The following is a 72,089-nucleotide window of genomic DNA, read 5'->3' as shown; positions in this document are numbered from 1 at the left end:
TATATCTAGAGACATTGCAGTAGCCATACACAGACTCAGACTTGGTTACAAGTGCTGCCGAGAGGTAATAAACCCAATAGTTAACGAGTGTCATGTCTATGGAACATATGCAGAGGCGCCATTATTGCATTACTTACAAGATTACTTACTTTTTTTTTTGTCATCTTTACCTGTTTTATACTCTTAATTATTTGTTCTTAGTTAATTCCCTTGTCACTAAACCTAGGGCTTTTTATTACCCTGTAAATTAACCATTACTAAGCTAATTATCTTCAAGATCATTTTTTTATGATTATTATTTTTCTTATTATTTTTTATTTTACATTTATATTGTCAGTCTCTACTGATTTTTTGTTTTTTATTTTATGTAACTTCTGTGTCCTCCCTGGCTATCTATTGGATCTTTATTTTACTTCTAAATTGTTACTATTTTATTGTATTTGCTTTTATTCTTGTGTTTTGCTTTATCGTGTATCTTGTATCGTGATCCCTCTGCATCTCTATGCACACTGATATTGATCCTGATCAAAATCTTCTGTCTCATATCTACACCAACCAGCACATTGATCATCATTATTGCAAGTATTTCACAGCACACCAGGCTAAAAACAAACTTCCAAATAGCACCTGTCTATCAGTTTATAACCAAAATGTTAGATCACTTGGTAAACATTTTGACGATTTAAATGCATTACTCACAGCAGTAGATACTAACCTATCGTTCATTATTTTAACAGAAACTTGGCTAAATAAAGACTATACCCAACTCTACAACTTAGCTGGTTGTAAAGCCATTCATAACTGTAGGCCTAATAAAAAAGGTGGTGGCACAGCTATATATTACCGAGATACATTTATCTGCAACAGTGTTATTAGTGACAGAGATGACTACTGTGAATATACTTTTGCTCAGTTTACAATTAAATCCCTTAAATCCTCTTTGACTATTGGAGCCATCTATAGATTTCCCAATACTAACATAGCTTCTTTCTCAGACAACCTAAGGAATCTTATTATAAACAACAATCTCAACAAAAACCACATCATTCTGGGAGGAGACTTTAATATTGACCTGGGTCAACAAAATTGCTCTTAAGTTGACTATTTCCTTAACAGCATGAACTCCTGTACGCTAATCCCCACAATCACCAAACCTACCCGAGTCACTCAAACATCAGCCACTACCTTGGACCACATATGGACAAACATAACAGCTCCCCTTGTATCTGGTATAATCTACGACAGAACAACTGACCACTATCCTACCTTTCTCATAGCGAACATGGACATAACACCACCAAAAAGCAAGAAACTTTCATTTAGGCTACACAGTGAATCAGCTTTAGACAATCTTACAGAGGCACTTTACAATATTAACTGGGATTCTGAATTCAATAATACCCATGATATAAATTCATTAGCTAACCTCTTCCTCTCCAAAACTCTAAGCCTCTACAACCTTCATTGTCCCCTTCTTACCAAGCAAGTAACTGACAAAAGATTAAACAATCCATGGCTCACAAGTGGCATTCGCAACTCAATCAACAAGAAACATGAATATGAAAAGAAAGTTAGGATTGGCCTAGTTTCAAAGGAAGTAGCTAAAAGGTACTCATCAATGCTTACCAGTATCATAAGAAAGGCAAAACTTGCATATAATGTGAATAGATTCAATGAAGCAAAAGGCAACATGAAAAGCACTTGGAAAACTATCTCTAGTATCCTAGGAACTAAACAACACTCACATAACCAAATAAAACTCTACAAGGATGGGGATATACCGTCAACTGATTTAGAAATGGCAAATGAATTTAATAGTTTCTTTTCATCGGTTGGTGCTAATCTTACCAGTAAAATCCCACAGACTCAGACACATATTAACACATATCTCCCAGGCAGCTATCCAAACTCTCTTCTCCTTTCACCAATCAGCCCGGCAGATGTTGTGTCCATCATACACTCTCTAAAAACCAAGGCAGAGAACACCAGTGAAATTCCGTCCATTGTGTACAAGAGAGCCTCCCATGCCCTTGCCCCACCCATAGCACTACTGTTCAACAAATCTATAGAGTGTCACACCTTCCCTGATATCCTCAAAAAAGCAAGAGTAACGCCATTCCATAAAGGAGGCAATCCGGCGGACATAAACAATTATAGACCGATATCAAATCTACCCATTCTATCAAAAATATTTGAAAAAATTATTTACAAACAGCTCTATTCCTACCTTGTAAAATTCGACATACTCAGCCCCTGCCAGTTTGGCTTCCGGTCCCAAAAGAGCACCAACGATGCAATCATTAGTCTCCTTGACGTTATCTACTCAGCCCTTGACAAAAATGAGTTTCCGATTGGACTCTTCATTGACCTAAGAAAAGCCTTTGATACTGTTAATCACAACTACCTCTTACTTAAACTCCAGCATTATGGAATCCGAGGCCTTGCCCTTGACTACATCCGATCCTATCTTAGTGACAGACACCAATATGTAACCATCAATGATACAACTTCTTCCACTCTACCAATTACCGTTGGAGTGCCACAGGGCAGCATCTTAGGACCTCTTCTATTTCTTATATATATAAACGATCTGCCTAATGTCTCTAATATTCTCAAACCTATATTGTTTGCTGACGATACTACCCTTATCTATTCAAACCTCAACCCACATACACTAAATAATGTTGTGAATAATGAATTAAAAAAAGTCCACTTATGGATGTCAACGAACAAACTAACATTAAACATCGAAAAGACTTACTACATCTTATTTGGAAGCAAATCATCAAATGCAATTCAGCTACAGATAGACAACATTAACATCAGTAATAAAAATGATGGCAAGTTTCTTGGCCTATTCCTAGACAAGAGACTCAACTTCAGCACCCACATTCAACACATAACTAAGAAAGTCTCTAAGACAGTTGGTATACTCTCCAAAATCAGATATTATGTTCCTAACTCTGGTCTCCTCTCACTATATTATGCACTAATCTACCCCTATCTTAATTATGGTATCTGTGCATGGGGGTCTACCACTGAAAACCACCTTAAGGCCATCATCACACAGCAAAAATCTGCTATCAGAATAATAACTAACTCTGCTTTCAGACAACACTCAGCTCCCTTGTTTAAATCCCTAAACTTGCTAAATACTAACTCCCTCCACACATTCTCTTGTGTCAACTACATTTACAAAACCCTGTTCTTAAATGCAAACCATACTCTGAAACTCTCCCTGGACAGATGTAATAGGACCCATTATCACCACACCAGAAATAAATATCTCTTTGATATCCCCAGGGTCAAACTTAATCTGTGTAAACACTCTATGCAAATTAAGGGACCTAGTCTATGGAACTCACTCCCTAGTGAATTGAAAAACTGTAAAACTTTTGCCTTATTTAAAGCAAAACCAAAAAGTACCTAACTTCATCTTCTTAGTTTCCTACACTGAGCTTTAAATTTGCTCTGTACCTAGTGTTACCCAGTCTCCTAATTTTTATGTAATATCAAACAACCTTATCATTGTGTTCATATTGCTGTCTTCTTTTATGTGCTAGCCATATGCTGTATTGTGACTACCCATTTTTTGTCAACTACCATTCAAGCTGTCATTGCAATCAATCTAAGCTACCTATGTGCTTTAATATACTGTACCTACAATTTTCTCTCATTTTTTTTTTCATTTCATGTAATCTGTTATCATTTTTTTGTCTATAAATTTTGCAAGTATTTACCTCCTTAAAATTTTCTTAGATTAAGGACCTGCCCGAAACGCTGCGCGTGCTAGTGGCTTTACAAGACTGTAATTAGCATATTTGTATCCTCACATTCCTTATGTACATTCTTGTATATGCATAAATAAATAAATAAATAAATAAGAATGTGAAGCAACTGAAGCCCTGCACATGAAACTCAACATTCATCCAACGAAAGCAGCTGCATTAGATGCAGCTCTATTAAATTTGTATGGTATATTATGTTCCTGTCTTTGCTTAGAATATTTTTAAATAAGTTATGCAGACTAGGAGTCATAATAACGTGACTGAAGAATGTTGCCCAAACCACACACTAGAAAGTGAAGGGACGACGACGTTTCGGTCCGTCATGGACCATTCACAATCGACTTGAGAATGATCCAGGACGGACCGAAACGTTGTCGTCCATTCACTTTCTAGTGTGTGGTTTGGTCAATCTAAATAAGTTATCACACACAGAGATCACACTAACGTGATGCATCACGTTAGTTATGGTTCGAATCCTCGTCACGGCCCTTGTGGATTTGTTCATTTGATGCATCACGTTAGTGTGATCTCTGTGTGTGATGATGTAAGGGCGAAGAGGGAGAACAGCCTATTGACATAGCTCGGGTGCAGGGGGGGGAGGGGGTTGTGTAAAAGCCTGGTTTGTGCCTCGGAGAGGCTACGGGATCCAGTAAGTTCAGTAGAACTTCGGTTTCAGCCCTTTTTAACCCTGTCGTAGCTCAGTCGATTAAGGCAGTGTCTGGGATGCTCCCGGACGCAGGTTCGAATCCTCGTCACGGCCCTTGTGGATTTGTTCATTTAAATAAGTTATATTTTGAATCTACATCGAAATCTACATTCTACGTCACCCATCGCCTGGTCTCCCTCCAAGACCGGCACACCCGGTCTTTCACCGGCACATGCCCACGACTTTCCAATCTATTTCACCCAAAAGAATTCTTAGGCCATTAAAATCAGCTTCTCGAAAATCTGGCATTTTATTAACAATAAACGTATTTGAACTTGAAGAAGTGGGAAGTAATGAAAGATGTGTTTTAAAGTGTGGCTTAAGAGGTAATATGAGAAATATTTTTTATAATTTTAATTAGGGAAATTAATTCGGAGGAGGACTCACTATCACTTCAAGTTGATCTAGATAGGGTCAGCAGTTTAATGCTGATAAATGTAAAGTTATGAGGTTAGGTAATGATGATAGAGTTACAAGATACGAGCTAGATGGTGTTGAGATTGCGAAGTCGGATTGCGAAAGGGATCTGGGAGTTATGATTAGTAAGAATTTAAAACAAAAGGATCAATGCATAAATGTTCGTAATAAGGCAAATCGGACACTTGGATTTATTAATCGAAGCGTTAGTAACAAGACACCTGGTGTGGTTCTCAAGCTATATCTTGCTCTAGTTAGGCCCTATTTAGATTATGCAGTTCAGTTTTGGTCCCCATATTATAGAATGGATATAAATTCACTTGAACGTGTCCAGCGTAGGATGACTAAGTTAATTCCCCAAATTAGAAATCTTTCATATGAAGAAAGATTAACAAAGCTTAAGTTGCATTCACGGGAAAGGCGAAGAGTTAGGGATGACATGATAGAGGTTTACAAGTGGGTGAATGGACATAACAAAGGGGATATTAATAGGGTATTAAAAGTATCAACACAAGACAGAACACGAAACAATGGGTATAAATTGGATAAGTTTAGATTTAAGAACATAAGAACATAAGAACAAAGGTAACTGCAGAAGGCCTATTGGCCCATACGAGGCAGCTCCTATTCTATAACCACCCAATCCCACTCATATACTTGTCCAACCCGTGCTTGAAACAATCGAGGGACCCCACCTCCACAATGTTACGCGGCAATTGGTTCCACAAATCAACAACCCTGTTACTGAACCAGTATTTACCCAAGTCTTTCCTAAATCTAAACTTATCCAATTTTTACCCATTGTTTTGTGTTCTGTCTTCTGGTGATACTTTTAATACCCTATTAATATCCACTTTGTTATGTCCATTCATCCACTTGTAAACATCTATCATGTCACCCCTAACTCTTCGCCTTTCCAGTGAATGCAACTTAAGCTTTGTTAATCTTTCTTCATATGAAAGATTTCTAATTTGGGGAATTAACTTAGTCATCCTACGCTGGACACGTTCAAGTGAATTTATATCCATTCTATAATATGGCGACCAAAACTGAACTGCATAATCTAAATGGGGCCTAACTAGAGCAAGATATAGCTTGAGAACCACACCAGGTGTCTTGTTACTAACGCTGCGATTAATAAATCCAAGTGTCCGATTTGCCTTATTACGAACATTTATGCATTGATCCTTTTGTTTTAAATTCTTACTAATCATAACTCCCAGATCCCTTTCGCAATCCGACTTCGCAATCACAACACCATCTAGCTCGTATCTTGTAACTCTATCATCATTACCTAACCTCAGAACTTTACATTTATCAGCATTAAACTGCATCTGCCAATCCTTTGACCATTTCAAAACCCTATCTAGATCAACTTGAAGTGATAGTGAGTCCTCCTCCGAATTAATTTCCCTACCGATTTTCGTATCATCGGCAAATTTGCAAATGTTGCTACTCAAACCTGAATCTAAATCATTTAAATATATTATAAACAACAGAGGTCCCAGGACAGAGCCTTGAGGCACTCCACTTACAACATTTTCCCACTCTGACTTGATTCCATTTATACTAACTCTCTGTTTCCTTTGGTATAGCCAAGCCCTAATCCAGCTTAATATAGCACCCCCAATACCATGAGACTCTATCTTTTTAATCAGTCTTTCATGTGGCACTGTATCAAAAGCTTTGCTAAAGTCAAGGTATACAACATCGCAATCCTTACCACTATCAACTGCCTCAACAATGCTAGAATAAAAAGATAACAAATTTGTTAAACATGAACGGCCATTTATAAAACCATGTTGCGACTCAATTATTAATTTATGTTTTTCAAGATGAAGACGAATTTTATTTGCTATTATAGATTCGAGTAACTTTCCCACAATAGACGTTAGGCTAATTGGTCGATAGTTAGACACAAGTGATCTATCTCCTTTCTTAAAAACTGGTATCACATTAGCAACTTTCCAAAACTCTGGCACTCTGCCTGACTCTATTGATTTATTAAATATGGTTGACAGTGGGTCACAAAGCTCCTCTTTGCATTCTTTAAGCACCCTGGCAAACACTTCATCCGGCCCTGGGGATTTGTTTGGTTTGAGTTTTACTATTTGTTTAAGAACATCCTCCCTGGTAACTGCTAAACTCGTCAACCTGTCCTCGTCCCCACCCACATAGACTTGTTCGGCTGAAGGCATATTGTTAAGTTCCTCTTTAGTAAATACAGATACAAAATATTTATTAAAAATACTACTCATCTCTTCATCACTATCTGTTATTTGACCTGTCTCAGTTTTTAATGGACCTATCCTTTCCCTAGTCTTAGTACGATATAACTGAAAAAACCCTTTAGGATTTGTCTTTGCTTGCCCTGCTATGCGAACTTCATAGTTTCTTTTTGCTTTCCTTATCTCTTTTTTAACATTTCTAACCAGTTGTACGAATTCCTGTTCTAAAGTGACCTCCCCATTTTTAATCCTTTTGTACCAAGCTCTCTTTTTACCTATAAGGTTCTTCAAATTCTTTGTTATCCACTTTGGGTCATTAGTATTCGATCTATTCAATTTGTATGGTATACTACGTTCCTGTGCTTTGTTTAGAATATTCTTAAATAAGTTATATATTGAATCCACATCGAAATCCCCATTTAAGTCACCTATCGCTGGGTTCATGTCTCGCTCCAAGACCGGCCCACACCCCATACCCAAGACTTTCCAATCAATTTGACCCAAAAAATTTCTTAGGCTATTAAAATCAGCTTTTCGAAAATCTGGCACTTTAACAGAATTTTCTCCTACTGGTCTATTCCATTCTATGCTAAATCTGATTTCTTTGTGATCACTGCTCCCTAGCTCACTCCCTATTTCGATGTCATTAATTTGCGTTTCCCTGTTAGTTAACACTAAATCTAAAATATTATTTTCCCGTGTTGGTTCCTTAATGTGTTGCGTAAGAAAGCAATCGTCAATTAATTCTAGAAAATCTTCTGCTTCACTATTCCCTGTTTTGTTCAACCAGTTTATTCCGCTAAAATTAAAGTCACCCATGACATAAATACTGTTAGATCTAGATGCTCTAGATATTTCATCCCATAGATGCTTTGCTTCCATTCTGTCTAAATTTGGTGGCCTATATATTACTCCTATTATAATATTATTAGCTTTTTCGTTTAATTCAATCCAATTCAATTCAATTTAGGAAAGACTTGGGTAAATACTGGTTCAGTAACAGGGTTGTTGATTTGTGGAACCAATTACCGCGTAACGTGCTGGAGGTGGGGTCCCTCCATTGTTTCAAGCGCGGGTTGGACAAGTGTATGAGTATTTATGACATGTGATTATTAAGAACATAAGAACGAAGGCAACTGCAGAAGGCCTATTGGCCAATACGAGGCAGCTCCTATTTATAACCACCCAATCCCACTCATATACTTGTCCAACCCGCGCTTGAAACAATGGAGGGACCCCACCTCCAGCACGTTACGCGGTAATTGGTTCCACAAATCAACAACCCTGTGTTATGATCTCAGCCTGCAGGAGAAACGAGTCTCCCTCCTTGAGAGTTATTCAGCAAGCCTGACCTAACTAGAAGGTCTAGCAAATATTGAGGTGATAACCCATATGAAAAATGGTATGGTGGATTCAATGAGCAGTTTAAGATTATGGGCAATGAAGAAGAAAACAGATAAATGACTGGCTAGGAGATGTGGACATTTTGCTGGAGGCGTGAGGCTCGCTTCCGGAGGGGCTTTGACCTCACTTGAGTGCCAGACATTGCAGGGAGAAAGCCGCGCTCCGTTGAGCTCCCGTCAGAAGGGAACCCCTAGTGATATATCTCGAAGAGAAGAGAAGTGTGTAGACGTGCCAGCTGTGGAACTGAGCTGGGAACGTTGTGGTCTCAAGTCCTGGTCGAAGAAGAGAGTATCAAGCCGGCCAGAGACATTATTGTGGGCCGTGGAGCGCCCTGACCAAGCCTCGTCAGAGGAAGAAGCGCCCTCGACCAGACGATCTGTGGTAAGCACGATATACGCCAGTTCATAGTGATTGCTTGTAGTTGGTCGTGTGCCCAGCGACAGTAGCGATGTTTATTTATAAGTTAGACATGTTTTAATAAGGCAGAAGGCCTGAAATAAGAGAGTGGAGAGGGAGGAACACGGAGCGACGTCCATCCCCTCTGAGCGCTGGCGGGCGACTGAGGGAGCCTGGCTCCTGACGGAGGAAGACCCTCCCAGCGAGTGAGGACCGCCGCCAGGCGAGGTGGAGTATGGACCCGCCCAAAACGGGGGAGTCCACTCTCATTGTATATAGAGGACAGATAGAGGTTGGAGGCAAACATATTGTGTGATTATTTTTGTTCATGTGTTAATGGGGAACATTTTTATTGGAGTGTCGATGGGTTGCAGGTTTGTCTTTGGGGAAGAAGTTGCTGAGAACTTCGAAGCCAGCATAGATGAAGTAATTGATGAGACTCCAAGGTAGTGAAGCAGAGGACCTCGAGCTGTGAGGAGAAGCAGTGAAGAGGAGTGTCACGTGCTTCTGTAGAGGTGGAGAAGCACCATAGTTGCTCGAGGAAACTTCATGGTGTAGCAGCCAAGAGAGCTGTGGAGGAACCTAGCAGAAGGGTGAAGCACCTTAGTTGCTCAAGAAAACTTCATGATAGCAGCCTGGAGGAGCTGCAGAGGATCCTGGTAGTGAAGCCCGGAAGAACCTAAAGATATTAGGGTAGTGAACTTCCAGAGGTGGAAGGGAAGTACTGGTGGATTACTTGTAGGGAGTTGATAGTGTTTGGTTGTCAGTAGCGTGCAAGACGCAGTGAGAGGTGAGTGATTGTTGGTATTCTGATGTCAAGGAGTGTTTTACACTGAAGTTTAGAGTTACAGTCGTAGGCTGGATTACCTACAGACGTATGCGTTCTAGGACTGATAGAGTGATCGATTGATCATTGTTGTGTATCAATGAACATTTATACTGATATGTTATTGCATTCAAATGCTGATTTTCTTGGTACACATTTATAGATACATATATATATTCTCTTGCTGATGGTGCAACAGTGTATGTAGACTTGATCAACTTGAGGAGGTTGATAGTATCAGGTGGTGAACCAGGAGATAGGATACCACTTGATAAGCTGATAATAGAGTTCTGATGGTGTTGGAGTGCAACCTGATTGTAATATTATAGAGTATAGGATTCATTATTATTATATGTGTGTATGTATCGTGTATGTGCTTTGTCCAGTAAATGTATCCCAATTTGCTGGTGTTTGCCCTTGTCCTAGTGAGGCTTCCCAGGAGGTAGTAAAGAAGGAGAGAGAGAGAGAGAAAGAACCAAGAACCACTGCTGTGGACAGGGTAGAAGGTAATATTAATAAGTCAAAGGGGGATCGAGGAGATCATATCACCTAAGGAGAGAGTGGGGAGTCACAGCGGCTCGAGTGGGTGTGTGCACGTGACAACGAGGCTAAGTGTTGGAGCCGCATCCCCTAAACGTGTGACGTCGAGCCCCTCTCCAAGAGCCAGAAGCGCCAAGGGTGATCTCCTAGTGAGGTATAAGCGCTCTACCGAGTTGTGGGTTGGGTTGTCCGTAAAAGAGGAACACGACAACAACAACACCAACCAACCCACAGTCTATAATACCTGTTACTGAACCAGTATTTACCCAAGTCTTTCCTAAATCTAAACTTATCCAATTTATACCCATTGTTTCGTGTTCTGTCTTGTGTTGATACTTTTAATACCCTATTAATATCCCCTTTGTTATGTCCATTCACCCACTTGTAAACCTCTATCATGTCATCCCTAACTCTTCGCCTTTCCAGTGAATGCAACTTAAGCTTTGTTAATCTTTCTTCATATGAAAGATTTCTAATTTGGGGAATTAACTTAGTCATCCTATGCTGGACACGTTCAAGTGAATTTATATCCATTCTATAATATGGGGACCAAAACTGAACTGCATAATCTAAATAGGGCCTAACTAGAGCAAGATATAGCTTGAGAACCACACCAGGTGTCTTGTTACTAACGCTGCGATTAATAAATCCAAGTGTCCGATTTGCCTTATTACGAACATTTATGCATTGATCCTTTTGTTTTAAATTCTTACTAATCATAACTCCCAGATCCCTTTCGCAGTCCGACTTCGCAATCTCAACACCATCTAGCTCGTATCTTGTAACTCTATCATCATTACCTAACCTCATAACTTTACATTTATCAGCATTAAACTGCTGACCCTATCTAGATCAACTTGAAGTGATAGTGAGTCCTCCTCCGAATTAATTTCCCTAATTAAAATTATAAAAAATATTTCTCATATAACCTCTTAAGCCACACTTTAAAACACATCTTTCATTACTTCCCACTTCTTCAAGTTCAAATACGTTTATTGTTAATAAAATGCCAGATTTTCGAGAAGCTGATTTTAATGGCCTAAGAATTCTTTTGGGTGAAATAGATTGGAAAGTCGTGGGCATGTGCCGGTGAAAGACCGGGTGTGCCGGTCTTGGAGGGAGACCAGGCGATGGGTGACGTAGAATGTAGATTTCGATGTAGATTCAAAATATAACTTATTTAAATGAACAAATCCACAAGGGCCGTGACGAGGATTCGAACCTGCGTCCGGGAGCATCCCAGACACTGCCTTAATCGACTGAGCTACGACAGGGTTGAAAAGGGTTGAAACCGAAGTTCTACTGAATTTACTGGATCCCGTAGCCTCTCCGAGGCACAAACCAGGCTTTTACACAACCCCCTCCCCCCCCTGCACCCGAGCTATGTCAATAGGCCGTTCTCCCTCTTCGCCCTTACATCATCACACACAGAGATCACACTAACGTGATGCATCAAATGAACAAATCCACAAGGGCCGTGACGAGGATTCGAACCATAACTAACGTGATGCATCACGTTAGTGTGATCTCTGTGTGTGATAACTTATTTAGATTGACCAAACCACACACTAGAAAGTGAATGGACGACAACGTTTCGGTCCGTCCTGGATCATTCTCAAGTCGATTGTGAATGGTCCATGACGGACCGAAACGTCGTCGTCCCTTCACTTTCTAGTGTGTGGTTTGGGCAACATTCTTCAGTCACGTTATTATGACTCCTAGTCTGCATAACTTATTTAAAAATATTCTAAGCAAATCACAGGAACATAGTATACCATACAAATTTAATAGAGCTGCATCTAATGCAGCTGCTTTCGTTGGATGAATGTTGAGTTTCATGTGCAGGGCTTCAGTTGCTTCACATTCTTGTAAGTAATGCAATAATGGCGCCTCTGCATATGTTCCATAGACATGACACTCGTTAACTATTGGGTTTATTACCTCCCAGCAGCACTTGTAACCAAGTCTGAGTCTGTGTATGGCTACTGCAATGTCTCTAGATATATTTTTGCCAGGCTTGAATGAGAAATACCCAGTGGCTTGTTCGTACCACGTCGCAGTGGATCTTCCTTCCGCTAATGAACAAATTCACAAGGGCCGTGACGAGGATTCGAACCTGCGTCCGAGAGCATCCCAGACGTTGCCTTAACCGACTGAGCTACGACATGGTCAAAAGGAGTTGAAACCGATACTGAATCCTGCAGCCTCTCCGAGGCACAAACCAGGGTTTTACACAATTCTCCCCATGAACTCGAGCTATGTCAATAGGTCGTTCTCCCTCTTCCCCCTTACTTCATTACATACAGAAATCACAATTGCGTGTTGCATCAAATGAAATTCTTGTGGAATTGTTCATTTGTTTGACTAGTTTTTCAAATATTTTTGACAAGTTAGGCAGGATTGATATAGGTCTGTAGTTGTTAACATCAGTGAGATCACCACATTTGTGGACAGGGGTTACTCTTGCTTTTTTAGAATATCTGGAAAGGTTTGGAGTTCAAGAGACTTGTTGAAGAGCAATGCAATAGCAGGGGCTAAAGATCTGGAGGCTTTTCTCTAAATTAATGTTGGTATCTCCTCAAGGGCACTAGACTTGGTTTTAAGGGAAAAGATTATCTCATTAACATCAGTGGAATTTGTAGGCTTTAGGTACAGAGACTGTGGATAGTTATCTGTAAGATAGTCCTGAACATCAATACTGGAAGATGGAATATCATTTGCAAGGGATGACCCAATGGAAGAGAAGAACCTATTGAATTCAATAGCAGTATCAGAGGCTGTAAGCTGACCATCGTTATTGGACAGGAGTGTTGGTTTGCTATTTAAAATCTTCTTTGATCCCAATATTTGTGAAATTGTGCTCCAAGTTTTTTTAATGTTGCTCTTTATTTGGGTAAATTTATCTTCGTAGTATTTAGTTTTGGCTCATCTAATTATTTAAGATAGCAATAACGAGTAATTCTTTGAAAATTCTTTGGAGACTGTTCCTAACCTATACTTCTTCTCAAGGTCATGTTTTTTATTAATGTATTTAAGTATTCCCTTTGTAAGCCAAGGATTGTTTAGCCTTTTGGTTGGGACTTTTTTCGTTAACATAGGACAGTGGGTGTTATAACGGCTGAGAGTTTTTTGAAGAAAAGATTGCGCTACTAGGTTGATGTCCCCTATGTTACCTAACTCGGACTCCCAGTTGACATTAGTAGCAGCAGCTATAAAATTGCCTATAGCAGTTTCATTGTGCAGCCTAAAGCTTAACTCCCTTGTCTCTAGAGGTGGTTTGTTAATGTTAGTTAAGAGAAAGTGGGGCAATGGTCTGTAGTGCTATTAATAATTATACCTGAAGTAAGCAGAGAGGTTATGTTGGGCCAGATGTGATCTAGAGTCGTGGCAGTACTATCAGTGATTCTAGTAGGTCTAGTGATTAAGGGTATGAGAAAGCAGGAACTCATGCAGTTGAGGAAGCTGGCAGCATTAGGGTTTTCAGGCTCGCAGAGGTCAATATTAAAGTCCCCTGCGATAATTAGATGGTTTTTGTTCAGTCTGTTATCTAGTATTAGATTTCTAAGGTTTGAGTTGAATTCGGACACATCAGTGTTAGGAATTCTATAGACTGCACCCACAGACAGGACAGACTCAGCACCCTTGACTCTGAAACTGGCGAAGATATACTCCCCACAGCAGTCTCTAGTTCTAATTACTTTTAAGCATGTTAGTTCTTGGTGGTAGTAAAGAGCAGTGCCACCACCTCTCTGAATTTGACGACAGTTGTGAATTGATGAGTAGTTAGGCATGTTAAAGAGTTGAGTAGTATCCTCTTTTAGCCATGTTTCAGTAAGTATAATAAAAGAGAATTTGTTGTCAATAGTTTCAATCAAGGCACTGACATCATCGAAGTGTTTACTTAGAGATCTAACGTTCAAGTTGATTACAGAGATATTGTGATTATTTGTTAAAACATTGTTTACATCATGTGCTGTAAAATATCTGCAATTTTGATCATTAAAGTGATGATTGTCATAGATAGTGGATAAGAGGTTTAGTTCTGGGTCTATACTTGCCTGTATAAAAAGGCTAGTTGTAGGAAAACAAGGCAAGAATGGCAATTACAAAATAAAATTTTGATATAAAAGGGGGAAAAATATAATCAATACCATACAAAACAAACACAAAATGAACAAAAAAAGAAAAATGAGGTAGATTGCTTACAAGTTCTCTCAGGTACACTGTAAGTAATAATTTGCATTTTGAGACACAGGCAAAGCCAGGGGTACAATGGAGTAAGGGAGTATGGCGAGGCTAGGCAACCTAGGTAATAAATGAAATCAAAGAAAAAAATTGAATAATAAACATAGGCAAGTTTAATCTAATGATTATTAACTATAAATAGTTTAGTTATGATCATATAATTAATAAGAACTAAAGAAATATTAATGCACTCAATTAATTAAGTCCAATAAATGACTAGTAAAAATAAAATTAAAATTTACTTTAAAAAAGTGTAACAAAGAGACTTAGGATACGTAGCCCGCACTAGGTGACAAGGTGGTTAATTATGTTGACTCATTGAGAGGGATAATAAGGTGAGACAAACCACATTGGGAGAGGAAAGTGTTGAGGTTATCCTCATTAGCAATTGTAAACATTTTACCTCCTGAGGTCTTTCTCACTTTAATCACGCCATCTCTAACGAAGCATTGATGAATCGCATCTGGGTTTTGATAACGGATTTGACGCAGGCGGTGGAGGAGTTGCTGTCTTTCTCTAGTCAAGCACTCGTTGATGTAGATTCCCTGTCGTTGGGATGCAGCTGTCCGGACAAGATGCGATTTCATGGACTGGGAGGCCAGCTTGAGGCGAATTTTCCGCTGGTTTTGTCCTGATGGATTCTTTTTGCCTACTCTGTAGGCAGCAATTATGTCTGTTTTATTTAGAGTGACACGCAATTCGTTTTTTTTATGAGAGCATGAACTATTTCAATACACTTTTCACCTTCACTTTCCACAGGAATATCTTGGGACGACACAACAACAGTCAAGCAGCTTTTGCTGATCTTGTTCATCCTGGGAGATGGAATGTTGGACGATAGAATGGACTACCAAATGAACTGTGACAAAACCAACGTTGCTGCTCGCAGTCATAAAAGGAAAAGTCTCTTCAGTACCAGTTCCGACAGTGATGGCGATTGGCGTCCTGTGACCAAAGCCAACAGGAAGAACCACTCCATGACGACCTATCTAGAACATAGGCCTCTACCGATGAGCACTCCAGCTACTCAGAATAAATCTGCACTGCCAGTCTTCAACGTACAGCATACTGAAGGTAAGTCCTTGTACGCTACTGTGGTGGACCTTGAATAAGAGTACCCCCAGCTCCAGATCAGAGCAAAGCCAAACCACAGAGGCGAATATATTCTGAGGCCCAAAGACGAGACAGTTGTAACGATTCTTAAAAATTTCAGGAAATGGGACGAACGCAAGCCAGAGGACAAAATAAGAAAAATCATTGTCCTCCACTATCCCTTGCATATGGCCCGAGCTCATCTCAAAAAGCTGAACTATGTGGTGTCAGTAGAGAGATGCCAAGTAAAAACCATGAAGCAGGAAACCCGACAAGTCCTTCTCACGGTAAGAGGACGGATCCCGGAGAAACTTGATCTTGGAATTTGGGCCTGTTCCAACACATGCCTTACACCCCAGAGCTGCTAAGATGCTTCAGATGTCAGAGATTTGGACATCACAAGGACGGCTGCCTATGCCCAGTGAGGTGTGGAGTCTGCAGCTAGCCCCACGACACAAAAATATGCCTTGATAAACACAAGGCAAACCACCCCGTCCAAGCAAAGTGCCCAAATTGTTCTAAGGCATATCACGCCTGCAACTTAAGATGCCCTGAAAGGTTTAAAGGCTTCAAACGAACCCTCTCCCACGCCTACAGCAGAGTCGAAGCCCCCAACAAAAAGTGCTCAAGGAAAAGGGGTTCCAGAACCGTAGGAAGGGTAAAAGCTTTAGTGATGCGGGTCAAGGAAGAATACAAATTTTAGTGCGGGACTCGCCAAGGGGGGCAAGGAAAGAACAATACAAGGAGAAATATTAGAAATACGAACCGAAAGAGAATCCTGTATGCGAGATAACCAGACAGAAAGAGGGAGGTGGTGAAGAGGAACAGGAACTACAGGAGGGGTAAAAATCAAAGCACGGCAGAGGCGAGAGGAAGGATGTTGCAAGGACTGTGCAAGATAACAAAGACTGTAGTGATTACGGTGGTCCCGGAGAGACAGGAAGCCAGTGTCATCACACAAGCTGAGGGCGGGAATCAAACGAAAGGCACTAGAACTGAGGTTCAACCCAGTATGGTGCAAAGCATCAAGATGGCGAAGAATAGAAGGAGAAGCAGACGAGTAAGCAGGGCAACCATAATAGAGTTTAGACAGGATGAGAGAGGAATGTAAAGGGAGGAGAGTGCACCTATCCGCTTCCCAAGAAGTACGGAACAAAACCTTAAGGAGGGTAATGGCCTTAGAGCATTCAACTCTTAGGTAAGAGATATGGGGCGACCAAGACCAAGGAGTGTCAAAGATTAACCTTAAAAGCTTAGTGAAATCCTTGTACTCAAGGGGATGACAATAGAGCGACAGCGAGGGATGAAGAATGACATGCTTCCGAGTAAAAGTCATAGCACAAGTCTTAGACATAGAGAACCGGAAGCCATGACCGGTGGCCCAAGACAACACGGCATCAATCGCAAGTTGAAGCCGCCATTGAAGGAGAGGCGAATCATCACCCTGACAGCAAAGGGTAAGATCGTCGACATAGAGAGCGGAGAAGACGCCAGAAGGAAGGGAGGAAAGGGGCAGAGAGTGGTACCAAATCTCACTCGAAAGGAACGCCGAGAGAGGAAGCTTTGGATGAAGAGAGGAAGATTACCACAAAGGCCAAAAGAATGAAGTTAGGACAGAAAATGATATCTCCAGGTGGTGTCGTATGCCTTTTCCAGGTAAAAAAGGGAGGTCAACACCAGAGGTCTTCGCAGCAAAAGCAGTATGAATATAGACCTCCAAGTTCACCACGACATGTTGTGCAGCAGCACTTGCGAAAACCAAATTGATTAGGGGAGAGGTGGCAATAGTGTTCTAAGAACCACATCAGACGAACGTTAACCATACATTCAAAGAGTTTGCAGACACAACTCGTGAGGGCAATAGGGCGAAAGTCTTTAGGGAATGTCCCACAAGACCCTGGTTTCCAAACAGGGAGGACAACAGCATCAATCCTGTCTTCAGGGACTGACGACGACTCCCAGACCCGATTATACGGACTCAATAAATAATGAGACGTGCACAGAGGGAGATGGCGAAGCATCTCATAATGAATGCCGTCGGAGCCCACCACCGTAAAACGCAGAGGGCCAGGGCAGACTGAAGTTCAGAGAGAACTAGGAGGGGGACCCTTCCGGACAGAACATAAAGGAACTGGGGAGGAGGCGGTGGGCGTGTCTGGGTGCAAGGCCTGGAAACAGTTGTGAGACTGAGGAAAGTGGGAAGGACGAGGCGATGAAGAGTGCAACACGCAAGCATAAGAGACGCCAGCAAAAGGGGGGGGAGACGGCGAACTTGGCACCTCGCCTCAGGGAAAACACAAACATTCCCGGTGTGTCAAGCAGAGGACGGCTGCCTCAAGCTTGTAATGTATACACGCACGGGAGAAGGCTGCCTCACCGCAATTGAGGCAGCGACCCTGGGAAGAAGTACACTCCGACTTAGAGAGACCTTCATCGTCACACAAGGGACAGAGAGAGACAGTACTGGAGCACCGGAGGGCACCATGCCCAAACTTCCAGCACCTATTACAGAGCTGAGGGGTGGGTATGTACTCCTGAACATACAGCAGTTACCTGGCACCTGCAAGAATGACAGAGGGTGGAAGGGTCCATCCATCAGAGGTAATTTTCACAAATTACTTTTGATGGGGCTGATGGCGATGACAATGAGGGGGACGATTAAACGTGTCCACCTGTAGGACAAAATGGCCTTGAGCTTCAAGGATATGCTTGATATCTTCGTGGCAATTCTTTAGATTCCTAACACTGGTCGCAACATGGTGCGGGAAGAGAATAGTGCTAACACTGGTAATTAACCAATCATTCTTGGAGACCCGAACAGGGGTCTCACCAATGCAGGATGAGGCGGCCAAGCGGGTAGCTGCATCCTGAGAAGGAGCAGCAACGACATGTGAACAGAGACGGGTGGGGTTGAAAGTAACAGAGGCAGCCACGGAATCAACAAGGTGCCTATGGAGGGAAAAATCATCGGGAGGAGTAGAATCTAAATGATGGAGATCAAAGTACTTAGTCCAAGTAGGAGGACCAAACAAGTCGTGGTGGGAATTAGGATGGGAAGGAATCGTGTGAGTGTGGCCGCGGCAGGGACGGCGTTGAGAATCCCCAAAGAGAGGGTTTAAAAGGTGCAGTATATATAGTTACAATGAGAGACGGAGCCGGGCTAGGGGGACAAGGTGGTCACCACTGGGGGCTTAGGGCTCAACCCAACCACAGAGGAGGGAAGGGGAGCTGAAGGGAGTAGTCAGGAGGGTCAGAGGAGGAGCTAGGTCTGAGCCCAATATAGCAGGGACTACACAGCCCGGTCTTCTCCACACAGTCCAACTCGGGGGGACCTGGTCACCCACCCCACGAGCCTGAGAAGTCATAACAGGAACAGGAGTCATCGGCATGCAAATGAGAGAGAAGACTTTCATTCACGAATGTGCCCTTACACCCACCATGGAGCCACAATTAGAGGACAGGACACCCAACAATGACATGTTGCCGGTCTTGCCGGGGGCTTCTCAGGGGTGCATCTTGTGTACTCGCCCCCACAATCGCCACCTTAATAACCGTCAGTCTGTCGAGATCGGGTTCAGCGACGAAAGGAGGATTGACAATAAAAGCATCCTCCTCGCTTGAGACATTGGGTACCACAGTTTTATGGGTGAGAGAGTATGCCTTCTCAAACCTGGGCATCAAAACAGAATAAGGCCAAAAGAATAATCGAAACTGGCAAAAGCTCGGCGGGAAATGACAATAGCAAAGGAGAAAGGGGGGGAGAAAAACGAGACATAAGGAAAAGGAAAAGTCATCCAGCATAATTCGTGAAGACAGCAGGAGGAGCATAAGGCTACAAAAGAGCAGAGGACTGTCCCATGCAGCATCACACTCCAGCAGCCGAGCACCAAGCCCCCTCACGGCAACAACGGGCCGGATAGGGAAGGGGTGCATTAAACAAATTTAAGTATACATCTTGACGGGAAAAATCAGTGTTAAAAATCACCTACCATCCATGAGTTCAGGATTATGATACAAATTAGTCAATTTATATATTTCTGACCATACATTTCCATACTCATCTGCACAGTTGATATTGCTTGTGAAACAATGCATATACACCCAAGTAATCAAATACTGTTGAGCACCAGGAATAGTAACAGGAATTGATAAAATCGATCGGGAAGATTTCCTGAGACCTGGAACTTTAAGAACAAGAGGTCATAGATATAAACTAGCTAAACACAGATGCCGAAGAAATATAAGAAAATTCACTTTCACAGAGTAGTAGACGGTTGGAACAAGTTAGGTGAGAAGGTGGTGGAGGCCAAGACCGTCAGTAGTTTCAAAGTGTTATATGACAAAGAGTGCTGGGAAGACGAGATACCACGAGCGTAGCTCTCATCCTGTAACTACACTTAGGTAATTACCATAGGAGACAATTAAGTATAGCAGGAGTGAGCCCTGATACAGTATTGACATCCTCAACTTTACATTGCATATCGTTATGTCACAGGATAGCAGCAGCACCATAGGGTCTTCTAAGACCTGACAACAGACATGTCAATACTGGCAAAATAAAAAGAACCATCAATAAATTTGTAGTGGTTTTGATATTCATAAGATGTAAGCCAGTGTTCTTGCCAAACCAGAATATTTCACACATACCAAAATGCTTCTGACATTCATACAGTCAGGGTTTGTTACTTCTCCAGTTACCTAAATAACCTGGAATTATGACTTTACAAATACTGAAGCATTGTCATGGGGTAAATAAACAACTTGGAATTATGACTTTACAAATACCGAAGCATTGTCACGGGGTAAATAAACGATGTTACATGAAAATCATTTATACGTTAATTAAAAGAACACTTATAGTAAGAGGACATTAAAATGGAATGTTGAGACAATTGTCAAGTAATAATAATATAATAATTAACAGGTTTTAAGAGCCATCTATTGCACATTATTCTATCTATAAATAATCTGAACTAATAGAGCCTAAATAAATAATAATTAAACATCATTCACATCCATCAAGACAAGAAATTAAATAACCAATCAAAACCATAGAGGTTACTCCTACACCTCATAATACAGGCCAATAATGATCATAAATATACTTATCAATTAAACAATATTCAAACTAAGGACTTTACATCAATTTTTTTAAATCACTAATTTAAAAGCAGACATTCTTTTATATTAATAAATTGTCAGATTAAGGCATTTGTAAACAAATGAAATAAATATTAGTAATTAAGCCTTCGATGAAATACTCCGCATTATAATACAAATTCTGGAGTCACTCAAATACAGTATATGTAAAGTTTTGATTTATAAAATACCAGATATAAGATAATACAAATATCAGAATCAGGCTAATATTATTGCCAGATTCATATACAGTAGCGTGTATATATATATAGAATTGCTTGCTACATATATATATATAATTGCCAGATTCATATATATATATATATATATATATATATATATATATATATATGCTAGATCCATATAAATATAAAACTGCCCGATTCAAGATAATGTAATTAACATATATATATATATATATATATATATATATATATATATATATATATATATATATATATATATATATATATATATATTTTTTATACCTAGATATATATATATATATATATATATATATATATATATATATATATATATATATATATATATATATATATATATATATATATATATATATATATATATATATTATTAAATATGACCGAAAAAGTAAGATTAATAATTCTAACGCGAATTTTCTCAATCTTTCGTACATTTCTTTTCACTGTTGGAGGTAATTCAAAAATCAATTCTCCAAAATTCATTTTTATTTCTAGTCTGACACGACACGAGCGCGTTTCGTAAAACTTATTACATTTTCAAAGACTTTAGTTTACAAATACACAACTGAATAGAACTTACACATCTCCGATTTTGTTTATATCTACATTTGAGTGAGGTGGATGGGGTGAGGTGGCATTAATAGGGTATTAATTTCATCAATGCAAGACAGAACAAGAGGTGGCATTAATAGGGTATTAATCTCATCAACACAAGACAGAACACGAAACAATGGGTATTGAAATGGAAGTGATTGTAGAAAGCCTATTGGTCCACATTTCTTGATGCTTCTATATTGGAGCGGAGTCTTGAGGTGGGTAGAATATAGTTGTGCATTAATTGGCTGTTGATTGCTGGTGTTGACTTCTTAATGTGTAGTGCCTCGCAAACGTCAAGCCGCCTGCTATCGCTGTATCTATCGATGATTTCTGTGTTGTTTACTAGGAATATTCATTGGGGAATATAAACCTGGATATGCATATGGAAATGTCAAGACACACAAGCCTGGAAACCCACTTCGGCCAATCATTAGCCAGATACCCATACCCACGTACAGACTGGCGAAGCGACTCAACGGCCTGCTGACTCCTTATGTTCCTTGCGCCTCCAGCCTGAAGTCTCCAAAGGAATTTGTTGACTTACTGCGGGGCACACGGGCCACAGGGATAAGAGCCTCGTTGGACGTAGAATCGCTGTTTACCAACGTACCTGTGGACGAGACAATCGGGATGATAGCCGACAGAGTGTATCGTGATCCAGCCTGTACTCCTCTTGACATACCCGAAAATATTCTAAGGAAACTACTCCAAGCTTGCACTAAAGAGGCACCCTTCTTGAGCCCGGATGGGCACAAGTATAAGCAAGTAGATGGGGTCGCCATGGGTTCTCCCCTAGGTGTCCTGTTTGCAAACTTCTACATGGGTACCATCGAGCAAAAAGTCTTAGTCGACATGAACTTGAAACCGGCCATATACTGCAGGTATGTTGACGACATTTTTACACAGGTACCTGATGTCAGACATCTGCAGGAGCTGAAGGAGGCATTTGAGCAGAGTTCCGTGCTGCGTTTCACTTACGAGATGGAAAAGGATGGGAAGCTGCCCTTTCTAGATGTAACAGACATGGAAAAGAGCGGAGGTTTCCACATTGCAGTCTACACTAAGGAAACGAACATAGAAATGTGCCTAAATGCCAACAGCGACTGCCCAGACAGGTACAAGAGGAGTGTTGTTAACGCATATGTCGACCGTGCTCTAAGCCACAGCTCAGAATGGAAGCAAGTCGACGAAGAACTCTGTAGGGTAAGGCAGGTCCTAGTCAACAACGGCTTCTCCAATGGTTTCGTCGAAGACATCATAAGAAGGAAAGTGAAACGCCATGCAACCTCTGAAGAGACACTAACACAACACCTATACCCCCTATTAGACTATTTTACAGGAACTTCTTTTCCACAGCTCATAAAACGGAGGAAAGGGTCCTGAAAGATATTGTTAATAGAAACGTTATCCCTACAGACAAAAATCAGAGGATACAACTGACGATTTACTATAAAACCAGAAAAACGGCCAGCCTACTCATGAGAAACTCTCCAGACACAAAATAGAACGCTTTAAAAGAGACTAACGTCGACTATGCCTTCAAATGCCCTCTTGGGGACTGTAAGCTCCAAAAAACCCAGTATATAGGCAAGACAACAACATCTCTTTCTAGGCGTTTAACGATGCATAAGCAACAGGGCTCCATTAAGGAACATATAATCTCTTCCCACAACCAAACCATCGCTAGAGAAATCCTAGTAAACAACACAGAAATCATCGATAGATACAGCGATAGCAGGCGGCTTGACGTTTGCGAGGCACTACACATCAAGAAGTCAACACCAGCAATCAACAGCCAATTAATGCACAACTATATTCTACCCACCTCAAGACTCCGCTCCAATATAGAAGCATCAAGAAATATGGACCAATAGGCTTTCTACAAACACTTCTATTCAATACCCATTGTTTCGTGTTCTGTCTTGTGTTGATGAAATTAATACCCTATTAATGCCACCTCTTGTTCTGTCTTGTGTTGATGAAATTAATACCCTATTAATGCCACCTCACCCCATCCACCTCACTCAAATGTAGATATAAAATCGGCGATGCGTAAGTTCTATTCAGTTAATTGTGTATTTGTAAACTAAAGTCTTTGAAAATGTAATAAGTTTTACGAAACGCGCTCGTGTCGCGTCAGACTAGAAATAAAAATGAATTTTGGAGAATTGATTTTTGATTTACCTCCAACAGTGAAAAGAAATGTACGAAAGATTGAGAAAATTCGTGTTAGAATTATTAATCTTACTTTTTCGGTCATATTTAATAATATATGTCTACAGGAAAGACTGCTACCAAAATATACTAATATATGTATATATATATATATATATATATATATATATATATATATATATATATATATATATATATATATATATATATATATATATATATATATATATATATTATCAAGAAGTAGACAGACATTTAGAATTAAGGATATGTAGGGGTAACAGAAGCTTGTGGAGTAGCAAAGTAATGCAGACATATAATGTAATGTGTGTAAACGACAGCCGCGTCAAACAGCCTGGTAGACCAAACAACTAACCGGAGGAGGCCTGTGGTCCTCGGGGGTAATTAGCTTTGGGCAATTACACGGACCCCTTGGAAGACATGATGACTAAGGGGTGTACAGTAACCTAAGCCTCAGGATGAGTATAGGGTGCACAATAAACTAAGACTCACAGTATGAGTATGAGTATGTGGTTCAAAATACACTGAGACTCACAGGATAAGTATGGAGTGCAGAATAAACTACAACTCGCACGATGAGTCTGTGGTATTCATGCTCTATATTAGGTAAACTAGAATACATCTCTGTTTTCAAAATATATAATTTAATAAAACAAAATTGGAAACATATTGTATGTTTCCGAATTTATGATGATATAGAATATATATTAAAGTTTATAATAAAGGTAGAAGTGGCTGTACTTGTGGATGACAATCCTCAGCTTGGCGCCTTCTTTTGATAATTACTTGCTTGTGGCTGACATATATAATCTGACTGTTTCAACCATAATTCAACAAGACATCGATCATGCGTCATAATTAATATACAAACAGTATATATCTTTACTTCTGTTTTGTGTATTAAGGTGACTTAAATTTTATAAGTTAAGCAGACGAGGAGTCACAATAACGTGGCTGAAATATGTTAACCAAACCACACACACTAGAAAGTGAAGGGATGACGACGTTTCGGTCCGTCCTGGACCAATCTTAAGTCGATTGTGTCGATTAAGTTCACAATCGACTTTTGAATGGCCCAGGACAGACCGAAACGTCGTCGTCCCTTCACTTTCTAGTGTGTGGTTTGGTCAACTTTATAATTAATTTCTTTCTGTATATGATGATAGTGTGCAATTAGGGTATCATTGCAATTTTATGGGAAATCGTTAAATCATAAATATATCTTGGGTCTTATACTTATATTGTTAAATATACAATATCTTATTATATATTTTGTGTGTAAATCACGAAAATTAACACGTAATGAAAAATGTGACAGTGTCAGACCACGGAGGAAGAATTGAAACAGGAATTTCCTTAAGTACTTTCGTATATTAATACATCTTCAGAAGGAATGGTTCGTTCTGAAGATGTATTAATATAAGAAAGTACTAAAGGAAATTCCTGTTTCAATTCTTCCTCCGTGGTCTGACACTGTCTTAATATATATGGTATATACTGAATTATATATACTATGCTTATATAATATATACTGAAATATTGTTACATTTAACGTATGAAACAAAGTTTATATCTGTATTTTTAATAAAATATAAAACATTAATGTTTATCAACGTATCTCTGTGAATTACATAATTTATCAGTATTGTACAGCCTGTGATCTCCACCTGGCTGGCCACTGATACCTAAGTAGCTTTCATGTGTCCGGACACCGGCGATAGGATTGTATTATTTAACTTTAGAGAGAGAGATATTTCTTGAAATGCTGTCACATTAACGTCTACATCTTCCTTCCTTCTGACATATAGATTTTAAGGTTAATTAGCATATATGGAAATAAATTACACAATTTATAGGCTGGTGTGAAGGGCTTCACACTCTTAGAGCAAGCCATCAAGTAACTGTACAGTATCAAGTAGCTATACAAATGCATATATCTTCGCTTTCACTTCAGTTATATTTATGACAAGTATTTAAAGTGTAGCTTAATATTTCTGCCTTTCTGTTGACATAGAAAACTTTCGTTTATTACATTATCTAGATAAAATTAGCATTTATTTTTTTTTTTTTATTTATATATATACAAGAAGGTACATTGGGTTTGTGAGAATACATTGGATAGTACAGTAATTACATTCTTGTAAAGCCACTAGTACGCGCAGCGTTTCGGGCAGGTCCTTAATCTAGCAGATAATTTTAAGTAGGTAAGTTCAATCAGAAGTGATAAATGAAAGATACATTACAAGAGAAAAATGAGATGAGAGAGATAAGTAAGTATATTAAAGCACATTGTTATATTAAAGCTCTGATTGATTACATTGACAGCTTGATTAGTAATTTAAACAAGATTAATAGACACCATACAGCAGATTGACAGCACATATAAGACAGCAATGATCACAATGGTAAAGATGTTCAGAATGGGTACATAAAGATTGGGAGACTGGGTAGCAAAAGCTACAGATAAACAAGATTTATAAACACCATACAATAGAATGGCAGCACATATAAGAAAACAACAATGATCTCAATGGTAAAGATGTTCAAATTGGGAACAAAAAGGTTGGGAGATTGGGTAGCAATTGATACAGTGCAATTTTAAGGCAAAAAGAGAAAAACTATGAAGATGAAATTAGGTACTTTTTAGTATTGATTTTGAATGATGTAAAAGTTGGACAGCTTTTCAATTCAGTAGGGAGTGAATTCCATAAACTGGGTCCCTTTATTTGCATAGAGTGTTTACACAAATTAAGTTTAACTCTGGGGATATCGAAGAGATATTTATTTCTGGTGTGGTGATAATGGGTCCTATTACATCTGTCCAGGAAGAGTTTCAGACAAGGATTTGCATTTAAGAATAGGGTTTTGTAAATGTAGTTGACACAAGAGAATTTGTGGAGTGAGATTATGTTTAGCATGTTTAGGGAGTTAAACAAGGGGGCTGTGTGTTGTCTGAAAGCAGAATTTGATATTATTCTGATAGCAGATTTTTGCTGGGTGATGATGGACTTGAGGTGGTTTGCAGTGGTTGAACCCCATGCACGGATACCATAGTTGAGATAGGGATAGATTAGTGCATAATATAGAGAGATGAGAGCAGAGTTAGGAACATAATATCTGATTTTGGAGAGTATACCAACTGTTTTAGAGACTTTCTTAGTTATGTGTTGTATGTGGGTACTGAAGTTGAGTCTCTTGTCTAGGAATATGCCAAGAAACTTTCCATCATTTTTATTGCTAATGTTTACATTGTCAATCTGAAGCTGAATTGCATTTGTAGATTTGCTTCCAAATAGGATGTAGTAGGTCTTTTCTATGTTAAGTGTTAGTTTGTTGGTTGACATCCATAAGTGGACTTTTTTTAGTTCATTATTAACAACATCATTTAGTGTATGTGGGTTGGGGTTGGAGTAAATGAGGGTAGTATCATCAGCAAACAAAATAGGTTTCAGAATGTTAGAGACATTAGGCAGATCATTAATGTATATAAGAAATAGTAGGGGTCCCAAGATGCTGCCCTGAGGCACTCCAACGGTTATTGGTAGAATGGGAGAGATTATATTATTGATGGCTACACATTGGTGTCTATCACTAAGATAGGATTGGATATAGTCCAGTGCATGGCCTCGGATTCCATAATGATGGAGTTTACATAAGAGGTAATCGTGATTAACAGTATCAAAGGCCTTTCTCAGGTCAATGAAGAGTCCAATTGGAAACTCATTTTTGTCAAGGGCAGAGTAAATTATATCAAGGAGACTAATAATTGCATCGTTGGTACTCTTTTGAGAGCGGAAGCCAAACTGACAGGGGCTAAGAATGTCGAATTTTTCGAGATAGGAGTAGAGCTGTTTGTAGATAATTTTTTCAAATATTTTTGATAGTATGGGTAGGTTCGATATTGGTCTGTAGTTGTTTATGTCTGACGGATTACCTCCTTTATGAACTGGCGTTACTCTTGCGTTTTTAAGGATATCAGGGAAGGTATGACACTCAAGGGATTTGTTGAACAGCAGAGCTATAGGTGGTGCAAGGGCATGGGAGGCGCTCTTGTATACAATGGATGGGATTTCACTGATGTTCCCAGCTTTGGTTTTTAGTGAGTGTATGATGGACACAACATCTGACGGGCTGACTGGTGAGAGGAGACGAGAGTGTGGATTGATCTTCAAAAGGTTGTAGTTGTAGCATCCATTATAAACAACATTATTGCAAACAGTAGGAGTTTCAAAGTCTCATTTGTATGGATACCTTCTCATATAGGTGCTGTCCAGCATGATGACACAAACAAGGCAGCTAAAACTGAATGTGATAAGCCTGAAATTGAGTGGGATATGGGCATTCCAATCTCTTCTGTCAAAGCCGCAATATTTTAGATAATTAGGGAAGACAGAAGAGCAGTCACTGACACACAAAAGCCAGAAAGCAAGAGTATTAAGAGCTATGACATGTTTATGTGCCTCTGTAACCTTTTCCTCTACCGCCCACAAGATGATATATGGGGTGCATAATTAATGAACTAAACTAACTAAACATGTTTAGAATCGAGAATTATATGAACGGACAGCATAAAACTTCCACTAGTGTCACAATGACAGTGTGACATTGTAATTGCCAGAATTAGGCTAGGATATCGATATGTATCGCAGGTGGCTGCAGGTAATGAATAGCCCCCAATGGTGAATATTCCAATTGTAAACTATGTGAACAAGAGCTGGGACATACTCACCAACACTATATCTGTGATTGCCCTGTTATAAGTGACTTCAGACCAAATGGTATAAGGTACTTCGAACTCTGTAATTACTTCATACACTTAGGAATATTGGAAGATATTCTTATGCTGTACCCGGATTTTGCTAACGGAGGCTAATAGATCAGCCTTATATTTTATGTTCTCACCTGATTGTTAGTCACAGTTGATTTTTTTTTATTGAGGCTGGTATTTTATCCCCTGATTCCATGTATAACTAACCATCCTGTGAGATGGGAATATTTGATGAACTTATAGCTAGTTTTTGATATACACTGTGTAATCTTTCATATAGAATAGGGTAGCAGCACATTGCTGTGTATACCTAAGCTTGTTAATAATAACAAAAAAAAAGTTAGTTTCTATCGATAGGGAGAGCGATGGTTCAAAAACCTTCTTTAAAATATGAATATCTTTCCTATCTCAATAAGATCTAATCTCTGTGATTAAAACGCAAAAATGACTTTGTCACTGCCTTTTTGATAACGTATACAATCATAAGCTTTATTTGTGAATTTCTATTAAACAGTAAATCAGAGAGCGTGTAAGGTTCCGTGTTCCATGTGCGAAGAAACAGAGAGATTTTACATAAATACAGTACATGATAGTTTAAGTAGCGAACGCATACCAACAAATAACGATTAGTATCTATAACAAAAATATTGTTCTATGGAGTTGATTTAACTTCCAGCCATGTATTTTTAAATAATCTTTAACGTTTTCTGGCTAGTTATGTTAGATTTGATTAAAAATACGTATTCTACTTGTTAACATCATAAATTAAATTTGCGATAATTTGAGCAGAGAAGTTCGACGACTGGATCTGTTACAACTGATATGAGTGGGGCTTCTATGGGGTACTGGTACTATTAAGGGGTAAAGGTAGTTAGAAGACAAGAGTATCAAATATGGGAGAGCTAAAAGGCCCGGCCCCCAAAATAAACTATCCACAGTAGTAATAACTTGCTACAAGACCATATATGTTAGTCTAAGGGTTGATCACTGCGCTCCCACCTTGGAAGAAGAGATACTCTGTAATTCATGTACTTATTTATTAACCCCTTAACAACCCCCCATATACACTCACACCAATAACAATAATAATAATAACTTTACCACACTATCTTACGTTAAAAGCCTTGGTCCACTTAGGCAGGATACAAGGTTTACACTAATAACAAGCTAGGGTAAGGTACTACTGGATAAGCACTGAAGCTGGATGCAGCTTAGGGTAGTGAGACCATGTGGTACCCTAATACAAAACACAACACTTAGGGTAAACAAAACACTGGCAAATACTAACCCCAGGTCTCACCAATAGTTACTACCAGAGTAGGTACACTTACTAATGCCCCGTACTTTAGCTTAAGGATACAGGAACTTCAGGTAAGGGAAATAAGTAAGAGGAGAAGGGAGAAGAGTAGGGATACAGCCACAGAGTAGGTCTTATCCGCACGACACCAGCCAGAGAAGAACGAGCTAGCCACCAGCTGCCTCCCTCATGTCGTGGTGCCGGGAGGAGCCTAATTGATCGTGCAGCTAAGCACATTAAAGATCTTCCCCTATGCAACGTATTGTTACTTTATGAATGATTAGAAAGTATTAGTAAGCAAAGTTGGTGCCTATGTTATTATTTAATAATCAACCCCCAGCTCAGTCTTTAAATGCTCTTTGAGAAACAATAATAGTCTTACGTCTGGCAGGGAAGATACAAACAATTGCTATTCGAGATGCCCAACTGTACTACCAGGAAGTTTAATAGCTCAATTTTGACCTCTGGTTTCCACTGGAGAACCCAGGGTCGTAACAGGATCACTGTGTACAGAAGGTTGATATGCCAGCACTTTCCAGAGAGCAATATATCTTGGATAAGTCGCTCCACGATATTGTTGCTTGGACCATCGACTTCCTTTGATATTTTTTTTTTTTTTTTTTTTTTTTTTTTTTTTTGAGATATATACAAGAGTTGTTACATTCTTGTACAGCCACTAGTACGCGTAGCGTTTCGGGCAGGTTCCTGGAATACGATCCCCTGCCGCGAAGAATCGTTTTTTCATCCAAGTACACATTTTACTGTTGCGTTAAACAGAGGCTACAGTTAAGGAATTGCGCCCAGTAAATCCTCCCCGGCCAGGATACGAACCCATGACATAGCGCTCGCGGAACGCCAGGCGAGTGTCTTACCACTACACCACGGAGACTGCAATTAAACTTCTATTACATATTTACATCTTATTTTGTTATGAAATTATATTTTTTCAGAGTAAAATTATGTTTTCTCATGTTCTGCATCCAGCATCCACATTATAGTGAGTAAATATACCATATTACTTCATTGCTGACGTAATGCTAGGAGGGTTTGAGTAGCTTTGGGTCTTTAGTGGACAGAATCTCCAATAGATGGGGCGAGAGTCGCCCCATCTCTCTCGCCCGGGCGGGAGTCGAAACTTAAATTAAAATTGCTATATCATTGGTCTCCAACATGATATATTTCCTTTGGTGCACTCACAATAACGATTATAGCTCAGTCTTTCTGGAGGCATGTAATGTTTTAGGCTTTATTAGCGTATCTTTGTTAATTACACAACATATTGGCAAGTGCGTAGGCGTCTTCACTCCATGACCGAAAAGCTACTGAACGAAACTATAAAAACATATATATCTTCCCTTGAGCTTTAAATATGTCTAATGTAATGTATTTAAAATAAAGCATATATTTCTATCTTTCTTAAGACATATAAAACATTTTGTGTTTATTAACGAATTTACGTAAAATAAACATTGTTCTGAGAGAGAGTTGCTCTGTCGCTCAGTCTATGCGGGGGTCGGAGCTCGGCGATTATTAAAATACATGAATCTTCATTAGAACTTTAATTATGTCTATGATAAAGTGTTTAAAATGAGCCTTATATTCCTATCTTTCTTGAGGCATATAAAAAATTTACGATTATTTACAAATTTACGTGAAATAAGCATTGTTCTGAGAGAGTTGCTCCGTCGATCGATCTGTCCGGAGTCGGAGCTCGGCTATTATAAAAGTACACGTATCTTCGCTTTAAATTTAAATATGCCCATGGTAAGGTATTTAGAACGAAGCTTATATATCTGTCTTTCGTGTGACATATAAAACTCTTACGTTTATTAAGGAATCTGCGTGAAATAGGCATGGTTCTGAGATGAATGCTGCGGTTTTCGAGCTCGACGAGTGATGAAAACTGCCACTTTTATACAACTACAAATATCTTCGGTTTTACTTAAAATATTTGTCTGGTAGAGGTTTTACATATAGATCGCGTTTCTGTCTTTCTTCTGACTAATAAATAATTTTGGTTTAATCAGTTATCAAGATGTTTTCAACAATATTCTTTCAGCGTTCGTCTTTTCCAACTTGGGCGACCCTTTTGGAAGCACGATACTTGGGTTAACCCATCCTATAGTTGGGTCTGTTTCCAACTGGGGTTCGAATAATTCTATGGACCCCTTCCACGGCCTTCCACGGCCCACCACGGCCTTCCACGGCCTTCCACGGACCACCACGGCCTTCCACGGCCCACCACGGCCTTCCACGGCCCACCACGGCTTTCCACGGCCCACCACGGCCTTCCACGGCCTTCCACGGCCCACCACGGCCTTCCACGGCCCACCACGGCCTTCCACGGCCCACCACGGCCTTCCACAGCCTTCCACGGCCCACCACGGCCTTCCACGGCCACCACGGACCACCACGGACCACCACGGCCACCACGGACCACCACGGCCACCACGGCCACCACGGCCACCACGACCACCACGGCCACCACGGACCACCACGGCCACCACAGCCACCACGGCCACCACGGCCACCACGGACCACCACGGCCACCACGACCACCACGGCCACCACGGACCACCACGGCCACCACGGCCACCACGGCCACCACGGCCCACCACGGACCACCACGGCCACCACGGACCACCACGGACCACCACGGCCACCACGGCCACCACGGACCACCACGGCCACCACGGCCACCACGGCCACCACGGACCACAGTAGTGTGAATGAGGACTACGAACGCGCGCACCACCTGCCAGGTGGCACTCAGGTGAGTGCCACCCGACAGGTGGCTCGCGTAGTCGTAGTCCTCAAGGATTTTTGGGGATTTTCCCGGAAGTTTGGCGCGTTTCGGACGCGTGTGAGCGTCCTGTGTTTGGGTATGTGGTCAAGAAAGAGAGTAAGTCATGTTGATGGGTGCCAGGTGGTGCGCGTCGTCGTCGTCGCAGAGGGTTTGGGAGGGGAATTTCCCGGAAGTTTGGCGCGTGTCGGATGCGGTCTTGAGTGGCGGGTGAGCAGGTGTACCGCGTCGCTCTAGTCACAAAGGGAATTTCTGGGAAGTCGTAAGAAAATAGAAGGATAAGAGGAAGGAGTAAATGAATATGTATGTGTGTTTGTCATAGACTTAATCCTGTGTGATGATGATAATAGTTTGATGATAGTAAGGTAAGTAGAGGATGAGAGGGGATCCAACATAGTGGATATGATGTTTGGGGAGGGGGGAGGGAGAACCAGCATACCTGAGAGGAAGGCCTGGACATCCATTAGCTTCCCCCCTACAGGAAGTCGTAAGTGTTGAGGGGTAAGAGAGCGAGAGAGCACCCTCCTGCGGAAGTAACCCATTTTGTCTTAAAGGGTTTTCAATGTTCATCCCGCCACGGTTCCCCATACACTGTGGATTCGTTAAGGAGGAGCGAGGTACATACTCCTGCCGACAGACGGACCCACACCTGTCAGCCATCAATCACTTCTCATTTGACCCGGGTCGTTTCCCTCCCCTCACACACACATATGTGTAAGCTATATCGTAACGTGATCAACATGGTGAGAGCAATAACGAGGGAAAAGTAAACACATTATATAAATTTATTTCTTTATTAAACACTTAAGCAATTTACAACGATAATAATAATAATAATAATAAGTCTTCTTCTTGGTGGTTTAGCTAGCAGACAGATGTAGAAAGGCTTTCATTCAGTCCATCGAACCTTCCCGTCACGCTAGTCAACCAACCAATCTGTAGAATGGGTTTAGGTAGTAGACAGATCGATTGGGAGTCATGTTCATCCCACCGCGACTCCCCAAACACTGTGGATTCGTTAAGGAGGAGCGAGGTACATACTCCTGCCGACAGACAGACCCACACCTGTCAGCCATCAATCACTTCTTATTTGACCCGGGCATTTCACTCCCCTCACACACAAACGCGCCGCCAGTTCACTGCGAGACTTCATCCGCTACACACGCGTCATACATCTCCACGTCATGGAAAGGCGAAGCTCTACAGCATGCATGAAATGCGGAGTGTTTTATATTCCATCACCGAATCAACTGTGTCGGCTGTAATGCGCAAGCTGTGAAAAACCGCCCCTAGGACATTACGACATCAAATGCAAGCGATGTCAGCAGATTTTCTGTGATAACCGTGAGTGTTATTCATATTTAATATTCCACAGTTCATTTTATGGCATCCACAGGTGAAATATCACGTGTAAACTACTATAGTGTGAGAATATTTTCTCATTCGGGCTATTACATTCCACACAGTTAAATATGTTCTTTCCAATTTCAGTTTACAAAACCGTGAAGTGCCCTTATTGCTCACCTGCCCCGCGAGGAGGTCATCGCTGGAATGAAACTTCACATAAACGTAGGTAGCTTATAAAAATATACTTCTCATATCTGTATTTCATCCACTTGCAAGCGAACACACATACATAATAAACATATTTTTCCCCATTCACCCGTGCTGAATATCATTTGTTCCATTTCAGGTTATAATCCATACCTCAATCGACGGAGGGAACAGATCGACGCCATCGAGCCTATACCCCATTCCTCACACACTGAGCTAAGGAGAGCAGATCTCACTCACGGGCACCCCCCACCCCTTCATCAGGCTCAGCCGCGCCGCCAGATGGGGGGCTACGAGACCATATCTCATCCTGTTAACACGATGTTACGAATTCATACCCACTCACCTGCTCAACCCCTTCACCAGGACATAAGTAAGTTAATACTGTCCTATTTCAGTCTATTTCCTAAACATATTAATTCCCACTACTCTGTTCCCTCACCTCATAATATATATATATATATATGCTTTCTAGAGATAATATGTTTTTCTTTTTTTTACAGACGACACACCGCCGTGCATAGATTTGACATCCAACAGCAGCAGCAGTGGCTGTGAAAGTGACACAGCAGGGCAGACAGTGCCCACATCCGGGTCTCACAGGGAGGGGAGGACTCGTTCACGCGCTCACTCAACCCCCCGTTCCTCCCCCAGCCCCATACCCCAATCAATCAGTGACAGCTACGACAGCAGCAGCAACAACATCAGCAGCAGCAGCAGTGGTGAGAACATCAGCATCACAGACAGTGACTCAGACGACAGCTCAGCATACCGTGACCTTGACCCGCCAGCGTCTGTCAATTCTGACTTGTTAGCACCGTCTGGCGTAATAGCTGACCAGGCACTCTCCCCCATTCATCTCGGAGGGGGAGGGCTATCACCACCCCCCACCCCTCCCAGCCCTCTCCCATCACCACCTCTTTCCCCCTCTCCTCCACCTGCCCTACAAATTCAACCTCAGCTGCTGGATCGAATTGATAACTATAACGGCAGTTATGTCCGGCTTTCATTCTCCATACCAGAACATGTTAACACCTCCCCGGGACTCTATCTGAGAACATACAAGGATTTTTTCATTAATGAGATACGCGTCCTTTTCTCTCCACAACACCCATCCCTCCTAATTTACCCAGACATTACTCTATTTGTGAGGAATTTAAATGTACAACAAGACGGGGAGGATAATCTATTGGATCCTATAAATAACGATGGCTTTCCCATACGAGGTGAGGGGCAAATGATAACTCGTGAGGAGGTAGAAACTCTTATTGATTTTTGGGCTGACGAATTGACCGGGAAAATATCCCAGTATCTGGAAGCGAGGGAAGAGTCCAATGTCTTGGTTGAGCGGCTCACCGGGTTTTACATTAACTGTGGTCAGATTGAACATCCGATAAGATTAGGCTCGCATGTAGACTATCCTGAAGGCTTGCGTGGAAAGCAGTTGGTTTTCAGTCCAGAGGGAGAGGCTGATATTTGCCTTATGCAGTGTGTTGCAGCTTATAAATGTTTAGCTAAGGGGATGCACCTAGATAATATTCGCGCTAGATCTGTGAATGCTACTTGGTGTCTCAGACACATGAAATGGCCAGCTGATGTCAATTCTGCAGTGACGTTTGAGGATATTCACAAGGTAGAGAAAATGAATAAAGTCAGTATATTCATCTATTCACTAGAAAGAGATGAAAATGCTAGACGACAACAACGACACTACATTACACTAGCTAGGAAGGGAAGAGGCGGATATACAGATGTCATACCATTGCTGATGTTGGAAGCTCAACATTTAGTATTAATTAAGGATTTTAACCAATATGTACGTAATATGCGCAGCAATCCAGATCGCATCCCAAGTCATCACAGCTTCTGTCATTGTTGTTTGATATCACTCCCAGCAGATAGCACGCAGAGTCATGAAAGTACATGCAAAGTACATCAAACTCTCAAATTCTACCCACCAGAGAGGAAGATTACTTTCCGTAACTATGGACGGGGATATGGTCCTAGTCACACGTGCTTTTATGACTTTGAGTGCATGTTAGACCGCTCGAACCCTAAGGGAATGATAGAAACACGTCACAACGCAGTGGCGTATGCGTACATTATCATTGACAGACAGAAGAATATTGTTGAGAAAGATACTTATTTGGGTAAAGATGCGGCCAATCACTTTATAACCACGCTAGAAGCGTCATGGGCACGAATCAAGAAGGGGCTAGTATCCTATGAACTTCACATGTCTCAGCAACAGCAGGCACTATTTGAGACAAAAACAGCCTGTGAACTCTGTGATCTACCTTTTAACGGAGAAGATGTAATCAAAGTCCGTCATCACGACCACACAGTAAGATTCCACAATTATCAAGCAGCTTACTGTGATAGATGTAATTTGCAGTGTGTAAATTCATACAAGTTCCTATACACTTTTTCACACAACGCTTCCTATGATTTAGGAGTAATCCTAAACGAGATGAGAGATAGACCAGGAAGTGAAATAGATATATTAGCTAAGGATGGATTTAAATTTATGAAAGTCGATGTGAACAACTTAAGATTTTTGGATAGTTTAGCCCTTCTCAACGGTTCGCTAGGAAGAATAGCCAAGGATCACATCGATAGTGGGAAACCTACCACATTCACTTTGGCTATGTTAAAAGGGGTAAATAAAGCGGCCATCCCAAAACTACTCAAGGGTAAACAATCATTCTGCTATGATTATTTATCCTCTATGTCTGTGTTAGATGAACCACAACTCCCTTCTCGTGATAAGTTTTACAATACACTAAAAGACGAAGAGTTGTCAGAAACAGATTATAAACAAGCCTTAGAAATTTTTGATTTGGCTAAATGTCGCAACATAGGGGACTATCTGCTCCTTTACCTCAAAGTGGACACAGGATTGCTAGCTGATGTGTTCACAGTCTGGCGAGACACCATGCTTGCTCTCTACAAATTAGACATTTCACACTACATTTCTTTACCCTCATTTGCTTGGGATGCGTTCTTGCTTAAATCGAAAGTTCAACTTGATGTTGTGTCAGACCCATTGTTATATGATTTACTTCGTCGGAATCTCCGAGGTGGGTTCACCAGTGTGACGAGACAGTACACGAATGTGGAGAACAGGCACACAGGCTTAGATCTAGGGGAAGATAGTAGCTACATCATTTACTTAGATTTTAATAGTCTTTACGGGGCGTGTATGACTGAACTGCTCCCTCGTGGTGGGATTCGGAAACTGAACCACAATGAGCGTGACGTACTGTTTGGAGAATATCCCATGTGACAGGTCCAAGGGATATTGGGTGTTGTGTGATACACTGCAGGTCCGACCTGAGGTAGCTAGGTATACAGATGAACTGCCCCTAGTTCTTTCCCATACATGCATTACTGAGGAACACATTTCACCCTACAGTAAGAATATTCTTACAGAAGAAAGTCGCGGACTGCCTAAAAACAACACTAAATTAATTGGTTCTCACCTTCCTCAGAAAGACTACCTCGTTAGTCTGGACTTGTTACAGTTGCTCATGCGCATTGGATTAGAAGTAGCTAAAGTTCATGATATCTACGAATTCGAGCAGGAGAGTTACCTTAAAGACTTCATTGAAACCAATGTTCGTGAACGTGCCAGTACCAAATGCGCGATAAAAAAAAAGGCTTTCAAACTCGTATCAAACTCTATATATGGAAAGAGTCTCACAGATGTATCTAAATATGGGAACAAACACTATTTGGTCACAGATCGTAGTCATTTCCTGAAACATGCTCGAAACCCATTCTTCAAGCGGAGTCTTTTGTTAAGTAAGGATCGTGTGATATGTACTATCAAGCAGAAGTCTCTCCTAGTCAACACTCCTACGTATCTGGGCTATCATATACTTCAAATTGCTAAGAGGCGACTCTATGAGTTCTGGTATGATGTTGTCAAACCTGCGTATGGGAATAAAGCGAGTCTGTTATATACAGACACAGACTCTTTTATCATTAAACTGGACTGTCAGGATGTGTTTGAAGAGTTGAATAAGTCTCCTCTCTTCGACTGTATGGATTTTAGTAATTTTAATGACACACATCCATCATACTCTAAAGCGCGAGAAGGTGAACTAGGATTGCTCAAGTCTGAAATAGGCTCTAAGATTATTAACCAGTTAATTGCTCTCAGACCTAAAACATATTCGTTCACCACACATGATGGGGAGCACACTTGCAAGTGTAAGGGCGTACCTTACCATCTACAAGAGAAACTCTCACATGACTCATTTCAACACACTCTTGAAACAAACACTTCAATCAGGTATGTGTCGAGATCTATACGCAACGTGCAAGGAAAGATTTGTACATGTCGCAGTACCTGCAGAGGATTGTCAGCATTTGACGATAAACGCTACATTTTAAGCCCCACACAGTCCCTAGCGTATGGTCATCCTGATATTCCCAATAACAATGATGATGAGATGGATGTAGAAGTGAGAGAGGAGGAGGAGATGGAAGAAGTGTTTATGGAGGGGGAGGAGGAAGTAGAGCAAGCACGGAGACTCTACCCAATATTCCGTCCCTGGAGCAAACGCGATGCTACAGCTCAGAAACTATTCAACCCTCGCTAGATTTTATGTTGTACAATTGCTAGGTAGTATTAAGATGGATGCCAATATGTCTAGAACTTTTATACTAAATGAATAGGATGTTTAATATTATTGTTTGTGAACTGTAAGAACTATGATTAGTTTTAAAAAATATGATGTTTAATATTATTGTTTGTGAACTGTAAGAACTATGTTTAGTTTTAAAAATGATGCTGCTGTACATAAAATATGTGAATAAACACCTGTAAATGACTATGTTTGTATAAATACCACCTCAGTTCCTTAGTTTTTAGCAGTCTTAACGAAGCATTAATCATGGACAGTTCCTATGATATAATCCATTAACAAACATAATAAATACAACTTATGAGCAACTTGATGAACTTTAACAAATAACCCATGATCTGCAAAAATGACCATTTGAGAAATTTGCCCTTGAAACGAGTAAATTCCCATATATAACAAAAATCCTTTGAAATGGTTAAACACCCAATCTTAAACAAATAACACTTGAAATGCAAAAATGTCCATTTGAGAAATTAACCCTTGAAATGAGTAAATGAATATGAGACAATGATTGACGAAACACAAAAGACAAGCAGGAATAATTATGTAAGTTAGATCATGGCTGGTTTGGACTAGATAAGTTAGGATACATCAGTTTGGGAATGTAGATTAAGTTAGGTAAAGCAAGTTAGGTTACTTTAGGATAGGTAAGATAAGTTATGTAAGTTAGGTTGTGCAGGTTAAGTTAAGTAAGATAGGTAATGTAAGGTAAGTCATGTTAGGATAGGTAAAGTTAGGTTATGCAGGTTAAGTTAGGTACGATAGGTAAAGGTAAGGTAAGTTAAGTTAGGATAGGTAAAGTTAGGTTTAGGAACGTTACGTTAACTAAGTAACATTGGGTGGAGAGGATAGGTTACGTAGGATTTGGGCAGTGTAGTTCTGAGAACAGTTTTAGGGTAAAGTGACTAAGAAAATATATTTTAACAGAAGTGCTGGTTTGGTATGAAAAGCTGAACTAGTTACATTTTGGAGAGAAATTTTATGACTGGAGATGTCTTGAAGAATAACATGATGGACGGAGAGTTTCTTTGATGAACGAAGGTGTCTTAGAGAACAACTTTGATGAACAAAGATGTCTTAGAAAGCTTCTCTGATGAACGAAAAGTTACTTAGAGAATAACTTTGATGACTGTATTTAACTTTTTGATGGCTCTGAGGACAGTTTTGTTGAACGAGGATGTCTCAGAAGGCTTCTTTGAATAACGAAGGTGAGTCTGAGAATAACTTTTGATGACTCTGAGAATGACTTTGTTGTCTTAGAGAATAACTTTGAGAGCTTAGAGAATGTCTTTGATGAACAGAAGGTTACTTAGAGAATAACATATCATGACTGAGAATAACTTTTGATAGCTCTTAGAATAACTTTGATGTCTTAGAGAATAACTTTAGATGACTCTGAGAATAACTTTTATGAACGAAGATGTCTGAGATTAACTTTGACGTCTCTTGGAATAACTTTGTGGACATGAGAATATCTTTGGATAACTCTGAGATTAACTTTGATGTCTTTGAAACAACTTTGATGAACGAGAGTGAGTTAGAGATTACCTTTGTTAACTCTGAGATCAACTTTGATGAACAAAAGTGAGTTATAGATTACATTTGATAACTCTAAGATTAACTTTAGATGTCTCTGAGACAAACTTTTATAACATAGAAATTAACTTTAATGACCAAAGTGAGTTAGAGAATACCTTTGATGACTCCGAGAATAACTTTGATGAACAAAGATGTTTTGGAAAGTTTCTCTGAAGAACGAAGGTGACTCCGAGAATAACTTTTGTTAGCTCTTTGAATAACTTTGATGACTTTGAGAATGTCTTTTGAGAACATGAGTAGTATTTTGTTAACTCAGAGAATAACTTTGGTGACTCTGAGAAAATCGGTGATGACTTTGAGAATGACTTCTGAGAACATGAGTAGTATTTGAATGAGTCTTTGATGTAATGAAGAGTAACTTTGATGTCTCGAAGATATCTTGCAGATCAACTTTGATGTCTTTGAGTAAGTCCTTGATGTCTCGAAGAGTGTCTTTGACTATATTTCTTACTTAACGTCATATAATTTTAGTTAGGAACAATGATGAATATGATTATTTTAGCAAAGTGAAAGGCTACTTTAGTTAAGAACAGTGTTGGAAAGAGGCTACACATGACTATTTCAGATGAGAGAAGTGATATTTCAGTTAAGAAATGACAGGGAAACATGATGAAGTAACTATTTTTTATTTGACTGATGAATACTTGTAGTTAAGGAAAAGACAAAACATGACGAGGGAGACTATTTGTGCTCCCCAAAGTATAATGTCAGTTAAGAACAGTGATGAAAGATATCTTTGGTTATTTTTTCTTACTTGACAAAACATAATTTTAGTTAGGAACAATGATGATGAATATGACTTTTTCTGTTGATTGATGGATAATTTTAGTTATGAAATGACAATGAAACATGAAGAACACGGTTATTTTTCTGATGACTAGGGAATAAGTTTAGTTATGAACAGCGTTGGAAAGATTCCTTTGACTATTTTTGGTTGATTGGATAATAAGTTTAGTTGAGAAATGAGGAAAGTGACTGTTTTAGTTGATTGGCGAAAGATTTTTAGTTAAGAAGTTACAAGAAAGGTTTGTCTTTGTAAATTTGGAACTGAATAAAGTGTAGATTTGTTTAAGAACGGGGTTGGTAGAACTATTAAGTTGTCTATGAGAATTACTTTGACATAGTTTTGTAAATAAAAACTGGGTGGCTAAAATTGTTGAGGGAACTGTATTGCAGTATAATATTATTTGACAAAGAACTAGATAGTGAATGGAAGAAACAAAGAACATAAAAAATTGAGGTTAAGTAGGGGAATGAACACAGTGAACATACGGTGAACACAGAAAACATGTAAGAAAAAGTTGATGAATAGAGTGATCATGCAGGGAATAAGAACTTATAGAGAATATGAAGACATGATAAGGAACATAGGGAATACAAAGAATGAACACTGAACATGTGAAGAACAAGCTAAGAACATTGAGAACATGAATATTGAGTATAAAAGTTATACAGAGAACATATGATGTACATGAAAAACATGACAAAGAACATAGTGAATATACGGGGAAAACGGCAGAAAAATTTGAACTGAGCATGCTGTGAACATTTGTAGAACATGGAATGATGAGAATGTTGGGGATGAGAATGGTAAGGTGGTTACTCTGATAAACAGATAGGCTGGAGAGGGACTTGATCGGATATAATTATGTTCGATGATCTAAGACTGAGGAAATGGAGCTTGGCTAATGTCCAGATTAATTTTACTACATTAGAAATAAGGTGATCTTAAATCTCAGGGTGATTTAGTTGGAAAATAAAGAACTTGTACAAAATGAACTAAGCTGGGGGGACAAGAGTTGAAACTTGATAACTGAACCGGTTTTTATTTACTATGTCTGAAAATGTAGTTGGGTGTTCAAATCTCATGGGGATTTGGACTGATAGTAATAAATTTACAGGAGTGAACTTGGACAGAGGACAAGAGCTAGAGTTTTATAATTGTTTACATCATATTTACTATGAAATACAGAGGGTAAAAATTTCAGGGGAATTGATAGGATATTTACAAAGATATGAGAGAGAACTAAGGTGGGGACGAGAGCTGGAGCTCGTTAACTGTTTTGATCTTATTTACGGTGTCTGAAATACAGAGGGTAAAAATTACAGTGAAATTGATGGGTTATTTACAAATATACGAGAGAGAACTAAGTTGGGGGACGAGAGCTGGAGCTCAGTAACTGACTTGATCTTATTTACTAACTTTGAAGTATGTCTGCTTTAAATTTCGGGGAAAATTGGTCTGTTACTAACGATCTTGTACAAATGAACTAAGCTGGGGACAAGAGCTAGAGTTTGATAATTGTTTGGATTTACTAAACTATGTCTGAAATACAGAGGGTAGAATTTTCAGGGAATTTGATTAGATATTAACGAAGATACGAGAGAGAGCTAAGGCGGAGGATAAGAGCTAGAGTTCGGTAACTGTTTGCATTTACTAAACTATGTCTGAAATATAGAGGGTAGAAATTTCGGGGAATTTGAATTGGTATTAACGAAGATGTGTGAGGGAACTAAGGTGGAGGACAAGAGCTGGAGCTCGGTAACTAGATTACTGTATTGAACTACGTTTGAAATATGATTATTTTTAAATTTTAGAGGGATTGGACTGTTAGTATTCATTATACGACAGGGGACTAAGGCGGGGATAGGAGCTGGAGCTTGATACTAAATTATTGTATTTTAATACGTTTGAAATAGCTGTGTTTTAAATCTCGAAGAAAATCATTGGATACTAGAGAAGATGTATTAGTAAAACTAGTCCCTGACTTTGTTTATATATGTAAAACTGAATAGTTTAATGAAAAGGAACTATGAATGAACAATATGAAGGAGAGAGAGACAGAGAGACAGAGAGACAGAGAGAGAGAGAGAGAGAGAGAGACAGAGAGAGACAGAGAGACAGAGAGACAGAGAGACAGAGCGATAGAGAGAGACAGAGAGACAGAGAGAGACAGAGAGAGACAGAGAGACAGAGAGAGACAGAGAGACAGAGAGACAGAGAGAGACAGAGAGAGACAGAGAGAGACAGAGAGACAGAGAGAGACAGAGAGACAGAGAGAGACAGAGAGACAGAGAGACAGAGAGAGACAGAGAGAGACAGAGAGAGACAGAGAGACAGAGAGAGAGAGAGAGAGAGAGAGAGAGAGAGGCACAGAGACAGAGAGAGACAGAGAGAGACAGAGAGACAGAGAGACAGAGAGAGACAGAGAGAGAGAGAGACAGAGAGAATCGCTTAAGTGTTTAATAAAGAAATAAATTTATATATAATGAGTTTACTTTTCCCTCGTTTATTGCTCTCACCATGTTGATCACGTTATGATATAGCTTACACATATGTGTGTGTGAGGGGAGGGAAACGACCCGGGTCAAATGAGAAGTGATTGATGGCTGACAGGTGTGGGTCCGTCTGTCGGCAGGAGTATGTACCTCGCTCCTCCTTAACGAATCCACAGTGTATGGGGAACCGTGGCGGGATGAACATTGAAAACCCTTTAAGACAAAATGGGTTACTTCCGCAGGAGGGTGCTCTCTCGCTCTCTTACCCCTCAACACTTACGACTTCCTGTAGGGGGGAAGCTAATGGATGTCCAGGCCTTCCTCTCAGGTATGGGGGTTCTCCCTCCCCCCTCCCCAAACATCATATCCACTATGTTGGATCCCCTCTCATCCTCTACTTACCTTACTATCATCAAACTATTATCATCATCACACAGGATTAAGTCTATGACAAACACACATACATATTCATTTACTCCTTCCTCTTATCCTTCTATTTTCTTACGACTTCCCAGAAATTCCCTTTGTGACTAGAGCGACGCGGTACACCTGCTCACCCGCCACTCAAGACCGCGTCCGACACGCGCCAAACTTCCGGGAAATTTCCCTCCCAAACTCTCTGCGACGACGACGACGCGCACCACCTGGCACCCATCAACATGACTTACTCTCTTTCCTGACCACATACCCAAACACAGGACGCTCACACGCGTCCGAGACGCGCCAAACTTCCGGGAAAATCCCCAAAAATCCTTGAGGACTACGACTACGCGAGCCACCTGTCGGGTGGCACTCACCTGAGTGCCACCTGGCAGGTGGTGCGTGCGTTCGTAGTCCTCATTCACACTACTGACCACCACGGCCACCACGGCCACCACGGACCACCACGGACCACCACGGCCACCACGGACCACCACGGCCACCACGGCCACCACGGACCACCACGACCACCACGGACCACCACGGCCACCACGGCCACCACGGCCACCACGGACCACCACGGCCACCACGGACCACCACGACCACCACGGACCACCACGGCCACCACGGCCACCACGGACCACCACGACCACCACGGACCACCACGGACCACCACGGCCACCACGGACCACCACGGCCACCACGGACCACCACGACCACCACAGCCACCACGGACCACCACGGCCACCACGGACCACCACGGTCACCACGGACCACCACGGACCACCATGGCCACCACGGACCACCACGACCACCACGGCCACCACGGACCACCACGGCCACCACGGCCACCACGGCCACCACGGCCACCACGGACCACCACGACCACCACGGACCACCACGGCCACCACGGCCTCCACGGACCACCACGGCCACCACGGACCACCACGGACCACCACGGCCACCACGGACCACCACGACCACCACGGCCACCACGGACCACCACGGCCACCACGGACCACCACGGCCACCACGGACCACCACGGACCACCACGGCCACCACGGACCACCACGGCCACCACGGACCACCACGGCCACCACGGACCACCACGACCACCACGGCCACCACGGACCACCACGGCCACCACGACCACCACGGACCACCACGGCCACCACGGACCACCACGGCCACCACGGCCACCACGGACCACCACGGACCACCACGGCCACCACGGACCACCACGACCACCACGGCCACCACGGACCACCACGGCCACCACGGACCACCACGGCCACCACGGACCACCACGGACCACCACGGCCACCACGGACCACCACGACCACCACGGCCACCACGGCCCACCACGGCCACCACGGACCACCACGGCCACCACGGACGAGGAAAAAACGTTGATTGAGGTACTCAGAGGTTGTTTACCTGTGGGGCTGGGGGGGGTGAGGGGGAACGGGAGGACTAGGAGCTGGGATAGGGAGGGGAATGTGGGATAGGGGGGGACAGAATACCTTTGGGATGGGACGGGGGGAAGGAATGGTGCCCAACCACTTGTGGACAGTCGGGGATTGAACGCGAACCTGCATGACGCTAGACTGTCGCTCTACCCTCCACCCCAATTGGGGATGGGACGGGGGGAAGGAATGGTGCCCAATCACTTGTGGACGGTCAGGGATTGAACGCTTCAATCCCTTAATTGTATGGGATTGGAGTACAAAGTCTCCACTGTCAATCACATATAATCTAATGAACAAATCCCCAAAAGCCGTGACGAGGGTTCGAACCTACGTCCGAGAGCATCCCAAACCTTGCCTTAATCGACTGAGCAACGACATGGTAAAAGAATTGCAACCGGGAAATCAACCTGACTTACCACGGGTCCTGCAGTCTCTCTTGTGCATGTGTTCATTTGATGCATCACGCTATTGTCACTTCTGTGTGTAATATATAACCTAGATATAGATACAGATATAGATATAGATATAGATATAGATATAGATATAGATATAGACTTCACCTAAGTTGATGGGCAGGCCAGAATGGAGGAGCTTCTTAAGTAATTCCTGCAACTGCTTCAAATATTGTCTTCAGATACGTCCATCTCCAAGTGATAACATCCGCGTAGGGGTCTTCAAGACCTCCTATGATCTACAGGGACGTTGTACGGGTCGTTACGAAGACCTAAACGAAGTCTTTCGTATCTAAACAGCTCAAATTGTGTGATAAATGCTGACGTTTGTTCAGCATGTTCATTTACATCAGTCTGGCAGTTGTCCTTTACTGGATATTTCTCCGTCAGGCTTCCCTTCTAAACGGGGAAATCTTTCGCCTTTTACTGAAGTCCTTCATGGTATCTTAAACGTCGTTAATGTGTCGTTATCTTGGGGGTTATCTTGGGGTTATCTTGGGGTTATCTTGAGGTTATCATGGGGTTATCTTGGGGTTATCTTAGGGTTATCTTGTTGTTACCTTGAGATTATTCTTAGGTTATCTTGTTATCTTGAGGTTATCTTGAGATGATTTTGGGGCTCAGCATCCCCGCGGCCCGGTCCTCGACCAGGCCTCCACCTTTTCGTTACACATCCCCAGGAAGCAGCAGCAGCCTGTGGCAGCTGTCTAACTCCCAGGTACCTATTGACTGCTCCTATTACTTACTATATACTGGTAATTAAAGTTCACATGACGTTAGTAAACGAACTACAAATATTAATGACTGAACTAGAAGGGCTTATCTGCCGAGTGTATTTGCATATGATACAGCAGGTGAACGTCCCGAGAATGAGTCAAAATTATCGCCTGTTGGTGGTGTCGAACCCACGTGTAACCGTAAGTTGAGGAGACTGGCTCCCTGTTGATTATCTCCACTCTGTGAAAAACATACAAAGTACCCACAGCAACGCTAATCTTTCCCCCTAATTAAGCTCAATTGAGTGAAATAACTTCGTATTTGGAGCTAAACTTACTGTGGGTTTAATGGGTCTCATGCAGCGTAACCACAGGTTAACTCTAGTACCAGATAATACGGCCATAAAACTTTATAAAAAAAAATAAAAAATAAAATAAAATGTTTATTTAGGTAAGGTACATACATACAATAAATTTTTACAAAGATTGGTTAACTTATAGGTAGAGCTAGTACATACAATGCCTAAAGCCACTATTACGCAAAGCGTTTCGGGCATGAAAAACTTAAATGACAAGCTTAATACAAATTGAGTAGAATGAAAACAAGAAATGAAAACATAGATGAAAAAGCAGAACAAATACAATTATGTCGACAAACAGCGCTCTTTAAAAAAAAACAGACATTGGTTGACAATAGAAGGGTAAGGTAGGTTACAGGGAATTTATTAGGTATAGCTTCGTTTTTAACTTAAACTGGTTGAGAGAGGTACAGTCTTTAACATGGTTGGGAAGGTCATTCCACATTCTGGGCCCCTTGATTTGTAGAGTGTAACTAAACCGACCGGATACGATTTACCTTTGTGGTGGAGATGACAACGATGTCTATCTAGGAGCCGAAGCACTTCGGATGTCTCCGATATTAGACGATACTAATTTGCTAACTGCTGTAGGGACGAGGCCATGTTGGCGTGAGTCTCGGAGCCCAAGCGATGCGTCCTCCTCCCTCCGTCGTGGTGAATGTCTGGAAAATTAGTCTCGCTATTTATTTCATCTCGTCCACTAACGAGACGGTATTTGGCATCATTTTATGCCCTATTATTTGACATCAAATTCCAGGAAAATAATTTTTCACTGTTTATAACACTGGATCGGAAGGTGTTTCGTGATTTAAAGCACATTTAATGTCTTCGCCCACACATACGTGGTGTCCGGAGTTCGAGTCTCCCAGAGCCCAGGTGAATGTAACGTTCAGGGGCCAGATTCACGAAGCAGTTATGAACGTGTACATTTTTCCTCAATCTTTGATGGCTTTGGTTACATTTATTAAACAGTTTACATGCATGAAAACGTCCCAATCAACTGTTGTTATTGTTATAAACAGCCTCCTGGCTTTGGAGCTCATTAACTGTTAAATAATTGTAAACAAAGCCGCCAAAGATTGAGAAAAGATGTACAGGTTCGTAAGTACTTGCGTAACTGCTTCGTGAATCTGGCCCCAGACCCACATACATGTACTAAAATACAGGAATCAGCGAGGTGGTTGCACATCTTTAGGGCGGTTGCATCTTTGTTCTGCAATGTTGCACACGCACTCAGTGTGGGGAAGCAACTCACGAATTCTTCCAACATTAATAGTAAAAAAATAAAATGTTTATTTAGGTAAGGTACATACATACAATAAATTTTTACAAAGATTGGTTGACTTATAGGTAGAGCTAGTACATACAATGCCTAAAGCCACTATTACGCAAAGCGTTTCGGGCATGATAAACTTAAATGACAAGCTTAATACTAATTGAGCATAATGAGTAGAATGAAAACAAGAAATGAAAACATAGATGAAAAAGCAGCACAAATACAATTATGTCGACAAACAGCACTCTTTAAAAAAAAAACAGACATTGGTTGACAATAGAAGGGTAAGGTAGGTTACAGGGAATTTATTAGGTATAGCTTCGTTTTTAACTTAAACTGGTTGAGAGAGGTACAGTCTTTAACATGATTGGGAAGGTCATTCCACATTCTGGGCCCCTTGATTTGTAGAGCATTTCTAGTTTGATTAAGTCGTACTCTAGGAATATCAAAACTGTATTTATTTCTGGTGTGGTGCTCATGGGTTCTGTTACAACCTTCTATGAAGCTTTTGAGATCAGGATTGGCATTATAGTTTAGCGTTTTATATATGTATAATACACATGAGAGAATGTGCAGTGACTTAATGTCTAACATATTCAGAGATTTGAGTAGGGGTACCGAGTGATGTCTGGGGCCAGAGTTGGATATTGTCCTAATAGCAGCTTTGTGTTGAGTAATTAGAGGACGTAAGTGATTTTGGGTAGTAGAGCCCCAAGCACAAATACAATAGTTGAGATATGGATAGATAAGGGAGTAATAGAGATAGTGTTACGGACCCGAGCCCAGCGCCGTAGCACGGAGCAGTGACGACATCGCCATCTGTGAGTCTGCTCCCGAAACCCCCTCCAAATGGACAGCGTCATCTAGTGAGGGCGGGATATAACGGCCACAGGGGCTGGTTTCCCGTCTTAATCAGCTCGGGACATAGCCGCTGCTGACCTCTGGTGAGGTGGCACTTAGACAGCAACGCCATCTATGGAGTGAATAGGTGGACGTTTGTGTCTAAGCCTGTGAGTGAGGTGCAATAGAATGTCATCAGTACTAATGACGTGTCTGATTACAGAGTCGACCTGGGACTGCTGTATTTGACGATGAGGCAATCTACCCAAGGCAGCCATAGTCTCTCCACGTGTTTGCTGCAGAAGCTGTGAGTTGCTCCCGGATGAACACTGCTGAGAGTGTTAGCCTGCCTGTGACGTGGCAGAGTTGAGGAATCGTCGTACCCGGGGGTTGACTGGTGGAAGAGACTAGCCACTGTGGTGCTATAGAGAGGAGAGTGATCAGCGGAATCACACGAGGCTCCTGCCTAGGGTTCGCAACCCTAGTATCGGTCGTAGAGTGGCCTACGCAGCGGAGCTGATTGGAACCTGCCAGTTACAAGCTGGATTTGGGGTTGAAGGCCTCCACGACGATGCACCCACTGGGACTGTGATTTGGCTGGCCTGTGGCCTGGGTAGATTCACCAAAAGAATCAAAGGATTCATCGTGAGGCCACGAGAAGAGAACCAGGGCTACTCGTCTTGAGCACCGTAGAGTATCCTGTGTCTTCAGAGGAAGACACGTTGTTGTATATAAGTGTAGTTATAGCCCCAGCGAGTGACTGTGAAATATATATTTATGGTGGTGGTTAATATATATATTTTTATTAGTGTATTTGTATCCCTTCCCCTTTAATTTACTTGCGTTATGGAACGCACCCCTTGAAAGCCACTACTAACTTGGGGCCGGATACCCAAACTCTAATAACATCAGAGAAGAACCCCAGTTGCGACCCAATAGGGCCGTAACATAATTGGCATCCCCAGCGGGATCCGACCCCGTGTCAAGTATGTTTGACAGGGGTGGTGACGTAGCGCAATCCCCTGTAAATAATTCCCCGTGTGTAACTATTAGGACGTTATACGTCCTGTGCGGTGCTCGGTGCGATTCAGTGCAATATTGTAGAGTGCGGTGCTCGCTGTGATTAAGTGCAATATTGCGTAGTGCGGTGCTCGGTGTAATTCCGTGCAACAGTGGCAAGTGAAGTGCTCGGTGCATTAAGTACTAAAGTGAAAGCGGTGTGTTAAGTGCTAGTGTTCCATCTAAGCGACAATGGCGGAAAAAGCGACCATCTTCGATCTGGACGATGTTCAGGCCTTTCTGAACAGGGAGGACTGTCTTGCCAGATTAAAATATCTGGGGAAACAGGAACTCGTATTAGTAAGCGCCTATTTGGAGATAAAGATACGTGCCTGTGATTCCCGTGTGGAGATCTTGTCCAAGGTTCACAAGCATTTGAATTCCGAGGAGAAACAAGAAAGTGAGGCACAAAGTACCAAAGAAAGTGAAGAAGTAGCTTCTACTGAAAAGGAAGATAAGGGCAGTGACATTGAAAGTGATGAGAGTGAACTGAATATAAGTTTACTTACAGTCAAATTACGTGCCTTAGAAATAAATCGTGAGATAGAATGGAAGAAATTAGAATTAGAACGAGAATTAAAAGATAAAGAAATGGAGATGAGGCGTTTAGAATTAGAAGAAAGGAAAGAAGAGCGAGAAAGAGAAGAGAAACGAGAGAGAGAAGAGCGAGAAAGAGAAGAGAAATGAGAGAGAGAAGAACGAGAAAGAGAAAGAGAAAGAAAAGAGCGAGAAAGAGAAGAGAAACGAGAAGAACGAGAAAGAGAAGAGAAACGAGAGAGAGAAGAACGAGAAAGAGAAAGAGAAGAGCGAGAAAGAGAAGAGAAACGAGAGAGAGAAGAGCGAGAAAGAGAAGAGAAACGAGAGAGAGAAGAGCGAGAAAGAGAAGAGAAACGAGAGAGAGAAGAGCGAGAAAGAGAAGAGAAACGAGAGAGAGAAGAGCGAGAAAGAGAAAGAGAAGAATGAGACAGGCAAGAACGACGAGACAGAGAGGAAAAAGAGAGACAACATGAGCTAGAAGTATTGCGATTAGGCGGTGGTCGGAGGCAAACAATGGAAACGAGTATTTTCGATCCGGTAAGGAACATCAAGATGGTCCTGAAGTTCAACGAAAAGGAAGTTTCGAAGTTCTTCGCGGCCTTCGAGAAAGTCGCAGCCTCTTTGGAGTGGCCGAAGGAGAATTGGGCCATCATGATACAGTCCGTCTTGACTGGGAAGGCCCAAATCGCCTACTCCACGTTGTCCCTTGATGACTCCAGCGATTACGACAAGGTGAAGAAGGTCGTGCTCATGGCGTACCAATTGGTACCTGAGGTGTACAGGTAGAAGTTTAGAAACCTGAAAAAGACCTCGGAGCACACGTTCACCGAATTCACCACCATCAAGGAGCGGCTTTTCCAGGAATGGTGTGCCTCTCGGAAGGTGGAGACCAAAGAAGACCTCAAGCAGCTCATACTGTTAGAGGACTTCAAAGACTGTCTGTCTGGAGATCTGAAGACGTACTTAGAGGAACAGCAGGTAGGGACCTTACGTGCGGCAGCCACTATGGCTGAAGAGTACATCTTAACGCATAGGCCTTCTGCTAAGTATGTCCCGAGGAATTACCCACGCCGGTTTGACAAACCTCATCAGGAAGAGGAGAGACCCGTCCCACAAAGCGCTAAGAAGACGCCCCCAAGTAGCCCTCGAAGGACTAGTCCTAACAGTCCAAAACACCGTAGTCCGAGGAGGAATATGGTGTGTTGGACTTGTGGGCAGAAAGGGCACGTAGCTGCTATGTGCCGAGGCAGAAGAGGTAGCGGCCCACGTAGGGAGGTGATGTTGATGAGCTGTGTGACACCACCAGAGGGAACCCCGTCCCTGATGACTAGTCAGGAAGAGCCAAGATTGTTTTCCCCTCACACTTCAGGCGGGTATGTATCGAGTGATCATACTGGTAGATCAGTTGTAGTGCTCAGAGATAGTGGAGCAGCCCAGTCCCTGATCGTGAGAAACTCGTTACCCGAGGGAGTGAGTGTGGATGGGAGACAAAAGGATGTCCTGGTCGGGTTTCCTAGGACGCGGTATGTTGCCCCCTTAGTGCCGGTACATCTAGACTCGCCTTACTTCAGCGGCACATGTGCGTTGGCAGTAGTTGATACCCTACCTAAAGCTGGGATTGACGTGATACTAGCCAACGACTTGGTGACAGATTGGAGCAACAATCATCCCAAGATTGTGGACGAGCCAGCCGGAACAGCAAGGTCCGAGGTAACAGCTGGAAATGGTAATATCCGGGTACAGACAGACATGGAATTAGATAACGTGTTTAATCCTTCCTCTCGCCTACTGGTTGACAGCATTCTAGCAGAGTCTCCTGATTCTTCTCCCGACGAGGAACATGAGGTTAAGGAGGCAGAAGCGATTGAGCAAGAAGAGAGGCCAGTACAAACACCCACGGATACCCCAGAGTCTGGAGTGAAGGCACCCGAGTACTTGCAGTATGGCAAGGTACAACGTTCATTGAACCGGCCAGAGATCCCCCAGACATCGGAGGTATGTGAGGTATGTGTGAAGGATCTAGTGCCCTCTTCGGTCCAAACCCAGCTAATGGATATAGCCGGTTATGGACATTACAGGCTCATGAAACTTATCCCTAAGTTAGCCAAATGTTTCTTAGCGGTATTTTTTGTTCTTATGTGTGTTCTCAGTAAGGACCAGTGGACGACCCGACAGATGATGGCTCCCATGAACATCGCGAAGAGACCCCAGGGATTGGAGACGTGCACTGTGAGTAGTGCAGTCGAAGAAGGGACCTGGAAGGTGATGGTAGATACAGGAGGTACGAGAGGTGATATTATGAGTGACTGTTTCCAACAGGTTGACGCCCCCCGCGTGATTGCCGAGCCTGGATGTAGCGTTATGCGGAACGTTGGTCGACCTGATGGTGGTAGAGTGGACACCATCTTCGATGTACGAACAGCCCTGTTGGGACTAGGTGTTGTCACGTGGGGGGTGGTGGGCCGGGGCTCTGCTAGCACTCGGCTGCTAGGGACTCAAAAGGCCGAATACTCAGCCCCCCCGACTCCCGGGATTCACCGGAGTCTCCTTGGTCACACAGGAGAGGACCAACAATGCCCACCTCCGCAGGTCTTTGCTTCCACCACAAAAGGGGGTGCCACTGATTCACCCTGGAAGCCCTCCAGTCAAACACGGGGAAACTGCTGTTAACAGTTCCGGCCTAGACCCGTGGAGGAGTGAAGGAAGACTCAGGCTTACCTTATAGCAATAACCACCCTGAGTCCTGCCTGCCAGACAAAAAGGTTGCAGGAACTCCTTTCCCGCCTGTATTCTCTATCTTCTTCTTAGCAAGGTCGCCAGCTGGGTTATTATATCTGCACCCCAGCAATGCAGTACAGTGGGTGTATTATATATTGTTTGTAGCCAGAAGATTGCTACTCCCATAGAGCTGCTACTAGACTGTTGGCCCAGGGTACTCTCCCAGGAAGGTCTGTGTGGCTTTACCTCTCTCCGGCCACTACGTTAATAGTTGCCACCATTCAGGCACCGATACTGATCGGATGGCTAAGGGTACACTTTTATGTAAGTCTGTGCTGTCTTTACCACCCTCCAGGCAATAAGAACTTCTATAGAGAACGTTGTGTCCCCTAGGTGGTACAATGATAACCTTCGTGTATGCTCATAGAGAATTATCATAAATGGAGGCACACTTAAACACAGTGATAAAATGTGTGAATTTACTGATGCAAATTACATGAACACACACACAATCACAAGTAATACATGAATATGGAAATATGGATAATAAGTCTGGAGATCGTCAGCCTCTTCTTCCACGACCTCCAACACTCCTTCAACTGGGCAGAAAGACAGGAGTCCCACACTCTCACAGGAGGGCCTCTTCACCACGTCGGCGCCTCTTCTTCACTGTCCTGCCATCCATACACACTGTCCTCTCTGACAGTCCTGGACACAAGCTGCCTTGCAGCCTACTCTACTACTAAAGTATTAATGTCCTGTTGCCACATACATAAGTAACTATTGTGGCCTAACTAGCCTACTCACACAAGGGGTAATGGGAGTGAAAATGATCTACCTTACATTCCTGGCTCACGACGCCTGTCCCTCGATGGTGTGAGGTTCCCACGCCTCCTTGGGTCGATCCTTGACGATCCAGGACGTTCCACAGGTCCTCAGGTGTCGTGGAGCCTTCGCGTCGTCGCCGTTCCAATCCCTGAGATTCAACTGCCCCAATCCTGGTTCATCGATGGGCGCTGAGCTAATCACTATTTTTCCCACACTCGCCCCTTCCACAAGGCGTTGCTCCTTGTCCTAGGCACGGTGTCGTCCTTCCAAGACCCTCAGTGGATGTGACCCGGTCACAGCTAGGCTTGCCCGCCACACCTTTTCTGACCCTCAACGTCCAACGTCGCCGCCCTGCGTCGTCGCCGAATATTTTCCAAGTTTAGCCCTCTTTCGCTCAATAAACTTGGTTCCTTTTGCTTCCCAGAAGCGCGGGGTCTCCAATATATCCGATGGGCTGCAATAGCCAGCACTAATCCACTAAGAAAGGCTTGTAGAGCCTCTAATCCTGGAGAGCAGACCGAGGTGCGTCCTGTCGCTTCCAAGGTCGGGTCACTTCTGACGTTGGCGCCGCCCAGGGCACTCGGTGACGTCATGGCGGGCCCTGATTCGTCGCCCGCGACCTAAGTCGGCCAATCCGCGATCGGCTAGTGTCCCTTCCAAAAGGTCATATCTGCATTAGGGGATACTCTTTCATTTTATAACAGGGCGCCAATTTCCCTTTATTTACAACTTATAATGTAACTTCCTTCCCTTTACTGGCAGTCGGTCTGGTCGCCACATATATCATTAGACTCCCTGAACCTCAGAGAATCAGTAGGGAGAGCTGATATGACTCTTAAAGCAGGCAAACGAAAGAGATAGGAGAGGGCACCGTAACATACCCCTCCCCTTAAAATAAGAGTCATATCGGTTAGTAAATCCGGGAGAGGGCATCTGCCACCACATTCTCCTTTCCTTTAATGTGCCTGATTTCTAGCCAGTACTCTTGGAACAGTAGGGCCCATCTTGTCAGCCTTTGGTTCGTGTTCTTCATCCTGTGCACGAACGTCAAGGGGTTATGATCGGTGAACACTTGCACCGGTCTAGTACCTCCACCCACATAGATGTCAAAATGCTTCAGTGCCAGGATCAGGACCAAGGCTTCCTTTTTCACTGTACTATAAGCCCTCTGGTACTTTTCGAATTTCTTCGAGTAGAATGCCACTGGACGGTGGACTCCGTCCTTCTCTTGAGCTAACATGGCTCCAATCCCCACGTCGCTAGCGTCGACGTATAAGATAAAGTCTGACTCAAAGTCAGGCGAAATCAGCACTGGCGCTTCAGTCAACAACTTCTTAGTCTTCTCAAAGGACTCCTGGCATGCTTCCCCCCACTTCCATCTAACGTTCTTAGATAGCAATTCAGTCAGAGGGTGTGCCACTGTCGAGAAGTTATTGCAAAATCCTCTATAGTATCCAACCATCCCTAAATATCGTAACAATTCCTTTCTCGTCCTGGGATTCGGATATTCTTTGATTGCCATCACTTTCTGGTCTACTGGAGTCACTTCCCCTTGACCCACGACGAAACCTAAGTATTCTAATCGGGCCTTTCCGAATTCGCTCTTGGCCAGATTAACGGTCAGGTTCGCTTCTTCCAACCGTTGGAATAACTCCGTCAGTCGATTCATATGTTGTTTCCAGCTATCGGCGTACACCACTATATCATCTATATACACGGCGCAGCCTTCCATCCCTCTTAGCACTTCGTTCATCATCCTCTGAAAGCAACTTCCGCTGTTCTTCATACCAAACGGAAGCACTTTGTACTGGTACAATCCGTCTGGAGTAGCAAACGCTGAGATCTTTCTCGCACTCGGAGACAAAGGGATTTGATAATACCCTTTCAGCAGGTCGACCTTGGTGACAAACCTTGCATTTCCTACTTGGTCGACGCAATCACTTATTCGGGGCATCGGGTGAGAATCTGACACGGTTATGGCATTCACTTTACGATAGTCAGTGCAAAAACGATATGATCCGTCACTCTTCTTGACCAGCACACAGGGCGAGCTCCACTCACCGTCGCTGGGCTCAGCGAGATCATTCGCTAGCAGATATTCCACCTCCTGTCGCATGATCTTCCTCTTCTCGGAACTCACCCGATAAGCACTCTGCTTGATTGGCTTTCCTCCGCACACGTCCACCTCGTGCACCACACTCTTGTGCCGTCTGGGCACATCCGTGAAAAGCGACTTGTTCCTTCTTATCAGGGTCACTAGTTCTCTCCTTTTCTCTTTATCCAGATGACGCAGCCTGTCTTCTAGGTGTGTCAAACTCTCTGTATTCGACAGGCGCGTACCATCGGCACGGGCCCACTTTCTCTCCTCCGCTGGCAACACTTGGTCCATCTCCATACACAGAACCAATTTCCCCTCTCGCGACTGTGTTGCTCCCTTCACTCCCCACTCTCTTGCTCCTCTGGGAAGTATGGCTTTAAACGATTGATATGACACACCTGTGTCTTGTTAGGGCGATTCGGCTTGCTGATCTCATAATTTACAGGACCCACACGCCGAACAACCGAGTATGGACCACCAAAGCGTGATTCCGTCACTCTACCCCTCCCAGGTAGCAACATCATCACTCTGGCTCCTGCCTCGAACTCCCTTGGGACAGCCTTCTTGTCGTACCAGATCGACATCTTCTCTTGCGCTGTCTTCAAGTGATCAGCAGCCAGCTCCTTCGCCGTTTTCAATCGTTCATGGAATCTTCGCACATACTCTTCCACTGTCACTAATATCTTCTCCGCCGTCATCTGCTCCTTCAGCATCAATAACGGGCTCCTTACTTCGTGCCCAAACACTAGCTGGAATGGAGAGAATCCCAGAGACTCAACTATAGCATCTCGGATCGCGAACAGGGCTGGACAGACAGCCTCATCCCATTCCGCTCCCTGTTCAGCACAATACACTCTTAAGATGGTCTTCAGAGTTGAATGGAACCTCTCAATCGCTCCCTGCGATTGAGGTCTATAAGGAGACGATCGTAGTTGGGCTATTCCCCAGCTCGCAATAGCCTGCCTAAAGCACCTCGACTGGAAAACACTTCCACAGTCGGACTGGATCTCCTTGGGCACACCTACCCAAGCAAAGAACCGCTGAAGGTGTCCCATGACGCATTTCGATGTCACCTTCCGCACTGGGATCGCCTCTGGAAATCTCGTCGAAGCACACATGATAGTCAATAAGTAATTGTTCCCTTTTCTTGTCTTAGGTAGTGGCTCCACGACGTCGATTATTAGGCGCTCAAACGCCTGACCAAATGCTGGAACTGGAACTAAAGGTGCTTTCGGGATGGCAGGAACGTTCTTCCCCGCTCTCTGGCACGGGAAACACGTCTTGCAAATTCTTCTTACATCCGCGTCCATGCCCGGCCAATAAAAATGTTCCCGAAGCCTGCCTAAGGTCTTGGTTACTCCCAAGTGACCCGCGGGATCCACTGTGTGTGCAAGCTTTAGCACCGCGCATCTGTACTGAGCTGGCACCACCACCTGATGCCTCACTCTCAGCATATCATCGCCCGCTTCTTCCCTAACCGGCCTCCATTGCCTCATTAACACTCCCTTCTCCACGGAGAAATGAGTCGGTGACTTGGGTCCAGCGAGACCTCCTTCCGCCTCCCGTACCAACTCAGGAAACTCTTCCTTTTGCAGCTCACCTAGACGGGTGCGGTCAATACCTAAAGGACTGGTGAGAGTAACTTGGACACTCTTATCCGACGCTTCCTCACCTGTCGCTTGTCCTCTGGCCTCCTCTTGGAACAAATGATCGAGCCCCAGGTCACCCGGCATGTTCTCTTCGGCGTGACTGGATCCGCTCACATCACCTTCATTGACGTCTCGTCCTGACGTCACTGTGCATACCGGAAATGCCACTCTCGCAATTTCCATTTCGCCACTACTGGCGCCCGTCTTGCTGCTCTGTCGATAGGGCTCTACACACTCCTCATCCTTAATCAAATTCGGGAGAACACATCCCCCACAGGAGTCATTCCCTAGGATCACCTGAGCGTCCATCCTCGGCAGTAAAGCACAGACCCCTGCCAAGAGAGTCTGACAACCATAGTCTGAATTAAGAGTCACCCTATGGAGGGGCATCCTCACTTGTCCCCCCAACGTCCTTATCAGGGCCTCCCCTGTACTGGAACTTCTATAGTCCTCGGGGAAGAGGGATTCACTAACAAGGGTGAAGTCGGACCCAGTGTCCCTCAGCATCCTCGCTGGCACAGGATCAGCTCCCCTTATCTTCACCGTCCCCTCACACACAAAGGGGTGGATCCTCTTCTCCCTCATCACCGGCATATCACCTGAATAATCGTTGGCTTCTCCGCTTTCCATCCTCGCGAAAGCCACGTTTCCACCGTGCCTGGGGCGACCGCACTCCCTTGCAAGGTGTCCTCGTCCCCCACAGTTGTAACACCGACCGCCTCTCCTAGGCGATCCTCTACCAGTCCTCCTGGTAGCACCAATGGTAGAGGTTCCCTGAGTCCTCCTAGGACTCTCTGTCGTCGGTTCCCGGGCAGCAGCACTCGCTCCCGAGCTAGGTCCACTGCTCACAGGTTGGGGCTTCCTCCCCGCGTCCCTTGAGCTCTTGAACTGGGTTACCTCATTGGGTACACTACTCTTGGGAGAGTCCCCACCCATCCTCGCTCCTCCTGAACTCCTAAGGTTCCCTCCCGACCTGGGGTAAGGCGAGTGTCTGGGCGGCCCCTCCCTCCTGAGATGTAGTGCCTCCTCCAGCATGTCGGCCCGGTCCGCTGCAGCCTTCAGGTCCTTAATACCTGCTTCTCTCAACCTTACTCGCAACTCAGGATGGAGCACTGACATAAACTTCTCCATCACTATCAGTCGTTTGATATCATCCACCGACTCCGCTTCCTCCGCCTTCAACCATCGTAGGAATTTCCGTTCCATATCCCTGGCGGTCTCGGCGTAAGTCTTTCCCGACGCTCTTGTATACTCTCTGAACCGCTTCCGGTACATCTCCGGAGTCAGCCGGAATGAGTGGAGCACCGCATTCTTAATCGCGTCGTAACTAGTACACTCCTCTAGGTCCAGCATGTTATAGGCTTCCCGGGCCTCACCAGTCAACCTGCCCTGGACCAGAGCAGCCCAATCATCTTCTGGCCACTCCTTCAGAGTTGCTATCCGTTCAAAGTGTTCGAAGAACGCCTCAGCTTCTTGTGGTTCGAACGTAGGTAAGTCACGTTCCCTTACCTTGAGGTCATCTCGCTGTGCAGGTAGTGAGGGCAGACCACGCTCAACGCGACGCAATTCGACTTCTTTCTTTGCCTTTATCTCCTCCAGTCGCAGTTGTCTCTCTCCTTCTTCCCGCTGCAGCCGAGCTTCTCTCTCATGATCCTCTCGCTGCAGCCGTGCTTCTCGCTCACGCTCCTCTCGCTGCAGCCGTGCCTCTCGCTCACGCTCCTCTCGCTGCAGCTCAGCCGCACGTTCCTCTCGCTGCATTTGCGCTTCTCTCTCCTCTCGTCGCAGCTGGGCTTCCAGTTGCATCTTCATTATTTCCAGTTGCAGGCTCCTCTTACTACAGCTGGACCTTCCACTGCTCCCATGTTCACTGTGAATTCTCTCCACACTGGTAGGCGCTTGGGGTGGCTCTAGTCGGGACGGTTCGCCTTGCGACGGCTCTCCTCGGGACGGCTCCTCTTGAGATGGCTCCTCTCCCGTCGCCTCCTCTCGAGCTGTGAGCTGTGCCATGATCTCTATCCTTCGCTCCGCTACCTTAGTCGTCCTCAACCTGATCCCAAAGTGGTTTGCCACTTGTTGGAGCTGGGCCTTGGTACACTCCTCCAAAATTCTCTCGTCCCTTGTGTCAATAAATTTCTTTACTTTGTCCTCCTCCATCTCTATATCATTGAGCATACACGACAGCACAGACAAGTTAGTAGGCACTAATTTCACCGTTTCAGTCCCTTAGCTGGTTGAGTAACAGTACTACTGAATTCACTGGCCACACTGTATTAGTACCCTGGCAACACTTGTCTTGAAATTTGGGCCACACTGTAGCTTGATCCGCGCTTCCTGGCGAAGTTCCCAGTTCTTGGCTACCGGGGTTCGAATCCTGGCAAGGTCGCCAGTTCTCTGTCACGTGGGGGGTGGTAGGCCGGAGCTCTGCTAGCACTCGGCTGCTAGGGGCTCAAAAGGCCGAATACTTAGCCCCTCCGACTTCCGGGATTCACTGGAGTCTCCTTGGTCACACAGGAGAGGACCAACAATGCCCACCTCCGCAGGTCTTTGCTTCCACCACAAAAGGGGGTGCCATTGATTCACCCTGGAAGCCCTCCAGTCAAACACGGGGAAACTGCTGTTAACAGTTCCGGCCTAGACCCGTGGAGGAGTGAAGGAAGACTCAGGCTTACCTTATAGCAATAACCACCCTGAGTCCTGCCTGCCAGACAAAAAGGTTGCAGGAACTCCTTTCCCGCCTGTATTCTCTATCTTCTTCTTAGCAAGGTCGCCAGCTGGGTTATTATATCTGCACCCCAGCAATGCAGTACAGTGGGTGTATTATATATTGTTTGTAGCCAGAAGATTGCTACTCCCATAGAGCTGCTACTAGACTGTTGGCCCAGGGTACTCTCCCAGGAAGGTATGTGTGGCTTTACCTCTCTCTGGCCACTACGTTAATAGTTGCCACCATTCAGGCACCGATACTGATCGGATGGCTAAGGGTACACTTTTATGTAAGTCTGTGCTGTCTTTACCACCCTCCAGGCAATAAGGACTTCTATAGAGAACGTTGTGTCCCCTAGGTGGTACTATGATAACCTTCGTGTATGCTCATAGAGAATTATCATAAATGGAGGCACACTTAAACACAGTGATAAAATGTGTGAATTTACTGATGCAAATTACATGAACACACACACAATCACAAGTAATACATGAATATGGAAATATGGATAATAAGTCTGGAGATCGTCAGCCTCTTCTTCCACGACCTCCAACACTCCTTCAACTGGGCAGAAAGACAGGAGTCCCACACTCTCACAGGAGGGCCTCTTCACCACGTCGGCGCCTCTTCTTCACTGTCCTGCCATCCATACACACTGTCCTCTCTGACAGTCCTGGACACAAGCTGCCTTGCAGCCTACTCTACTACTAAAGTATTAATGTCCTGTTGCCACATACATAAGTAACTATTGTGGCCTAACTAGCCTACTCACACAAGGGGTAATGGGAGGGAAAATGATCTACCTTACATTCCTGGCTCACGACGTCTGTCCCTCGATGGTGTGAGGTTCCCACGCCTCCTTGGGTCGATCCTTGACGATCCAGGACGTTCCACAGGTCCTCAGGTGTCGTGGAGCCTTCGCGTCGTCGCCGTTCCAATCCCTGAGATTCAGCTGCCCCAATCCTGGTTCATCGATGGGCGCTGAGCTAATCACTATTTTTCCCACACTCGCCCCTTCCACAAGGCGTTGTTCCTTGTCCTAGGCACGGTGTCGTCCTTCCAAGACCCTCAGTGGATGTGACCCAGTCACAGCTAGGCTTGCCCGCCACACCTTTTCTGACCCTCAACGTCCAACGTCGCCGCCCTGCGTCGTCGCCGAATATTTTCCAAGTTTGGCCCTCTTTCGCTCAATAAACTTGGTTCCTTTTGCTTCCCAGAAGCGCGGGGTCTCCAATATATCCGATGGGCTGCAATAGCCAGCACTAATCCACTAAGAAAGGCTTGTAGAGCCTCTAATCCTGGAGAGCAGACCGAGGTGCGTCCTGTCGCTTCCAAGGTCGGGTCACTTCTGACGTTGGCGCCGCCCGGGGCACTCGGTGACGTCATGGCGGGCCCTGATTTGTCGCCCGCGACCTAAGTCGGCCAATCCGCGATCGGCTAGTGTCCCTTCCAAAAGGTCATATCTGCATTAGGGGATACTCTTTCATTTTATAACAGGGCGCCAATTTCCCTTTATTTACAACTTATAATGTAACTTCCTTCCCTTTACTGGCAGTAGGTCTGGTCGCCACATATATCATTAGACTCCCTGAACCTCAGAGAATCAGTAGAGAGAGCTGATATGACTCTTAAAGCAGGCAAACGAAAGAGATAGGAGAGGGCACTGTAACAGTGTGGACCTAGTAGAGGCGTATGCTGTAAGTACTGACTTACCCACTGTCGCTGTCACTCTAAATTATCAGACCCCTGTATTCCAGGTTCCCGTCTCCCTGAAGGACTACCGGACCAGTACCAGAAATGCCGTCTGTGATCAGCCATCATCGGTGCCACGACACAGGGAAGTGTCGACTCACCCCAGATCGAGTCTATACCAATCCTTACTCGGGACACGTGAGATTATGCCCCTGCTTGACATCTTAGTGGAGGTGCGGAAAATCACATCAGGCAGGTCATTGCCTTCCATCGGCAAGTTTCCTTTGTGTTTCCCATTAGGACAGTTCTGCGGACAAGACATCCTTGCCATTCCCGTTCTTAGTGTACGTGAGTCCGTGTGGAGTTGTATCCACGTACTAATTTGGTTTGTTTTGTTTCTTTATAGAAACCCAAACCAAACTCCTTTTGCTGGGGAGGTGTTACGGACCCGAGCCCAGCATCGTAGCACGGAGCAGTGACGACATCACCATCTGTGAGTCTACTCCCGAAACCCCCTCCAAATGGACAGCGCCATCTAGTGAGGGCGGGATATACCGGCCACAGGGGCTGGTTTCCCGTCTTAATCAGCTCGTGACGTAGCCGCTGCTGACCTCTGGTGAGGTGGCGCTTAGACAACAATGCCATCTATGGAGTGGATAGGTGGACGTTTGTGTCTAAGCCTGTGAGTGAGGTGCCCTAGAATGTCATCAGTACTAATGACGTGTCTGATTACAGAGTCGACCTGGGACTGCTGTATTCGACGATGAGGCAATCTACCCAAGGCAGCCATAGTCTCTCCATGTGTTTGCTGCAGAAGCTGTGAGTTGCTCCCGGACAAACACTGCTGAGAGTGTTAGCCTACCTGTGATGTGGCAGAGTTGAGGAATCGTCGTACCCGGGGGTTGACTGGTGGAAGAGACTAGCCACTGTGGTGCTATAGAGAGGAGAGTGCTCAACGGAATCACATGAGGCTCCTGCCTAGGGTTCGCAACCCTAGTATCAGTCGTGGAGTGGCCTACACAGCGGAGCTGATTGGTACCTGCCAGCTACAGGCTGGATTTGGGGTTGAAGGCCTCCACGACGGTGCACCCAGTGGGACTGTGATTTGGCTGGCCTGTGGCCTGGGTAGATTCGCCAAGAGAATCAAAGGATTCATCGTGAGGCCACGAGAAGAGAACCAGGGATACTCGTCTTGAGCACCGTAGAGCATCCTGTGTTTTCAGAGGAAGACAAGTTGTTGTATATAAGTGTAGTTATAGCCCCAGCGAGTGACTGTGAAATATATATTTATGGTGGTGGTTAATATATATATATTTATTAGTGTATTTGTATCCCTTCCCCTTTAATTTACTTGCATTACGGAACGCACCCCTTGAAAGCCACTACTAACTTGGGGCCGGATACCCAAACTCTAATAACATCAGAGAAGAACCCCAGTTGCGACCCAATAGGGCCGTAACAAATAGGTTATACAACTGCCACGAGCCACATACAGAAATACTGTACCTTTTGGTAGCCATACTCATAATAGGTCTGACTTGTGCTACTCACAAAACACCGTGGAGAGGTAGGGGACCTGCTGCATGGGTAACAGCTTCTCCACATCAGCCTGCTGCATAGGTAACAGCTTCTCCTCCATATCAACCTACCCTGTCTTTGCGCCCTGGAGAGGCCACTCCAGACCAACAACCAGAGCCTACTGGTGCTACTCACCATACTCATGATAGTCTGACTGGTGTTACTCACCATACTCATAATAGTCTGACTGGTGTTACTCACCATACTCATAATGAGTCTGACTAGTGCTACTCACCATACTCATAATGAGTCTGACTGGTGCTACTCACCATACTCATAATGAGTCTACTGGTGCTACTCACCATACTCATAATAGATCTGACTGGTGCTACTCACAAAACACCGTGGAGCGAGGGGGGGGAGACCTGCTGCATGGGTAACAGCTTCACCAAACATACTCATAATAGGTTTGGATGTACTCACGAAATACCTTTTTCCACGGCATCAAATTCGACTTGGAGGGCAAGAGTACTGAGGGACGAAGCCGCTCCCCCAGTAAGTTGTTCTCAGAGTGCTGAAGACCGTTAAGTGCCTTAGGGCCCACTTGAATGGTTTTGGAAAAGTTGTTCAATGTCAACCAATATTTTTTGACTAGTTGTATATGAAAATGGCTGCAAATGTTCCAAGTTTCAGTACTGCAGCCTAAATAGAAAGGGAAATATAATTTTGTTTTTCACCCAAAAAGAGAATCAAAGACACTTCTTATATGCATTTTCAAGTGATTTCACACCTTTCACCTTTTCAGATATAATCATTCTATGACACTTTTCTGACACATTAGTATATAATAAAGGATCTGAAGTTTGCGAGTTTCCAAAACATCTTTAGTTTTCCTAATACAAATAGTCAAAGCTCCCCCCCCCAAAAAAAATATGCAAATATGTCATGTTTATTGCTATTATAAAATCAATAAAAGAACTTAGGAAAAAACGCTTCCATCAGAGTTTAGAGACATAAACTTTACATATAAGGTGTAAGTTTAATGTAAATTGAATAAAAAAATGAAAGAGTTATAAGAACTTTTATGTTACTTGAAAATATTGAAAAAAATAAGAAAATAATAAAGTCTAAGGTGCTGCCATCTGTGGCTGAGGTTGACATCAACCAGTTTTCTCCAAAATTGGCACCCTTACAGATAGGCTTATGTGCAGTCAGGTGTATAAGTTTCATGCAAATCGTCCGATAAAAAAAATGGAAAAAAAATATAATTTTTTTTTTAACTTAATTATTTTTCTAATAAAACTAATTATAATTTTTTTTTAATATATGCAATTGAGATAGCCGAGAGTCATAGATATGATATCAGTTGACACTTGTGTTTGATAATCGTTTTTGACCATTTTGGAATAATTTTGACACTTCAATATTTTTTTCTCCCTTCCTATTTATGCTACGATGCTGAGACTTGGACCAGATGAAACCCTTTTTATATACAACTAGTCAAAAAAGTTTGATTGAAATCGAGCCAGTTTTCATGGCATATGTGGATCGAAAACCATTCAAATGCCCCTTAGGCCAAGAGTCGCTTGGCAAGTCTCTATGGACGCAAAGAAATCTTCTACTTCTGAGCAAATCCACAAGGGCCGTGACGAGGATTCGAACCTGCATCCAGGAGCATCCCAGACACTGCCTTACCTCAGTCGATTAAGGCAGCATCTGGGATGCTCCCGGACGCAGGTTCGAATCCTCGTCACGGCCCTTGTGGATTTGTTCATTTGATGCATCACGTTAGTGTGACCTCTGTGTGTAGCAAAGCTTCTACTTGTGGTTCCACTAATGGCCTGCAGCAGCAGCAGCATTATGATGGAGCGGAATGGATCGAATCGTACAGATTGACTGGCTTCCAATTTCTGTATGGTGTCCATTGTTTGTTGTTGTTAAAGATTCGCTACTTGGAACAAAAAGTTCCAAGTAGCACGGGCTATGGTGAGCCCGTATATATTATGGTGTCCAATCCCAGTTCACATTCCTTCTCCTGTACAACAATGGCTGCCTTTTTCAATTCCAATTCAGTTCATTTTTATTCTAGTTCAGATTGTTCTTAATCTGTTCATCGGGATAATTCCAACTCTTGCTTCTGTTGATGAGTTGACGGCTTCTACTGCCGTTATTAGTCATGCTGCTTTGGCCAGACCACACACTAGAAGGTGAAGGGACGACGACGTTTCGGTCCGTCCTGGACCATTCTCACAATCGACTTGAGAATGGTCCAGGACGGACCGAAACGTCGTCGTCGTCCCTTCACCTTCTAGTGTGTGGTCTGGTCAACATACTTTAGCCACGTTATTGTGACTCATCGCCTGCATGTTGCTTTGGCTTCTGCATCCATTGTTGCAAATTCTATCTTCATCTTCATCAAGAATATTGCAGATTTGTCAGTAAGTTGACATTGTTGTTCTTGCATGATAGCTTTTTCTTCACCCAATAGTCGGAGCTGAGATTATGACTCTCCGAGTTAGCTCCATAAGGCCGCTAATTCTGCTTTCATGCAATACAACAGTCATACAACAGGCATGCAACAATACAACAGGCATGCAACATGCATGCAACAATACAACAGGCATGCAACAATACAACAGGCATGCAACAATACAACAGTCATGCAACAATACAACAGTCATGCAACAATACAACAGTCATGCAACAATGCAACAGCCATGCAACAATGCAACAATACAACAGTCATGCAACAATACAACAGGCATGCAACAATACAACAGGCATGCAATAATACAACAGGCATGCAACAATGCAACAGGCATGCAACAATGCAGCAGGCATACAACAATACAACAGTCATGCAACAATACAACAGTCATGCAACAATACAACAGGCATGTAACAATACAACAGTCATGCAACAATACAACAGTCATGCAACAGTCATGCAACAATGCAACAGGCATGCAACAATGCAACAGGCATGCAACAATACAACAGGCATGCAACAATACAACAGGCATGCAACAATGCAACAGGCATACACCAATACAACAGGCATGCAACAATACAACAGGCATACAACAATACAACTGATATTTTTCTTGATATTGGTTACACTAGTTCACTAGTGATGACCTGTCAGAAGGACTACACAAGCCAGCACGCTAACTGCCAGATGTATTCACCTAGTTGTTCTCATCTAATTGTGCTTGCGGGGGATGAGCGCTGGCTCTTTCGTCCCGCCTCTCAACTGTCAATTAATGCTTTTTCCACACACACACACACACACACACACACACACACACACACACACACACACACACACACACACACACACACACACACACACACACACACACACACACAAATACAAAGTAATGAAACTAGACAGTGGACACAGGAGGCCAGACACAGGATACAGAATAGGAGATGAAGTACTTAATGAAACAGACAGAGAGAAAGATCTAGGAGTTGATATCACACCAAACCTGTCTCCTAAAGCCCACATAAAGAGAATAACGTCTGCGGCATATGCGAGGCTGGCTAACATCAGAACGGCGTTCAGGAACCTGTGTAAGGAATCATTCAGAATCTTGTACACCACATATGCAAGACCAATCCTGGAGTATGCGGCCCCAGCATGGAGCCCGTACCTTGTCAAGCACAAGACGAAGCTGGAAAAAGTCCAAAGGTATGCTACTAGACTAGTCCCAGAACTAAGAGGCATGAGTTATGAGGAAAGGCTGTGGGAAATGCACCTTACGACACTGGAAGACAGAAGAGTAAGGGGGGACATGATCACAACCTACAAAATCCTCAGGGGAATCGACCGGGTAAACAAGGATGAACTATTCAACACTGGAGGGACGCGAACAAGGGGACACAGGTGGAAGCTGAGTACCCAAATGAGCCACAGAGACATTAGAAAGAACTTTTTCAGTGTCAGAGTAGTTAGTAAATGGAATGCACTAGGAAGTGATGTGGTGGAGGCTGACTCCATACACAGTTTCAAATGTAGATATGATAGAGCCCAGTAGGCTCAGGAATCTGTACACCAGTTGATTGACGGTTGAGAGGTGGGACCAAAGAGCCAGAGCTCAACCCCCGCAAGCACAATTAGGTGAGTACAATTAGGGGAGTACACACACACACACACACACACACACACACACACACACAGGGGGCCTCGTAGCCTGGTGGATAGCGCGCAGGACTCGTAATTCTGTGGCGCGGGTTCGATTCCCGCACGAGGCAGAAACAAATGGGCAAAGTTTCTTTCACCCTAAGTGCCCCTGTTACCTAGCAGTAAATAGGTACCTGGGAGTTAGTCAGCTGTCACGGGCTGCTTCCTTGGGTGTGTGTGTGTGTGTGGTGTGGAAAAAAAAAATAAGAGTAGTTAGTAAACAGTTGATTGACAGTTGAGAGGCGGGCCGAAAGAGCAAAGCTCAACCCCCTCAAAAACACAACTAGTAAACACACACACACACACACACACACACACACACACACACACACACACACACACACACACACACACACACACACATCCACCCCCTCTTATCCACCCCCTGTACCCTCCCCCTCTTATCCACCCCCTGTACCCTCCCCCTCTTATCCACCCCCTGTACCCTCCCCCTCTCCCCCACCACCCCAAGCCCTCCCTCCTCCACCAATCCCCCCGTGCCAGGTCCCCCCAGCTCCCACTCACCCCAGATCCCAAAGGTCCCCCCCAGAAAAGAAGCAGAAGAGAGTCAGTTTCAGGGTGATGTACTCGAACATAGATGGGATCACAAGCAAGACAAGTGAACTAAGGGAAAGAGCACAAGAAGTTAACCCAGATGTAATCGGACTCACTGAAACAAAACTCTCTGGAATCATAACGAATGCCGTGTTTCCCCAGGAGTATACAGTAATAAGGAAAGAGAGGGAAGGTAGAGGAGGAGGCGGAGTGGCCCTACTCATGAGAAGGGAATGGAGTTTTAAGGAGATGGCCATCCCGGGCTGTGAGGAGTTCAGAGACTACATAGCAGGCACCATAACAATGGGAGGACCAAGAATAGTAGTAGCAGTAATATACAACCCTCCACCAAATGACAGGAGACCCAGTCAAGAGTATGAAAACAACAACAAGGCAGTTAACACTATAATTGAGAGGGCAGCCTCTGCTGCCTGTAGAAATAGATCCCACCTGCTCATCATGGGCGACTTCAATCACGGAAAGATTGACTGGGAGAACAAGGAACCGCATGGAGGCGAGGATACGTGGAGAGCCAAACTATTGGAGGTGGTGACAAGCAACTTTTTAACGCAGCATGTCGGAGAACCCACAAGGATGAGAGGCAATGACGAACCAGCGAGACTCGACCTAGTCTTCACTCTGAACGACTCCGACATAAGAGAAATCGGTTTTGAGGACCCAGTAGGAATGAGCGACCACAGTGTACTGGTGTTTGAGTACTTGATTGAAGAAGGGTTATTGAACTCGAGGAGAGATACCGAAACCAAAAGGTTAGCATACCGAAAGGGAAACTATGAGGGGATAAGAAAATTCCTAACAGATATAGCATGGGAAACAGAGCTCAGGGGAAAGACGGCCCAAGATATGATGGATTACATCACGCAGAAGTGCAAGGACGCAGCAAACAAGTTTGTCCCAGTCCAAAAGGAAAACAGAGAAATGAAGATGAGAAACCCATGGTTTAATCAAAGATGTAGGCTAGCTAAGCAGCAAAGTAAAAGGGCATGGAGAAACTATAGGAATAACAGGACACTGGAGAGCAGAGAAAGATACCAGAATGCCAGGAATGAATATGTCAGGATGAGAAGAGAGGCAGAAAGACAATACGAAAATGACATCGCAAGCAAGGCAAAGACTCAGCCTAAATTGTTGCATAGCCACATTAGGAGAAAAACAACAGTAAAGGAACAGGTTATGAGATTAAGGATAGGGGCGGAAGGATTCACTACAAATGACAAGGAAGTGTGTGAGGAATTGAATAAGAAATTCCAGGAGGTCTTCACCTTAGAACAAGGAGAAATTCCAGAGGTAAGTGAGGGAATAGCTAACCAGGAACCACTGGAAGAGTTTGAGATTACCAGTGGGGAAGTAAGGAAGTGTTTACTAGAGTTGGACGTGACGAAGGCTATAGGCCCAGATGGAATCTCCCCTTGGGTTCTAAAGGAAGGAGCAAGAGAACTGAGCCTACCACTCTCCATAGTGTATAACAAATCACTGGCAACAGGGGAACTGCCAGATACTTGGAAAGCAGCTAACGTAGTCCCGATATACAAGAAAGGGGATAGACAGGAGGCACTGAACTACAGGCCAGTGTCCCTAACCTGCATACCATGCAAGCTGATGGAGAAGATTGTGCGAAAAAAACTAGTGGAGCATCTGGAGCGAAGGAACTTTGTAACACAGCATCAACATGGGTTCAGGGATGGCAGGTCCTGCCTCACAGGGTTACTTGAATTCTACGACCAGGCAACAAAAATAAGGCAAGAAAGAGAAGGGTGGGCAGACTGCATATTTTTGGATTGTCAGAAAGCCTTTGATACAGTGCCACACAAGAGGCTAGTGCGAAAGTTGGAGATGCAGGCTGGAGTGAGAGGGAAGGTACTCCGGTGGATAGAGGAATACCTAAGCAACAGGAGACAACGAGTCTGTGTGAGGGGTGAGGTCTCAGATTGGCGAGACGTCACAAGTGGAGTCCCGCAGGGGTCAGTCCTTGGACCTATACTGTTTCTGGTATATGTAAATGATCTCCCAGAGGGTATAGATTCGTTCCTCTCAATGTTTGCCGACGATGCAAAAATTATGAGGAGGATTGAAACAGAGGATGATAGTAGGAGGCTACAAGATGACCTGGATAGACTGAGTGAATGGTCCAACAAATGGCTGTTGAAGTTCAACCCGAGTAAATGCAAAGTAATGAAACTAGGCAGTGGAAACAGGAGGCCAGGCACAGGATACAGAATAGGAGATGAAGTACTTAATGAAACAGACAGAGAGAAAGATCTAGGAGTTGATATCACACCAAACCTGTCTCCTGAAGCCCACATAAAGAGAATAACGTCTGCGGCATATGCGAGGCTGGCTAACATCAGAACGGCGTTCAGGAACCTGTGTAAGGAATCATTCAGAATCTTGTACACCACATATGTAAGACCAATCCTGGAGTATGCGGCCCCAGCATGGAGCCCGTACCTTGTCAAGCACAAGACGAAGCTGGAAAAAGTCCAAAGGTATGCTACTAGACTAGTCCCAGAACTAAGAGGCATGAGTTATGAGGAAAGGCTGCGGGAAATGCACCTCACGACACTGGAAGACAGAAGAGTAAGGGGGGACATGATCACAACCTACAAAATCCTCAGGGGAATCGACCGGGTAAACAAGGACGAACTTTTCAACACTGGTGGGACGCGAACAAGGGGACACAGGTGGAAGCTGAGTACCCAAATGAGCCACAGAGACGTTAGAAAGAACTTTTTCAGTGTCAGAGTAGTTAGCAAATGGAATGCATTAGGAAGTGATGTGGTGGAGGCTGACTCCATTCACAGTTTCAAATGTAGATATGATAGAGCCCAATAGGCTCAGGAATCTGTACACCAGTTGATTGACGGTTGAGAGGCGGGACCAAAGAGCCAGAGCTCAACCCCCGCAAGCACAATTAGGTGAGTACAATTAGGTGAGTACACACACACACACACACACACACACACAAGTTTGTCCCAGTCCAAAAGGAAAACAGTGAAATGAAGATGAGAAACCCATGGTTTAATCAGAGATGTAGGCTAGCTAAGCAGCAAAGTAAAAGGGCTTGGAGAAACTATAGGAATAACAGGACACTGGAGAGCAGAGAAAGATACCAGAATGCCAGGAATGAATATGTCAGGATGAGAAGAGAGGCAGAAAGACAATACGAAAATGACATTGCAAGCAAGGCAAAGACTCAGCCTAAATTGTTGCATAGCCATATCAGGAGAAAAACAACAGTAAA

General features: G+C 43.4%; 1 protein-coding gene across 1 annotated transcript; it reads left to right on the top strand.

The window, feature by feature from the left end:
• Positions 1–15,392: 15,392 nt before the first annotated feature.
• Positions 15,393–46,388, top strand: LOC138365070 (uncharacterized). Its single transcript, XM_069325178.1, has 3 exons — positions 15,393–15,624; positions 34,724–35,046; positions 46,275–46,388. Exons 1-3 carry the CDS (start codon positions 15,393–15,395, stop codon positions 46,386–46,388), a joined length of 669 nt encoding a protein of 222 aa, XP_069181279.1.
• The last annotated feature ends 25,701 nt before the right edge of the window (positions 46,389–72,089 follow it).

This window comes from Procambarus clarkii, chromosome 15 (genome assembly GCF_040958095.1).
Source record: "Procambarus clarkii isolate CNS0578487 chromosome 15, FALCON_Pclarkii_2.0, whole genome shotgun sequence".
NCBI classification, from domain to species: Eukaryota; Metazoa; Arthropoda; class Malacostraca; order Decapoda; family Cambaridae; genus Procambarus; species Procambarus clarkii.
This window is presented reverse-complemented; position numbering and strand designations above follow the sequence as displayed.

What these genes read in the sequence shown, in the direction of transcription:
- LOC138365070 (XM_069325178.1), top strand. Translation starts at nt 15,393, where the DNA reads ATGGACTACCAAATGAACTGTGACAAAACCAACGTTGCTGCTCGCAGT. An exon ending in CAACGTACAGCATACTGAAG is followed by an intron (nt 15,625 to 34,723) that starts GTAAGTCCTTGT and finishes TTTTTTTTACAG; the next exon opens with ACGACACACCGCCGTGCATA. An exon ending in ACTTGTTAGCACCGTCTGGC is followed by an intron (nt 35,047 to 46,274) that starts GTAATAGCTGAC and finishes TATTGTCTTCAG; the next exon opens with ATACGTCCATCTCCAAGTGA.